This window comes from Olea europaea, chromosome 9, assembly GCF_002742605.1.
Source record: "Olea europaea var. sylvestris chromosome 9, O_europaea_v1, whole genome shotgun sequence".
NCBI classification, from domain to species: Eukaryota; Viridiplantae; Streptophyta; class Magnoliopsida; order Lamiales; family Oleaceae; genus Olea; species Olea europaea.
Window position 1 is genome coordinate 3554025 of NC_036245.1, and position 72089 is coordinate 3626113.

The 72089-nt window shown below is 32.2% G+C and overlaps 2 protein-coding genes and 1 pseudogene across 4 annotated transcripts; 1 reads left to right on the forward strand and 2 right to left on the reverse strand.

Annotated features, from left to right (window-relative positions):
* Positions 1 to 25226: 25226 nt before the first annotated feature.
* LOC111399443 lies at positions 25227 to 28275 on the reverse strand. 3 transcript variants are annotated; one of them, XM_023026750.1, is made up of 6 exons: positions 28059 to 28275; positions 26724 to 26867; positions 26111 to 26331; positions 25925 to 26017; positions 25746 to 25822; positions 25227 to 25646 (listed from the first exon to the last, which is right to left on the reverse strand). In XM_023026750.1, exons 3-6 carry the CDS (start codon positions 26201 to 26203, stop codon positions 25634 to 25636), a joined length of 276 nt encoding a protein of 91 aa, XP_022882518.1. In that variant the 5' UTR covers positions 26204 to 26331; positions 26724 to 26867; positions 28059 to 28275; the 3' UTR covers positions 25227 to 25633. The 3 variants fall into 3 exon arrangements, with proteins under 3 accessions (XP_022882518.1, XP_022882517.1, XP_022882516.1); XM_023026749.1 differs by having other exon boundaries at positions 25746 to 25844; positions 26756 to 26867; positions 28059 to 28272; XM_023026748.1 differs by having other exon boundaries at positions 25746 to 25844; positions 28059 to 28272.
* A 51-nt stretch (positions 28276 to 28326) lies between these two features.
* Positions 28327 to 31203, reverse strand: LOC111399829 (MDIS1-interacting receptor like kinase 2-like). The gene is made up of 2 exons (XM_023027322.1): positions 31168 to 31203; positions 28327 to 30847 (listed from the first exon to the last, which is right to left on the reverse strand). Exons 1-2 carry the CDS (start codon positions 31201 to 31203, stop codon positions 29639 to 29641), a joined length of 1245 nt encoding a protein of 414 aa, XP_022883090.1. The 3' UTR covers positions 28327 to 29638.
* Positions 31204 to 70069: 38866 nt separating this feature from the next.
* Positions 70070 to 72089, forward strand: part of LOC111399444 — a 9042-nt pseudogene continuing 7022 nt past the window's right edge.

The window sequence follows — 72089 nt, forward strand, 5'->3', positions numbered from 1 at the left end:
ATTACATGGATTATATAGAAAGCAAATGAGAAGATGTTGATAAAAAAAAAGGGAAAGTGAGAAAAACAAAAGAGAGACAATAACATGAAGAAAAGCCCTTAGACATTTGGTTGAGGAAACTATACCTTTGAGACAAGGCAAGTAACTTATTTTAATCTTAAGTGTCGAAGCAATCAAACTTGGGAGAGCCGTCACTTGTTGAAATGTAAACTTGTGATAGTGAGATTAATCCAAACTACGAGAGGGTGAGGACTACAGCTATGTAAACTCCTAATTTTAAAACACAACCCCGGGATAATTGAGTGAAAAGAATAAGTTTGGGGGGTTGTGTATCTTTCGAGGGAGTAAGGATACATTTGACCACTTGGGGCCGGGACTCAACTCATCATGAATTTGATATGTTGGCACGAATTCACATACACACGTCAAGTATGCATTTAACAGGTAAAGGTTGATGTCATTTTTGCACTGGTAAATTTTCATAAAATCAAATACTTAGTCCAATCCTGAGCCACGACAGGGTATTAAGCCATGCTTGTTCAGAATTAAGTGACTATCTCATTTGAGGACAAACAATAGTTCAAGTTTGGAGGGTTTGATAAGTGTGTTTTTGCACACTTATTTAGATCACAAATATGATTTAATTACGAGTAAAATATTTAAATTGTGACTTAATCTCATTGAATTTATGCAATGTAGGTGTTTCTATGGAAATGGTGGAATTCAGGAGAAAAGAGGCTAAAAAGGACTAAAATAGAGCAAAGTGATAGTTCAGGGACCAAAGTGCAATTATCCAAAAGATGGTCCGAAGGACAAATCAAGGAAGTGAATGAGCTAAGTACCAATTTGGTGATATTATGAGATGATGGAAATAAAAGAAAAAAGCGAAAACGGACTAAAGTTGAAGAAACTAAAAGTTCGGGGACCAAGTTGCAAATAATCCATAGATGAGACGGGCAATGGAATGAAGATTCAAGAGTGTTAGAAATCAATCAGATGAGGAGAGGAGTCAAAGAGGTGAAATATGGCCAAAGTATTATCAAGTATCAACTTTCAAGCGAAAAAAGTTTTCTCGTGATTTTTAGTCTCTACTTGAGATCCAATTTTGGCATAGTAAACATCAGAATTTGAGAAATCCTATTTCTATCAAAAGTGTAGATCTTTGAGTTATCTTCCTAATTAACTTTGAATAACTTCAATCGGAGATTAGGAGAAAAAGTTATAACCAAAATACTAAAAATTGTCCGGCGAAAAGAATGGCATAACCATGCAGTCGCATGGTAGAAACCTCTATGCGGTCGCATAGAGGCCTCCCGAGAAATTTTTCTCAAATTTTTTTTACTCTATGCGACCGCATAGAAATGTACTATGCGGTCATGTAGGTATATTCTGGGAGCCAATTCTGCAACTTCCTTATACGACTAAAACTCTTTTGGTAACCTAATTTTCACGCGATATAAATACCAAAAGACGTTCAGAAAGAGGCAAAATGGATTGGAGGCAAAAAAAAAAAAATACTTCTTGAAGAAGATTTTGAGCGCAAGAACGAAGATTTACACAAAGAGTTTCAAGATTTCATAACCCGGTGATGCCTTTTATCCAAAATTTGATGTATTCTTTTATTTTAACCATGTTACGCTAGATTTTTCATGTGTTAGGAGATCGATGTACCATGTAATTTGATCTTTAATTTTCTAGTTTTGCAATTTGACATTAAGGCATATTTCTATTGTTTTGAATGATTTATATGCAATTATTGTTTCTGCAATTAAGGGCCTGTAATTGTGTGAGTTTGGATGATTTATTCATGCATTCGAGAGAATTGGAATAGATTCGACATAATATAAATCATCGTAGGGTCTGATAGGAGATAGAAATATACCGCTATACCCTATGTGAATCTTTAAGTGTTTATAAAATCGCATGCATTTTTACATATGCACTAGGCCGGTGGTATGTAGAAATAGGTTCGATACATCTCAAGAGAAAGTATTGGATAGATTTAGGAACATTGATTCGTCACAATTGAAGTGTGTTGTCATATTGTGATACTAGGGTTTTAAAGTGATAATTGCACAGGAAATCGTGATCCTAGTGTGTTTAATTTCTATTGATTACAACAAACGTGCGTTCTCAACATTTGATTTCATTCTAGGGTGTTAAAAATATTGTTTTGCATATTTAATTTAATTCAATCATAAAAATTGCATAATTAGGGTTTTAATTAGGTTCACATTTACTTTAGAAATTTAGTTTCGGTTAAGGCAAAGATAGGTAAAATTGAACTAATCAATCTCTGTGGGACGATATTCGGACTCATTTAATTCACTTTTTTATTTGTTAACGAACCGTACACTTGCGATAGTTTTAAATCGAAAGAAATAATTTCGTGAACACAGGTGTATGTTACTCCATATCTGTCAATCCATTTTTTTCTTCCAAAGACATTTGGATAGTTGACACTGGGGCCATCAAACATGTTTGTGCTGTTGCCAAGGCATTTGTGAATATGAGAATCATAAAAGTTTCTAATGTACCTGACCAAACTCAAATCTCAGTCAGATTATGTGATGATGTCAGATTGAGTCAGAATATTATACTCTGAGATGTTTTGTTTGTTCCACAATTCAAGTTTAACCTCCTGTCAGTTAGTGCCTTGACTGTTGCTCCAAAACTCACGTTCAAATTCTTTCATGATGGCTTCATCATTCAGGATGCCAGGACCATGAAAATGACTGGCAAGGGTGATCAAGTGCAAGACCTGTATGTTCTTGACACCAAGGTTTTGAATTCTGTTTCAAGTTCTTTTGTTAACAATGTATCTGTTAATGTGTGGCATAATAGATTAGGCCACCTTTCGTTTAAAAGATTAGATAGCCTGAAGGATCAGTTATTGTATGATGTTACTAAAATGAACAAACACATGCCATGTTACATCTGTCCACTTGCTAAGCAGAGGAGGTTATCCTTTGAATCTAATAATAAGTTGTCAAATAATCCTTTTCATCTGATTCATTGTGATACATGGGGGCCTTACCATGTATCTCCATACACAGGATACAATTACTTCTTACATTGGTCTATGATTGTTCAAGGTACAAGTGGGTGTATCTGTTAAGGCAAAAATCTGAAGCCAGAAATGTTATCCCCTGATTTTTTAACATGATTAGCACTCAATTCAACACCACCATTAAGATGTTCGGGTCTGATAATGCTAATGAATTAGTATTCACTGAATTCTTTGCTGAGAAAGGGGTCATTCATCAGTTCAGTTGTGTAGAGAGGCCAAAACAAAACTCTATGGTTGAACGTGAGCACCAGCACTTGTTAAATGTAGCCAGGTCTTTGTACTTTCAGTCACGAGTTCCTGTTGAATTTTGGTCAGAATGTGCATTGGCTGCCACCTTCTTAATAAACAGGACTCCATCCCCCATTTTAAAACACAGAACACCTTATGAGGTGCTATATGGTAAACCTGCTGATTACTCAATGCTTAGTGTTTTTGGATGTTCGGCATTTGCATCCACTAGAACTACACATCGAACTAAGTTCCGGCCACGAGCTTGTATATGTGTGTTTCTGGGATATCCAATTGGAGTTAAAGGATATAAACTGATGTCAAAACCAAACAATTGTTTGTGTCTCGTGATGTGGTGTTTCATGAAAATATTTTTCCCTTCCATATAGTTGAGGCTAATGATCAGCTTTTGGATCCTTTCCCAGATTTAGTGTTGTGTATTCCATGTTCATATTTACATTCGGATCCATCCCCTTCCACTCATCACAGTACAAATCCTCGATCCAACCCATAGAGAATGTTTAACTTCCCCATCTCCACTTGAAAAGGGAACATTAGACCAATTTACCAATGATCACTGTATTACCTTATCGACTGATCAATCAAATCTCCCACAGACCATTATTTCACCATCACCTATTATTCCATTACGCCATTCCCAAAGGACCTCTAAATCACCCAAGTACCTTAGAGATTATCATTGTAACCTTATATCAAATCAAACCAATTCTGAAACTAATACCTCCTACCACATTGGACACTACCTATCTCATAACAATATATCTCATAATCACAAAAATTTTGTCCTAAACCTTTCTTCACAATTTGAACCGCATTTCTTCCATCAAGCTGTCAAGTCTCCACATTGGCGTGAAGCTATGAAGGCAGAACTAGATGCCATGGAACTCAATAACACCTGGTCTATTGTTCCTTTACCAAAGGGTAAACATTCCATAGGTTGCAAATGGATCTACAAAATTAAGTATAAATCTGATGGAACTTTGGATAGACACAAAGCACGGTTGGTGGCTAAAGGCTTTACACAGCAGGAGGTCTCAATTACTTTGAAACCTTTTCCCCAGTTGCTAAAATAGTCATTGTCAAAATGTTATTGGCTCTTGCAGCTTGCCATAAATGGCATCTTGTCCAGCTAGATGTCAGCAACGCCTTCTTGAATGGTGACTTGTTCGAGAAGTATACATGGACTTTCCTATGGGCTATGAGACTCCCAAATGTTCCAACAAGGAAAGAGATTAGTATGCAAACTGAACAAGTCAATTTATGGCCTCAAACAGGCCTCCAAACAATGGAATGCAAAGTTCACTCAAGTCCTTATTCATTGTGGTTTCCATCAATCAAAAGCTGACTACTCTCTATTCACTAGGGATCTGAACCCGACTTTGTTGCTTTACTTGTATACGTTGATGACATCGTTATCACTGGGCCAAACATTCAAGTAATTAACTCTTTAAAGGTGTTTCTACACTCCCAGTTTAAGCTCAAAGAATTAGGTAACTTGAAGTATTTTTTGGGAATTGAGATTGCTTGATCTCAAACTGGTATTGTCATATCTCAAAGACATTACACACTTCAGTTGTTGGAGGATGCTGGTTACTTAGATTGCAAGCCAACAAGCACACCCATGGATCCAAATATTAACATAAGCATTCATGATGGGGACTTGTTTCCAGATGCAACACATTATCGTCCAGTTGATTGGGAAGCTGATTTACTTGACCATTTCACGACTTGATATAACCTTTGCTGTTCACAAGCTGAGCAAATATCTGTCTCAACCTAGAATGCCACATCTCAAAGCAGTGCATCACCTCCTTCATTACCTCAAAGGCAATCTTGGTCAAGGCTTGTTATTTTCTGCTTTATCTAGCCATCAATCAAGCATCAACCTTTGTCCATTCTCGAAGGTAGACTAGGGCACTTGTCTTGACACAAGAAAATCCACCACTGGATTTTGTATTTTTCATGGCGACTCCTTGGTATCCCGGAAAGCTAAGTGCCAATCCACAGTGTCTCGCTCTTCAGCTGAGGTAGAATACAGGGCAGTTGTAGCAACCATTAGTGAAGTGATCAACCAATTATTGGAAGACTCTCAAATTTGTGTAGCATCACCAGCAGTGCTTTTTTGTGACAACCAAGCTGCAATTCAGATTGCAAATAATCCCAATTTTCATGAAAGGATGAAACACATTGAAATTGATCTTCATTTCATTCGAGACAAGATTAATGCTGGGGTTATCAAGTTATTGCCAGTTCGTTCACAACATCAGCTAGCCGACGTCTTTACAAAACCACTTCTAGCTATGGTCCTTATTCCGTTGATATCCAAGATGAATGTAAAAGACATTTACATTCCATCTTGAGGGGGCATATTAGAAATAGTTTCCTGTTATTTTCTGTTATCCAGCTGTCAATTAGTTAGCTTATCAGTGAGGTATCTGTTATTTTTGGCGCCAACTTTGGCTGCTATTTATACACCCTCTATACATACGTATGGTGATTTTTTCTCTTCCTGATAAATAACAAATTGAAGGTTGCAGTTCGCATCTTCTTCTTTACTTCAAATAATCTTCATATAAGTGTGGTTACTGGAAGTTGTGAACAGAACCCACACGAATGATCCAAGTAACACCTTCAATAACACAAACCATGACAAAAATAATTTGGTATGTGCGCTAGAAGTACCCATCAACGGAAGTACTCTAGTAGTAGATGTTTTTGATATAATTTCCAGCACTTCAACGTCTTTTTGCTGAATTACTGAATAAATACTACACTTCCCTCCATTTTATTCATATCGTGGCTGAAATTGAATTTCTGAAGATTCCCAAATTAAATTCCACCGCTGACTAATTGAAATTACAGAATAAATGGTACAATCCCTAACAATGTGACCCACAGACTTTCTATGCCTCTTATTAAAATTGTTCAGCTCAACAAATCTGTTTGTAAGGATAATACAGGAGAAATAAGGAGGTTCCAAAAATGTGATCTATAATCTAGCAAGAAGAAGGATCACGAGCACATTAAAACCCATCCATATGAGTGTAAATGTGTCCATCATGCAACACACACATTACTTTAAATGAAAAAATCCTAAACAACAGGCAGCGTACTCATAGTTTAACAACTTATTGCAATGTAAAAATCTATGTGAAAGACGTATTAATAATCGAATGCTGCACTAGATACCCAAAAGGAAGAAGATACAGGTGAAACCAATGTCATTCACATATCAGGGTTAGCTTCTTCAGAAGTCACATTCAGAGTTACTGAACTATTATTTGCTCTCCTCACATAGGCTTAAATGGTTTCCCAATTTTATCTCCCATAATATCGATAACCTGAAAAAATAAAAGTAATATTCGGATTTTGCAGATAACAAATGTGAACCGTAATCAACAGCGAGGAAGGAGAAAAGAAACAGAGCAAATTACAGAAATCCAAGGATTCAAATAAAAATATAAAGGTCATTTGACGTCCTAATTTTTTTTTGAGAAACCCAACTTATGAACCAAACATTATAATACTTAAAAGAAAATAATTTTAGAAAAAAAGGGGGTGGGGTGGGTTTATTATCAAGTATGAAACTTGAAAGTGGTCGTTCTTTTAAGTGGTAAATAGAATAAGAATAATATCCAATATTCTTTATCTACATTTCTATCAATACCATTGAATCACCTTATCTAAAAGTTTAAGCTGTTGGAGAGTGAACATTTTATTTAACTAAATTGTCACAACACACACACATAGTTAGATACAAAAGCTATTATAATCCACTTGAATATCACGCCTATCATGAAAAGGTCCCACTGCATGCTCACATGACATAAAATGAATATTTGGTCCTTGGTTAACTATGAGACCAAAATCAACTTGGATGTAAGTGCCTCATGATTTTGCGTGCTTGTGTGCTGGTTTAGGACAAGTGCCACAAAAGCATAAATATCAATGAGCATTGAAAATTGAGCTTAATCATTACTTACAATAAAATAATAGAAAATGATTGAACTGCCCATACAATTCCCTATAAATAGACCATTGCATAATGAACAAATGGAGAAATTCTATTTGATGACCCTAGCAATTGAAATAACATCTCTTGGACAAAAGATCTTGAATTGGACGAATATATGAGGGACTCAAGAGAGCGAAGCAGTGCTAACATCCCTATCTAAGTTTGATCAACCATTTCCTAGTTGATTTGGGAACTCCTGCACTACCTATGGACAGAAACTCTACAGATATATCCACTCTGAGGGGTTTGAATTTGCTAATTTAGATGGCATGCAAAATCCTGTCCCCATGGTCCCCAACATGTGATGCATTGAACTCATTCTGAAAGTTTCAACGGAGATAATTGAGGGACATTTCAGGGTAGTTAAAATTTTGGTGGCCTTAATTTTATTGTGCAGTAAAAAATTCTCTAATGGGTTTAAAGCTATTCTCAAGGCTTTCGAGAAAATGGCCTACTTGGGTGATGGGAGAATTAAAGATGCGTGGAAGAAGAGCACTCCATATTGTTTTCATATTGTTTTTCTATTTTTTAATTTTAAGTTTTGGACTATTGGTGAAAAGCCCAATCAAAAAACAAGCAGAGAAGCCATAGATTTCACTCCTCTCTACTTCTGCCTCTCTATGGCTCTGCTCGACACCTCACTCCTTAGCCTCTCATTCTTGTCTCTCACATCGATCTTTATATTGATTGGGAGCTTCGGTTGAAATTGGCTTTTAACACTGAATAGATTTTCAAGTTATGGTTTTATAAGCTAAATAAAATTTCAAGGAATGGGTTTATCATATCTTGATCCCTATATTTATCATTAATGCATTAGGCGTTCCAAGTTTTTGTCATTTTATTAATTTTATGTTTATGTGTTTTGTTTTATTGTTCTGAATTGATGCTGTGAAGACACTTTTGAATTATTCTACATAAAAATGTCTTCAATTTTAATTTTTTAAGGGTCAACTTGGAAAAAAATCTGCCTTTTGTTTTATTTTCAATATTTTTTTTTTTGTTGGGACTCCTGTTCTCGTTTTATTTATACTTTATGCATACTAAGATGTACGTATTTTCTATTTGTACGGGTCTTTTTTTGTATTGAATTTTTGGCCATAAGATCGATGGAAAATAGAAAGGAAAAATAAGAAAAAAGAAGTGTAGATTGATTTTTTGGGATGTGGTTTTGCACTTGAAGTAGGAAATTAATCTGGCTAATGTAGAAGTAAAGAAATTAGCAAGAAATTGATGAACAATTATGTTAAACATATAAATTTGGTTAAAACTATTAAATTTCTGTAATTCGTAGATATTTTGCTATTTTAGTTAAAATTTGAAAATAATTCTGTTAAGATTTATCTATAGATTCGAGCAAAGAATTTCCTAGTAATTTGATTTTGCGGACCATTTTAATCTCAATAGAGAGTTGTTGCTTATGAAAATTTGTGATTCTTGATGCATTGATCTTCATATTGATTTTTTAATTTTTATTTTTTTGGGGGGCGGGGGGTGGCATTCGGTCTATAGTAGTCCAAAAAAGGAAGTGCTTAATACTACCTATTTTATATTTATCATCATGGCCAAAAGATTCAAATTTTGTTGTTGATCAAATTGTACCTGCACTAAACAATATTCCTGGCTCCACCCCTGCAGATTGCACCAGAGGCACAGGATTCCAACCTCCTCCATGTAAGTTATACTAAAGCTATGGATGCTTCAGCAACACCTGTTGCATTCTGTAAACATGGTGGTGATTCCCAGATGCCTGGTGCTAAGAAATCAAAGAAGCAATGATGTCCTCTGGTTCTGCATTCCTAACCTTTAACTCCTTGACTAATTATTTGATTTGGTCCTGTATAACTCCTAACTATTTGGTTCACACACATGGATGACAGTATTAACTTGATATATTTGGTACCTGGTTGGTTGATTCCCTCTCCTAATTTGATAGTATACTTTGAATTTCAAAAAAGGGAAAATATGTGAAATTTTGGTTTAAAACATGAACTACTAGCAGTTGGTAGTATGTAGTGATTGGTTAATTTGATGAAATTCAATATGCATACCGATGAATTATTTTATGCCTTTGGTGCATGTTAAGATGTACTGGATGCTAAATTTTGATTCACTGCATTATATCATAAAAGTGTATTTTCAATCGATTGATGTGTCTTCTAAAAGAATGAAATAATGTCTTTCCTCTCTTAGCAATTTATTTACTTTTCAGTGAAAAAAAAAAGGAAAAAAAAAAAAGAAGACAAAGCAACCATGAACCAATAATAGTCCAACATTAAGTCCGAAAGACAACAAGATGCAAGTTATTAAATAATAAGCCGAAGAAGCAATAACAATCCAATTTAAAAATAATCCTACAAGACAGCTGTCCAAAGGCAACATCATTTCAACAATTAAAAATTATTATGCTGGCAAGGCAACAACACTTCAAAAAATTCATTTGAATAAAAACTATCATCAATAGCTAATTAACAAATACGTACCTGCTTAGTGAGCATATCCCATTTATGGTTAAAATTGAATGTAGAATACGAGAAACTAGAAATGAGCAATGAACTTTAAAAATAAAAATAAAAGACAAATCTATAAAGTTCATACTTATGGCCCAATATGGCTTTACAACAAAGAAAAATCTATAAAGTGCTATTTTAATTTGAATTCTAGATTTTGTTTAGAGTGCTTGATTTGTAAAGATTATTTAAATGTCAAGGCACTTAAAATTGAGCACATTTGTTTTATCAAAGCACGGTTAATTGCAACAAGAAAATATTAATTCTATTGACGAAGAAATCGAGTTGAGAAACAAAATAAGACAGACAATAATTTTCGGAATGGGAATGTTTTGTGCCTTTGTCAGGAAGAGATTTTGTGCTAGGATTTGAGCTGAATTTTTTTTTCTTTTTCTTTTTACACCGGCTGCAATTTTTCGAACATGGGCTACATATAAAAAATAAAAAAATTGGTTTTTAAATTGGATCTGGGATGGGGTTCTTGGGCTGTATCGTAGTCGTCCATGTCTTAGATGTAGTTAAGTTTCCCATAGACTGCCTTTTCCCATTCTTAGTTGTTTCAAACGAAGTGAATAACTCTTCATTAGAGAAAAAAATGTCGCTTAGTACATTGTTAATCAATGACTCTTTTGGATTTGAACCCACCAAATTCACTTCAAAAATTATGGCTGCTATGTACATTTCAGACACATCGTGTTCCATGTAATCACCACATATGCTTCTTTCTTATTCTTCTTCGCAATATTCACTCCAAAAACTTGTGGCCTACTTTGTCACTGTTGAAGCACTTTCCTTAAAATTTCTTCTCAAAAACTCTACCTTTTGTCTCAAACTTAGACCCTTTGCTACTAGATAGCCTGTTCGTGCGAAACCTGCAAGTGTATGGGACCATTGACAAGTAATAAATTTAGTGAGTTAGACAAAACTCCTGAACCGAGCGATTCTTCTTAAGTTAAATACCCGAACCGGTATTTGAATCGAGAATCGACGAGTTTAGTTCTGTTATCGGTTCTAGATCAAGAACCCAAGAACTAAATAAGAACCGAATCTTCCTAATTTTCTAGCAGGTTAATTTAGTTCAAACCTAAAAAATATGATTTTTCATATTTCTAATTTTCAGTACAAAGCCAATTTAATCAAATTGACCTAAGTTTTATCCAAATCTGTTAGACTATCACTTTACCGTAGTGCCTTTTCTACCGTTATGGAGAAATCGAAATGAAACTCGACAATGCCTCTCTTAATTATTGTAAGCTCGATATTTTTCTCTTCCTATGATTTTAACAGTGTAATTTATAAAGAACTCGGTAAAGAGAGACGCAAAAGATATATAAGATTGAACTAGATTATTTTTTAAGAGCTAAGTTTGAACAGATCGTTAGTTGAATTAATGTAGCTTTGTAAATATTAAAATATTTAATTATAATACGTAACTTAGGAACCGAACTGAACTAAACCGAATGGAATAAAATCCAAATGGTTCCATAATTAATTTGAACCCGACGGTTCCACTTATTAAATGCCCGAAAATTTCGAATATGGTTCGTTATTGCTATTCTGTTATCCTATTTAGTTTTTTTTTATTTTGATTTTTGTTTGTTATTTCTCTAATATATTATATACTATTATAATTTTACTTAAAATCTTAAAATGACGTGAAAATAAAACATCGATTTTATTTTGTCTGCACTGGGAAATTAACAGTTGTTTGGTGTTCCAGAAATGGCAACCAGATTAACCAATATGGATATGGTTACAAAAAAAAAACTGTTGACTCAATTGTCAAGTTGCATTGGGACTCTGACTGTAGTTCAACTGCCAAGTTATGCTTGGAACAATTGGCCTAGTTGTAACAGTTCCGGTTATACATAGGGAGAAATCAAAGAAATTCGATGAGTTAAATTTCAAAAAATGACAATAGAGGATGCTATTTTATCTCACCTCCTTGAATTTCACAAGACTCTTGACCGAGGATGCTTTGAAACTCAAAGAGGGTGAGAGAGATAAAAGCTATCGGCACAGTTGATGCTTGGAAATATTTTGATTCCCTATACAATCATATAGATAATGTAAACTTTAATGCATTCTCATAATTGAAATTCGGGCTAAGAGTAGATTCGGGTTGTGATTAGGATAGATTTAATTTGTCTTGGAATAGAAAATTATATACCATAATTTGGCTTAAAAATAAATAAATTTTGTAATGAAAAGAGAAAAAAACAAAAGAGAGAATTAATGTCAGTGGACTTGTGTGTATTATAATAAAAACCAAAGCCCTATATTTATAGGAAATAATCCGGAATATAATGATAATAATTTCTAGTATTGCAGGGATATAATTGTCATTTACTAATAAGCTTACCATTTACAATATTATTCATTGAATGACACATTACAAAATATCTGCCTCATTAAAATTTTGTTTATTAAAAATCTAATGGGACAAGAATACCAAACGAAGGAAAAATAATAAAGTTATTTTGGAGTATTAAAAAATAAATGTTATTTCATTAAAACTTTGTTTAGAAAATCTAGTGGAATAAAACTCAAGTGAAGGAAAAATAATACAACTACCTCACGATGTTGATCACTGAAAATTTTTTAGTTAGTGCATTCCAATCTCGTGATCTAATTTCTTTGAAGTAGATGTTGGCAGTGCTTTTATGAATAAATCAGTCATATTGTCACTTGAGTGAATTTATTGAACATCGATGTTGCCATTCTTCTAAAACTCATATGCATGAAAGAATTTTAGAGAAATTTGCTTTGTCCTATTACTTTTGATAGAACTTCCTTTGAGTTATGTACTATAAACTACATCGTCTTCATACAAAATTGTTCGATGATGTTTGGATATGATGGGTTATGTTCTTCAATCATACACACTCTCAGCATATTTCATTGATTGCAATAGTTTTAGAATAATTTGAAAATGTTGCTGTTAAGGTTTGCTTCATAGACCTCTGTGATGTAGTTGTTCCTCCACGTGTACAAATATCCTGTTTGTGATTTAGTTTTATGTGAATCAGATAGATAACTTGCATCTATTATGATAGTCTTTAATATACCGTGGTTCAGAATCCCCATTTCGCATAATATTAAAGCATTTTAAATTCGAAAATATTTTTTATAAAAACATTATTTGATTTCAATAATTTATGAGATAACATATAATTTATTGATATCTTATTATTTTCGGACACTTGTGGTTCTTTAGGAACCATATTTTCAATATTTGATTGATCAATATTTTCTAATGTTACTTCTTCCGAAATGTTTGGTTGATTTTTGTCTTATACTTTTTCTTTTCGGAGGTACAGAGTCATTTGAACCAACTGATCAATTATGCTTCTAACATATTTAAGATTCTTTTGCTATAACGATTGTCCTACAAGAACGTCAATTTTTGCTGGAATATGTCTTTGTTACTCTTCTTTTGTCGACAAATACATTAGGTAATCGATTTACAACTCTTTGCAAATGAATGATTTTTTCAAAATAGAGTAGTTTCATTCCAAGAAATTTTACTTTATTTTTCAGATTGGATTTTTTAATATACAAAAAATTGAAAAATCATTTCATCAAAATAACAATCTACAAAACATACAGTAAATAAATCATACATTAAAGGTTCAATATATCTAGTAATAGATGGTAAATCAAAATCCATATAAATCCTAAATCTTTTTTGGGGCCCATTTTACAATGTTGGGGGGGGGGGGTAAAATAGGGACTTGGACAGTGTTTGTGAAAATCTGTAAGCGTACGAGATCGTTGATAAGTAATAGATTCAGTAAATTGAGAATATCATCCCACAGAGAATAAATGTCAATTCAAGTTTACTAGTTATGTATGGAATTTTGAATTATGTAAACAAAAAAGAATTTGATTTTAGGATTATTCTAAATTAATCCAAGAAAATGGTAAAATAGAAGGAATGGGTGGTCCGGGAACAACAATGGGAGAGGGCTCGTAGCCTCATCCTCTTTCCACGCCTATTTGTTTTCCTAGCCTCGGAAGAGTTTTATCAAATGTAAATGATTGTATTGAATTTTGACTCAATTTATTGCTATCTATTTTAGTTATTGATTTTTAATATAGCTCCGTTCATACTTTCTTGACAATCGACAAAGTTAATGTATTTAACTTTCTTTGCCACGACAAATTAATTATATCCTAAACACGACCCAAATTTATTTCTAGCCCTAATTCGATTAATTAGAACCCATTAAAGTTTAGATTATCTATATGACTGCATAAGTGATAAATGTTATTTATAATATCTATTGCTCATATGTTAATCTTGTTGCGTTCTAAATTTATTGTGAGTCTCCAAACACTATATAAAACAAATTAATTATCTAACGGTAAGTAGACAACTAAATAATGTAATGGGTATGTAAAATTAATCAAGAAGCGCAAGAAATAGTAGAGTACTAATCTGGAATTTAAAACAAATAAACAACAGGGTCCATCTCATTCAATACAAAAACGGATATAGTCTAGCATGATTTTAAATAAATTACAAAAAATAATAATAATAAAAAATCACTCGATCCATGAATTAATTCAAAAGATATTGATCTTCAAGTCCAAGGTTGAAATCTTCAAAATCTTAATATAATTGAGCTTCAACTCCTTACTAGGGGCTTGATATTCTCTCTCAAATTATAGTAATTGGCTCATTGTTTTTGATGAATTTGATGATACTATTGTGTGCGAAGAGGCAATAGAGGGTTTTTTCAATATGTAACATTAGTTCTCTATTTATAAGAGTAAGAAAATAGGTCAAAATCGCATCCAGTTTAAGTCCTAAAAGAGTTTGAGTCCCAAAAAGAAATTGCTAATTCGTCTGTGAAAAATGCGCGCGCGTGCACGCATAGGTATTCCCACCGTGCATATGCCATTGAACAATATGACTATCGAGTCATGAAATTTGTGTCTTGCGCGTGAGCCATTCTGTACGCTATTGTTATTGAGCAGGTTTAGGTAGTTTGGTCATAATTTTCTCTTTCGATGTCCGATTGAGGTGATTCAAAATGCGTTGATCAAAGTGTGTTGAAAAGCTAACTCAAAGAGTTACAGTTCTTATAGATTATAATTTTCCAATTCGAATGTTTTCTATCTAAAACATGGGTCTCAAGTTGAGGCTAAAATTTCGAACCACAATTTATTCGGCTGGAAATTGATTTGTGAAAATACTTCAACTATTTTTCACTCTCTTGACCTCCAATTGCATCCAATTGATCATGTGTGATCTTCATTTTAAATTGATTTCAACTATTCTCGATGCAAGAGGGAAGAAACAGCCATTACACGAAAGAACGTGATGGTTGGCATATGCCCAAACTGACTTTAAAAATCAGTTTATGTCAAAATTCCTTGGGCAAAGTATGGCACAAAACTTCCGTTGAATTAAAAAGCCAGAAAGTGATTAACCAACATATGAAATTTGTATGCTGTTAATTTTGGAATTTACTCGACATACACCATAAATGATTAAACTAATCATAAACTTACAAATTTGTATGCTTGTATAAATTATGCAGTATCACATTGTATGGAATCAACAGTGCACAATAAAATTCCTTGAACGTGAATATGATATGTACGAGAATTGAATTAATATTCATCTTCGGGTTGTTAGTAATATCATACCGATAATGTGCATAATATATTCACAAAACGTACCTCTTATGTTCACTAAATTGAATCGTAGTTTCGACTTACCAAACGGGATTCAATCCTTACCATTCTTCAATGGAGACATTTTCCTTCGAACACGTTCCAGATTTCTTTTGGCAGGATTTCATCCAAAAATTGATCCTCATAAACAAATCTTGATCCATCAACTTGATCATCACCAAAGTGATTTCTTAAAGTGGTCTTATAGTTTCATCATGGTCTTCCACCGGCAATAAAGAAACCAACACACTGATTTTCCAGATTCAGATTCCAACAAGAATTAAAATATAAACTACGCAATGAACAGAATTTGATTAGAACACAAAACAACCATCGATAAAATATTGTCTTAAGATTGTTGGGAACCGGGCTTATTTGTGAGCGGTAAAGATGGTTGTTTGTGAGTGCATTTTAAATCACAAATTTATGAAATGGAAATGTAGTACAAAACCATAAAACCAAATAAGAAAATTAAAATAAGAAGGAGTAGAAAATGAAGATTAAATCCGAGGCAAGTGTATTCACTCTCTCCTTAAGACAATATTGCCCCGCTACGGTGCTCACGGTTGGCGGCAATTGTCTCCCAAGATACAACGGATTCGATTTGTGGTAGTAGCACTTCAAACCATAAATTCGGCGAACTTTCGACGGAGTTTCCCCTCTACAAGGAATATAATATACGAAAAGAGATGAAGAAGAAGAGAATTGCAATTTTGAGAAGAATGAATGCTCAATATGCAAATTGTGTACTCTCAAAGTCATCCAAGGGGTCCTTTATATAGAGAATGGAGTGGTGTGATGAAAGGATTTGAGCCAAACCATGCAACCTTCCAAACAGGTGCCACTATTCCAAAACTACAATTTCTCATTCATTTTTGAATTGGTATATTAATAAACACCATTTCCAACAGTGGGTTTATTATCAAGTATGAAACTTGAAAGTGGTCGTTCTTTTAAGTAGTAAATAGAATAAAAATAATATCCAATATTCTTTATCAAGTTTAAGCTGCTGGAGAGTGAACATTTTATTTAATTAAATTGTCACAACACACACACACACATAGTTAGATACAAAAACTATTATAATCCACTTGAATATCACGCCTATCATGAAAAGGGTCCTACTGCATGCTCACATGACATAAAATGAATATTTGGTCCTTGGTTAACTTTGAGACCAAAATCAACTTGGATGTAAGTGCCTCATGATTTTGCGTGCTTGTGTGCGGGTTTAGGACAAGTGCCACAAAAGCATAAATATCAATGAGCATTGAAAATTGAGCTTAATCATTACTTACAATAAAATAATAGAAAATGATTGAACTGCCCATACAATTCCCTATAAATAGACCATTGCATAATGAACAAATGGAGAAATTCTATTTGATGACCCTAGCAATTGAAATAACATCTCTTGGACAAAAGATCTTGAATTGGACGAATATATGAGGGACTCAAGAGAGCGAAGCAGTGCAAACATCCCTATCTAAGTTTGATCAACCATTTCCTAGCTGATTTGGGAATTCCTGCACTACCTATGGATAGAAACTCTACAGATATATCCACTTTGAGGGGTTTGAATTTGCTAATTTAGATGGCATGCAAAATCCTGTCCCCATGGTCCCCAACATGTGATGCATTGAACTCATTCTGAAAGTTTCACCGGAGATAATTGAGGGACATTTCAGGGTGGTTAAAATTTTGGTGGCCTAAATTTTACTGTGTAGTGAAAAATTCTCCAATGGGTTTAAAGCTATTCGCAAGGCTTTCGAGAAAATGGCCTACTTGGGTGATGGGAGAATTAAAGATGCGTGGAAGAAGAGCACTCCAGGTTTTACAAAATATCAGTTTGAGGATGCACCTACAAGTTCTACTCAAACTGCCAGGGGCAGAGCCCAATAGACTGGACTTTGGACCCAACCCAAATTTTTTCATATCGTTTTTCTATTTTTTAATTTTAAGTTTTGGACTATTGGCGAAAAGCCGAATCAAAAAACAAGCAGAGAAGCCATAGATTTCACTCCTCTCTACTTCTGCCTCTCTATGGCTCTGCCCAACACCTCACTCCTTAGCCTCTCACTCTTGTCTCTCACATCGATCTTTATATTGATTGGGGGCTTCGGTTGAAATTGGCTTCAAACACTGAATAGATTTTCAAGGTATGGTTTTATAAGCTGAATAAAATTTCAAGGAATGGGTTTATCTTATCTTGATCCCTATATTTATCATTAATGCATTAGGCGTTCCGAGTTTTTGTCATTTTATTAATTTTATGTTTATGTGTTTTGTTTGTCGATGATTGTTCTGAATTGATGCTGTGAAGACACTTTTGAATTATTCTCCATAAAAATGTTTTCAATTTTAATTTTTTAAGGGTCAACTTGGAAAAAAATCTGTCTTTTGTTTTATTTTCAATATTATTTTTTCGTTGGGACTCCTGTTCTCGTTTTATTTATATTTTATGCATACTAAGATGTACTTATTTTCTATTTGTACGGGTCTTTTTTTGTATTGAATTTTTGGCCATAAGATCGATGGAAATAAGATCGATGGAAAATAGAAAGGAAAAATAAGAAAAAAAGAAGTGTAGATTGATTTTTTGGGATGTGGTTTGGCACTTGAAGCAGGAAATTAATCTGGCTAATGTAGAAGTAAAGAAATTAGCAAGAAATTGATGAACGATTATGTTAAACATATAAATTTGGTTAAAACTATTAAATTTCTGTAATTCGTAGATATTTTGCTATTTTAGTTAAAATTTGAAAATAATTCTGTTAAGATTTATCTATAGATTCGAGCAAAGAATTTCCTAGTAATTTGATTTTGTGGACCATTTTAATCTCAATAGAGAGTTGTTGCTTATGAAAATTTGTGATTCTTGATGCATTGATCTTCATATTGATTTTTTAATTTTTATTTTTTTGGGGGGTGGGGGGTGGCATTCGGTCTATAGTAGTCCAAAAAGGAAGTGCTTAATACTACCTATTTTATATTTATCATCATGGCCAAAAAATTCAAATTTTGTTGTTGATCAAATTGTGCCCGCACTAAACAATATTCCTGGCTTCGCCCCTTGCAGACTGCACCAGAGGCACTGGATTCCAACCTCCTCCATGTAAGTTATACTAAAGCTGTGGATGCTTCAGCAACACCTGTTGCATTCTGTAAACATGGTGGCGATTCCCAGATGCCTGGTGCTAAGAAATCAAAGAAGCAATGATGTCCTCTGGTTCTGCATTCCTAACCTTTAACTCCTTGACTAATTATTTGATTTGGTCCTGTATAACTCCTAACTATTTGGTTCACACACATGGATGACAATATTAACTTGATATACTTGGTACCTGGTTGGTTGATTCCCTCTCCTAATTTGATAGTAGACTTTGAATTTCAAAAAAGGGAAGATATGTGAAATTTTGGTTTAAAACATGAACTACTAGCAGTTGGTAGTATGTAGTGATTGGTTAATTTGATGAAATTCAATATGCATACCGATGAATTATTTTATGCCTTTGGTGCATGTTAAGATGTACTGGATGCTAAATTTTGATTCACTGCATTATATCATAAAAGTGTATTTTCAATCGATTGATGTGTCTTCTAAAAGAATGAAATAATGTCTTTCCTCTCTTAGCAATTTATTTACTTTTCAGTGAAAAAAAAAAAAAGAAAAAAATGAAGACAAAGCAACCTTGAACCAAAAGTCCAACATTAAGTCCGAAAGACAACAAGATGCAAGTTATTAAAAAATAAGCCAAAGAAGCAATAACAATCTAATTTAAAAAAATAATCCTACAAGACAGCTGTCCAAAGGCAACAACATTTCAACAATTAAAAATTATTATGCTGGCAAAGCAACAACACTTCAAAAAATTCATTTGAATAAAAACTATCATCAATAGCTAATTAACAAATACGTACCTGCTTAGTGAGCATATCCCATTTATGGTTAAAATTGAATGTGGAATTCGAGAAACTAGAAATTTGCAATGAACTTTAAAAATAAAAACAAAAGACAAATCTATAAAGTTCATACTTATGGCCCAATATGGCTTTACAACAAAGAAAAATCTATAAAGTGCTATTTTAATTTGAATTCTAGATTTTGTTTAGAGTGCTTGATTTGTAAAGATTATTTAAATGTCAAGGCACTTAAAATTGAGCACATTTGTTTTATCAAAGCACGGTTAATTGCAACAAGAAAATATTAATTCTATTGACGAAGAAATCGAGTTGAGAAACAAAATAAGACAGACAATAATTTTCGGAATGGGAATGTTTTGTGCCTTTGTCAGGAAGAGATTTTGTGCTAGGATTTGGGCTGAATTTCTTTTTCTTTTTCTTTTTCTTTTTACACCGGCTGCAATTTTTTGAACATGGGCTACATATAAAAAATAAAAAATAAAAAAATTGGTTTTTAAATTGGATCTGGGATGGGGTTCTTGGGCTGTACGTCCATGTCTTAGATGTAGTTAAGTTTCCCATAGACTGCCTTTCCCCATTCTTAGTTGCTTCAAACGAAGTGAATAACTCTTCATTAGAGAAAAAAATGTCGCTTAGTACATTGTTAATCAATCACTCTTTTGGATTTGAACCCACCAAATTCACTTCAAAAATTCAAGGAGGTGAGATAAAATAGCATCCTCTATTGTCATTTTTTGAAATTTAACTCAAAGAAATTCTTTGATTTCTCCCTATGTATAACCGGAACTGTTACAACTAGGCCAATTGTTCCAAGCATAACTTGGCAGTTGAACTACAGTCAGAGTCGCAATGCAACTTGATAATTGAGTCAACGATTTTTTTCAGTAACCATATCCATATTGGTTAATCTGGTTACCATTTCTGGAACACCAAACAACTATTAATTTCCCGGTGCAGACAAAATAAAATCGATGTTTTATTTTAACGTCATTTTAAGATTTTTAGTAAAATTATAATAGTATATAATATATTAGAGAAATAACAAACAAAAATCAAAATTAAAAAAAAAACTAAATAGGATAACAGAATAGCAATAACGAACTAGATCCGAATTTTTCGGGCATTTAATAAGTGGAACCATCGGGTCCAAATTTAATTATAGAACTGTTCGGGTTTGGTTCCATTCGGTTCGGTTCAGTTCAGTTTAGTTCGGTTCGGTTCGGTTCCCAGGTTTCGTATTATAATTAAATATTTTAATATTTACAAAGTTACATTAATTCAACTAACGATATATTCAAACTTAGCTCTTAAAAAATAATGTAGTTCAATCTTAAATATCTTTTGCATCTCTCTTTACTGAATTCTTTATAAATTAGACTGTAAAAATCACAGGAAGAGAAAAATATCGAGCTTACAATAATTAAGAGAGGTATTGTCGAGTTTCATTTCAATTTCTCCATAACGACAAAAAAGGCACTACAGTTAAGTGATAGTCTAACAGATTTGGATAAAACTTAGGTCAATTTGATTAAATTGGCTTTGTACTGAAAATTAGAAATATGAAAAATCATATTTTTAGGTTTGAACTAAATTAACCTGTTAGCAAATTTATTTAGAAAAATAAAACAATTTAGCTTATTTGAAATAAATCAATTAAAAAATGAGGGAGATTCGGTTCTTATTTAGTTTTTCGGCTCTTGATCTAGAACCGATAACCGAACTAAACTCGTCGATTCTCGATTAAGATACCAATTCGGGTATCGGTTCAGGAGTTTTGTCCAGCCCTAAAATTGATTCCTATGAAAACACAATGTATATCGTTAAAATAGATTTACCCTCTCACTATAAGTGCTTGAGGTTTTACTGACTCCCAATACAATTGACAAACTAGTACTGATTTTATGTGAACACTATCATCAAAACTTGGATATGGATACATGAAACAAATAAGGAATATATTTTGGAATAAAGAAATTTTTGTGTGAACCGATGAAAACGACCACTCTTAAAGTCTCTAATAAGTGACTTATTACACCATTAATTTATCATTAATCCAACAAATATCACCCGTGTTAACATAGACAACAAACCATAGAGTTTAAGGAGTTGATAACTATGGAAGGGTAGTTGAAAACAATTTAAAATAAATAGAAAACATGGATCCTACTGAGGGACCAAATTTCAGTTTGTCAATCGCATATGCATGTCACATTTGCACATAGGTTCAATTGCCTTCTCATTTTTCCTATATGAGACAAACTATAATTTTGCTTTCCGTCTAACATCTAACCACTTCCAATTAGAATAAATTGATCTTCAATTTATCATTCATGAGCATCATTTTGACCAAGTAAATAAATGATTTCGATGTTTTCGCATAGGAAAACACAAATCTATTTTGATCCGCCAAAGAATAGAAATGAATCCCACTCAAAATCATACCAAAAAAATAATAATAATAATAATAATCATTTTCCAACAAGCAATACTACAATAATGTGATTTAATGATAGAAAGAGCAGAGCGAGAATGTGGTGGGTTGCTCAGGGAGTTGTGGGAATGGATTATAGCATGGCATTATTGACCAACATACTCTCTATTCACTTTTATTTCTATTTTCCTTTTCTCTTCTTTTCTTTTTAAAGAAGTCCATTTCATTTTTCTTGTTAAGGTAGTTACATTGTCATGCCATTGTACCACTTCTTAATTGTATCAAAAATTATTCTTTGCTCATTATCATACTTAAGTCCTAAACTTTTTCATCGTTGTAACACCCGAAAATTTGTAGAAAAATTTATTTGTACTATATGCCATATTTTTATATTTTGAAAGTTGATGGGCTAAAGTGCAATATATTAAACTCAATTTTATTCTGGCCAAATAATTAGAATTTGTTAGAGCAATATTTAGTATATCAATATCGGGCTCGTTGGATAGCTCGTATTTAATCATCTATTTTACGCTCAAGAAAAACTTAATTCGGATAAGAGAAGCCTATGTTATTTAAGTTTAAATAAGTTGTCAATATATATATATATATATATATATATATATACATGCAACCATTTTCCACAAAGAAAAAGTCAGATTTCCTTTCACCATACTATATAACTTTTATAAACACAGTAGTATGTTGAAATAAAGTTAGAATGTGATTTTGGTTTTGTTTTTCCAAAAATTCGTTTGATTTAACGAGGCAGGATAATGAAGTGCAGTTGTTTTTTGCCATCCGGTATCAAAGATATTATATGTATTGAGCTCTTACCAGTCTCTAAAGATATGATGACAGTATGATATTTTGATGCATGATTTAAATATTTTATTCAAGATTGCACCATTGTTTTCGTGTCCTACTTAGTATTTCCATATACTTACCCTTTCTCCTCTAATCCTCACAGGTTAGAACGGGTCGTTATTTGGCGGGCGATGTGGTACAGTTGTGGAGCCAGGATACATTGTAACGTGAAAGAATATTTTTAATTTTAGCAGTAATTTCATTCCAGTATTTTAGTGGCCTTTATCTATGTTGAGAAATTTGAAATATTATTTATTTGCTCATAAATTTCTATTTGTACTAATGGAGTCAAAATTTTATTTTATCTGTTAAACGTGCATCGCATAAATTTTAAAGTTCATCAAATTTCTCATTGTCCGATTTGAAGGCGTGCCTCAGTAATTTGTACCCCTTTATATATGTGTGTGTATCTGTCCGTGGAAAAGTGTGAATTTTGTACATTATTTTATGGCTTGGAATGTGTGTCGGGGTTATTGGTTAAATTTTGCATGTGATGAATAATGATTCTGGCCCCCACTGTTAATCAGTTCACTTTTGTCGAATTTCATGTACTTATTTCTAAATGAAGTATTTGTATATATAGAAATAAGATATGAGTTAGTTAAATAAACAATTATATATATGTGTGTGTGTATATATGTGTGTATATATATACACACACACACATATATCATGTTAAATTTGTAAATTAATTTTAGTAACGGTTGAAAATTTAAAATTAGGGTTGTTACAATCGCATTTTAATATTAACCTTTAATTAGTTAGCACATTTTGTCTTCATAACATATTCTGCTCAAAAAGTCCGTTAAATGGTGTAAGAATACTTTATTTGCCTCTCATAATTTTAAATTAGAGAAAAAAAACAAGAAATAAAAAAATTAAAGCAAACTATTAGAATACTATATATAAAAAATTTTCAAAGACAAAATATGCTAATTAATGAAAGATTAAGAATAAGATTGCCTTAAAATAATGTAGGGACCTATGTGCACCCGTAATAAAAGATGAAGGGCTTTCTTTACTACAATTAATAAGTGATAAAACAAAAGAAAATTGCTGTCTCAACATAAATTACCCATTGTAAAAATGAAGTAATGCTTTAGAGACATTATAATCCTCTATATTGACCCTACTAGTATCGTATTTTGAGAGTGTGGATTCTTTTACCAACTTTATTTATTTAACATAAAATATTTGGATGCTTGATTCAAATTGAATCTAGTCAACTAAAACATTATCATCAATGAATGGCATATGTTGCATTCTTATCCACATGACCCGGTCATTCGCTGAAGACTGTGGACCGCATGTTTGTCAAATAAGGTTCTATAGCCAATTAAGGTCATTTGCAACACACATTCTAAGCTTGCACAACAAAGGGACCACCTCAAATGTACAAATCCGTCTAACTTGACATAAAATAAATCTACAATTAAGAATGGTGATCTATATTAAAACAAATGATTGATGTTTTCACGTGAATTCAAGTTTCTTTTCTTAATCATTGGGTTTCAACAAAGTACGTGAATCTGGTAAAGGATGCCATCTACAATTTGATTTTATTACACTATTCTAAATAACAGCTGATCAAATTAACATAATGGAACTAAGTGACAATGAACGAAATTCACAATATTGTTTTGAATTTATAATCAATGAACATGTGAACAGCACGAGACTAAATATAGAGAACTCGAGCTAATGGTAAGAGCTGGAAATAGAGAGTTTGGAAGAAAATCGCATTCATTAAGGAAGGAAACTGAGATTGGTCACTGAAAGCCCAATATTAGTCGGTAAATCAAATTACCGACCGGAAGGTTTTGATCGGCGGCTAGTCGCCAAAGGGTAGCCAGGGAAGGTTTTTACCAACCAAAATATAATTTAGTCGGGAAAGAGAGATTTTTACCGATCAAAAAATTGTTGGTCGGTAATTATAAACCTTTTCTTGACCATGATTTTGGTCGGTATATGCCTAAAGTAGTCGGTAATAAACAAGTCATGAGTAGTGGTAGTAAACATAGACCGACCACAGTAGTTGGTCGGGAATAATATACATTTGCTGACCAAAAAATCAAGTGACATTTATTGACCGAGAGATCAAGTGAAATTGGTCGGTAACTGCTTTTCTCGACTATGGTTTCGCTCGATAAATGTGATTTATTTTATTTTTTACAACCATGTCCAACAATCAAAGTTATAAAAAAGGTTGAAAGGCCAACTCAAACACAATGTACCAATAAAAGTTCAAATTCAAGAAATATCAGAAATTGCAAAACAATAATCACAATAAAAAGCCTATAGCAAAACAATTACAAGGCAAAATACTATATCATATCTTTACCAGTCAATTCCAATTTTAGAATAAGTAACTACGTCACATGCCCAAACTATAATAGATTTCACAATAAAAAGCCTAGTCTAATTCCAAAATAAGAGAAGATTAGCTTAATCCAAAATAATAGCATATGTAATAATGGAGTATTAACCATCAAAATATAAAACCATGTAAATGGAATAGAAGAGCTTTAAACTAGTGATCATCATGTGACTCGTGAATAGGTGATGATGGTAACGATGTCGAATGAGTAGCAGGAACTCTAGGGCTGCCTATTCTAGCGGTGGCACGTGGCATAATCTCTTCTAACTAGGCGAGAATATGCTCATTTTGGCTCCGCAAATTATGCACGATTTGGCGAAGCTCAGCAATCTCTCATTGAGTCGTGTTTGCACGAGATGTAGCATGTGGAATCTTTGGACCTTGCCCAAACCCCTATAGTAGCAAGAAGTAGTTCCAAAGATCCAACTCGCAAAGTCATTAGTAGTGAGTTGTACTCCTTGGCTCTCAGTTTCCTCTCCCACAACATGTGCCTATTGTGTTGTTTGTATGTCTACCATCTCTTTCTACATGACAATAGGAAAGTATTAACACAAATAAGGTAGTAAAATATTTATTCCTTTAAGTAATAATAAACTTAAGGACTTATAGTATTTGTTTATTACATATTTCTCCTCAGCCATAGGATGGATCCAGCCTTTTGTATCCTTGTAATGTGTGTTCTTCCATAGCTGAATTCTGTCTGGTCGCCCAGTTACATTATCCTATTAGAAGAAATAAGAATAAAATTGAATTGAATTGAAATTGTTTCCTAATAGAGATGAATATGTTCCTTCTTACTTACCCCCATAGCCTGCCATTGAATAAATGATATAGAACCAGAAAAATGGGTAAATTCTTGTCGGGATCTATTGTCAACTACTACCTTGGATCTTTTCTGTATTGACCAATTAACAGAACAAAAATAGTCAATGAACTAAATAAGTTAACCAATGAACATAAATGGAAGTTATACTATATATAAATGCACCTGAAACCGCTCACTTTCCCAATAGTCACACAAATAATCCCAATCAACCTGATGTCTGATTTCTTTAGGCTTATTAGCCTTCCTATGAGCCATTGGTTGATCTAGAAATTCTTGTAATGTGTGTGCAGCTAATATCGAAACTCCTTTAAGGAAGTGACCATTGATTTCTCCATGAACTCTTTGAGAGTTGCATATTTATCATATTGCACATAAAAAGTAGCCTATATATAGAAACATATCATGAGTGAAAATATAGTGATGAGCACAAAATTCACACAAATATATTGGAATATGAAGTTGCTACTCCAAGCAACCAAAATCAAAATGCCGGCAATTCATATCATTCAAGACATGCATACATGTAAATGAACATTTGCAAAAATTCAATATTTTAAATTATGATATTGACTTCTAATCATTTAGAGAACCTTTCATTTTTATACCTGGTATACTAACTTATTATTAACTTTGTTCCCTCCTTTAGCAATGACATGTTTAAAGAAAGAAAAAGGTGTAAAAGTTCTACTAGCGCAAGAAACAAAAACGTGTTCAAATAATATATGTCTAACAAAAAAAGGTTCAAGTAAGAATTAAATAACAATAATAGAACTACATGTCTGTATTGGCAAAGTGGCTAGTACAGACTGGATGGTAGGTGAAGGCTACGTGCTAGGTTGAGTGATAGCCTGCGTGATAGGACCATTCAGAGGTCTTGGGGGTGGTAGTTTCCTCTTTGGTGGCATAGGAATAACCTGTGCTGTTGACAGTAAAAAAAAAAAAATTCAATACACATAAAATTAGATTTGAGCACATTGTACCAATCATGAATTTGTGTCAAACAAATAAATTGTTGCTAAAAAAATTACTAGTCAACAACTACGTGCCACTACATTTCTAGTATGTAAAAGGTTGTGTCAAAATCAGCAACTACATTTCTGGTCTGTAACATATGGTCGTTGTTCTGCTAGTCTATTTTTATTCTAGTACCGAACCTGAGGCACAAGAGCGATAAATGTTGAACCAAGTGAATCAGATAGCTTCATTCATAAAATGCATGTACTCAAATTTTGAATCATATTTTATTAGCAGAGTACCAAAGATTGCATAAGCCTCAGAAATATATTGTTTCAATATCATGTCACGAAAATTGATGGAGGGAAGAAAAATAAATAACAAGATTTTTCAGTAAATTTGGATAAAGAAAGATAAGAAGACGGTGCAGTAAATTTTGAATAAGCCCTCATTGTTTCTTAGATGAACATGGAAATTAATAGAACAGTAATTATTTCTTCTCAAATGTGATTCTTTTGTTTTTCTTATTCAATAGGGCTCGGAGATGAAAACAACTTAGATAAGTCCTGATGTGATTCTCTTGTTCTTCAAAGAATCACCTATGGTATTGGAGGAATGACTAAGTAAACAATAGCTTATATGCTCCTACAAAAAGTCCAAGAATCCATTCTTACATCGAAAAATTTCAAAATATAGTACAGAATTATTTTCATCCATTACATGAAGCAGTAACAACAAGCCCACAATTAAGTCATGTTTCCTATCCCCCATCTAAATTAGTCTTCTCCCCTCCACTCTAACTAAAACTAGAGCATCTAAAACAGATCTCAATATAATGCAATTTGCAGTCTAGAAAATCCTCCTAAACTTAAGTCACATACAACATTACCTATCACCCCCATTTGATGTTGACAAGTAGCTATTAACATATAAAAATCTATTTGTAGGATTTTTTTGATTCATGGCTACAATGTGCTCAAATTGAGTCTGTGTCTCATGATTTTGGCAGAGCATCCATGATAAGGAAAAGCACATAAAGGAATCTCAAAAAAGGATTTTTAACCAATGATCAGGAGTGTCCCCAGAGAACAACTCAAAAAGATAAAGATAATACAAATTAATCATACTGATAAAAAAGCCATACAAAGAAACTTACACCAAATATTGATTTCTAAGATAAGAAGCACCAATAGCACCTGAAGAAAAAATTAGCACAAATAAGTTTCATGAAGTACAAAATGGATAAGGAAATTGAAAAGTCAAAAATCTATACAGTGAGGGAAAAGTCAGGAATTGGAGGGTGGATGTTAAAATATATGCAGTGATAAAATTGAAAAATTTTGAGAAAATTGAAAACCTTACAAAATTAAAATAAATAAATGAATCAATCAAACCTCTCCTTTTTTTTTTTTTTACCAAATAAACCAAACATATAACAAAATTTTCAAAAAATCCAGGTGTGAGTGTGGGGTAAAGATAATGAAAGCACAAAAAGAAGAAAATGGAAAAACTGAAACCTTAGTTTAGGATCTGAACTTGTCCAAAACCTAATTTTATGGTACTTGTTCTTATCAAGCAGCTTGTTGTAAGAGTGCATTGCTAGGAATGGCTCAGTGTCGGGTGGCATGCTTCGCTAGGGAATTTGGAAAGATGCAATACGGATTGTAATATCTTCATTTTCCGCTCCAATTTTCTCATTTCACTAATTTATTATTTTCTTCCTATTTTGTTAATTTTATTGTGATTTAAATTAAAAATAGAAAACAATTAAAAATAAGAGTTGACACAAGGATGTGTTTTCAAATATAAGTTAAATTTAGAAACTAAAAAAATGTAAAAAAACAAGAGTCAAGGCGAGGTACGGATTTTTAATTACAATATAAGTTTAAGGACATAAAAATAAAGATAAGTTGATGAGGAATGGGTCCCAACCTTGATTTCCCAATCCACTATATCGATGCCACTCACTATTAGGATATTCATATTAAAACAAAAGTTTTGAGAAAGCTTCATAAATTCAATATATTTATTTAGTTACTATTTTAATTTGATTTTTGTTAGTTATAATATAGAGAAAATAATATAAACTATTGTATTTTTCCAACTCTTTTACATTATTGTGTTATTATTTACTTTTATCAGGAGCTACAATGTCAAATTACAAAGAGCAATAGATATACTTGAGTTTCAAGAATAAATGTAACAATTCATATGAACTTGCAAGACAATCATGCGAAACAACAATGCATAGCAAACCTAAATTAAAACAAGAAAAAAACTTCTTTGCCTAGAAAAACCAGACTAGCAGTAATGCATGAAATGTACAATGTACATAAAAACAATATATTTCTTTACTTACCTAGACATCACTCATGAGAAGGTGGTTGGTGCACTAGCATATTAGAAACAATGTGCATAGTTGGCCGATGTTGTGGATTGGAGTGTAGGCATTCAATTGCAAGTTTAACAACGGACATCAAAATCACCTCTTCTTCTTGAGTGGGATAAAGAATGCGTGGATCCAATAGATCTTCCATCCGTAAATCTCCATTTGATGGAGTTGTTATGTATTGAATGTATTCACCAGGATGCTTTCCTTTGATCACTTCCAATGCTAACACCCCAAAACTATACACATCACACTTTTCAGTAACCTTCATTGTGTATGCAAGTTCTGCCCAAAAAACAGGGAAAGAATACAATCAATATCATGTATATATATTATGTGAATGAAATTTAGGAAAAAGAAATATTACCTAGAGCGAAATAACCATATGTGCCTGCAGGAGAGCTCAAATTCGATGAATCACATTTCAAAAACTTAGCAGTGCCAAAATCTGAAACATGAGCCTCATACTCTGAATCAAGCAAAATGTTGTTGCTGGATATGTCTCGATGAACAATTGGAGGCAAACAACTATGATGCATGTAAGACAAAGCATAAGCCACGCCCTTCACGATATTAATCCTTTTAGGCCAATCCAATTTCCTAGCTTCTTCATCTACGCTTAGAGTTTTGGCCACACTACCTCTATCAAGGTATTCATAGACCAAAAGTGAGTTTTGAACATTGGAGCAGAAACCGTAAAGTTTCACAATGTTTCGGTGCCTGATTTCCATCAACGCTCTTATTTCATTCAGGAAAGCTTCAAAATTTACCATTTCGGATGACGAATGAAGTCTTTTGACTGCTACAGTAACCGTTTTGGATGAGGAAATGAGTCTTTTCCCTTCTATTGTCTTTTTTGATGAAAGTTGTGCCTTGTATACCTTTCCACATCCTCCTTCCCCAATACAAAATGCTACATCAAATTCATTTGTGGCCTCTAAGATGTCTTTATACGTTAGGTCTCCATTGAATATGGTGAGCAAATCATCATCTGATTTCTTTGGATTCATCTTTCTTTGTTTATACAGGATGAGGATCCCGATAAGTGCAAATAGAAGTGAAGATACACAAAGAAGTGGGATTGCAATTATTAAAACAAGTTTGTGTTCATTCCCTGTCTTCTTGCTTATACAAGTTCGTAATCCTGCAATATTGCCATACAATCCTTTGTTCCCTTGTAGTTGTTCTATGGAGACATTTCGAAAGGCTCTGGCATTAGGAACTGGACCCTCCAACTGATTACAAGATATATCAATGTCCACCAAGCTAGGCATTTCTTCCAAACTCTTAGGAATGAGTCCGAAGAGGTGATTGTGTGAGAGGTTTAACATTTCCAAGCTTTCCAAAAATTTTAATTCAGATGGTATTTCTCCAGTGAGTAGATTATTACTCATATCCAACTCGGATAGATGGATTAACTTACCGAGCTGATGAGGGATTCTCTGGCTCAAATTGTTGAAGCTCAAATTCAAGTAATGCAACTGCTCAAATTTCGCTAAATTTCCAGGTATCTGACCAAACTTGTCCAAACTTGGATGAAATTTGTCCAAACTTGCCTAATTCATATTAAAAGCGTAATAATATAGATTGAATACTCTCTAAGTGATAATGATTGAATAGTTATGATTTTTCCGTAAATTCAATTAATCTAATTTATTTTCTTGATAAAGCTTTGACACTTAAAATTTTCTAGAAGAGATAGCAAACTTGAACCGAAAACAACTAATAGAGTAATTTATTTACTTTATTCAAATTTAAATTGTAAAGGAAGAGAGCAAGTTAGATTTAATTATCAAGGCTAAGCAACATTATAGGACTAAATACATTCTCAGGTGGCCCCGTTAAGCAAGATAGAAAGGTTTTAAAAGACCCTCACCATACCTTTCTCAAACTCCACAAAAGGAGGGATCATCTTCCTTCAAAATTTCTATTGATACATCAAAACTCCGTAGAAATCACTTCATATATACTACTAACATACAACGCTCATATTGTACTCTAGTTTCTCAATTTTTATACAAAATAATTTTCATTGTCCACATGTCAACAATGCAATTTTCTTTTGGCAAGAACATCGTACATCAAGAAATCTTGTCTTAGATTTGTCATGCAAGTATATCCCTTACTAAAAAAAAAAAAAAAAAAGACGAGAACTTAAACGAGAACATTGATGCAAACATATAGCAAAAGAAATTTACTACTACTCAATTTTATAATTTATTTCTAAATTCAATCACTTACAATAATTTTAGCCACACATTAATAATTACTAACATTATTATCCATAAATTTGGTGGGATCCACTACCATTTCCTTTTTTAAGCCATATACAAATTTGTGAAGCGAATGTTAATGTAAATGTTGATTTCGTTCAAAACTTTTGCCAATTTTTCTAAAGTTGAACTGAATCTTTTTTCTTCGCCTCAGTTTGGCACTTACATTTCAAAAATTAGTTTTTCTTAAAACTCATTTTTAATCACACTTGAGACCACACTTTTCAACCACATATTTCATTAATTTTATCAAAATCTAATTTATATCTAAACTAAATTGGAGCTACGTTTTTCTCTTTTCTAATTAGCAACCCTTTTTTTTTTTTGGTCTTTACAGAATATTCCCATTACATTTAGGTGACGACATCGTTTGCAAGGTGCAGAGAAAACACTACATCTTTACACTGAGGGTGAATTAACAATAAACTACTAAGTTGAACTTAATTGTGCCTAGGCACGTACCCTAGACGTGATTTATTATTATTATTATTATTTTAATTTCCTTTTTTCAGAAACCTCTTATTTGACTTTAATTTATTAATTTATTAAAAGACATTTATTTGACTTTAGTTTCAAGTTTTTAATTTACTTGTACAGAAAACTAAAATGACTTTATTTGATAAAAACTAGATAAGATTTAGGTTATAGTGCTGTCATACTATGTAATTATGAATTTGAGATTGATTGTATTTTTGAAAATTTCAAAAGTATATATGAAATTTCTATAAATCTATTAAGCAGGATTTGTCAAGTTGAAAATTGAAATTAGAAAAAATAGTCTAATTTTTACATTTTGAAAACTTGAAAAATTTGTGTAATTGACTTGTAGAAACTATTAAATAAATACATTATTTTATAATTTTAGATGTTTGGTACGTATTATTTTAATTGATAAATGTTTTTTTGAATGATTAAGTATTTAAAATAATAATAAAATTAAGTAACGTCTTTTTACATTTAGAGTCGTAAAACTTGAAATTTGACCTCTACATCTAACCACACTTTACCTTTTTTAAAAACACGGTATTTTATTTACCACATGATAAGCATTGTAATTTTTCCCTCTACATATGATCAAATTTTAATTCACATTGCACGTGTTATTATAATGATGATGTGACTGCTTTTTTTTTTTTTTTTTAAACAGAGAAAACGTTTTAAAGTAATATGATGAAATTTGTCCAAATTTGTACTCAGCTCATATCAAAAAGCATAAAATAAAGATTGACTAGTGTCAATTATTAGTTGCCTAATTATGAAACTCAATTTCTTTTTCTTCCCGTAAATTCAATTAATCAAATTTATTTTCTCAATTAAGATTAGACATAAATTTTTTAGAAGTGAGAAATAGCGAACTTGAATTGAAAACAACTAACAGAGTAATTTATTTATTTACATTCAAATTTGAATTGTAAAGAAAAAGAATAATTTAGATTTTATTGTCAAGGTTTAGCAATACTAAAGAACTTAGTACAATATCAAGTGACCATGTTAAAGGAGCTAAAACGGTTTTGTAAGACTTTCAACCCACCCCTCGGCAAACTCCATTGAAAGAAGGGATCATCTTCCTTCAAACATCTTCATTGATATGCTAGAACATTGTAAAACTCAGTTCATATACAGACACTATTAACATACAAAGCTCATATACTATAACGACTCAATCTGTATATAAGATAAGTTTCATTGTCTATGTGTCAACATTGCAATTTTCTTCTGTAAGAACATCGTACACTAAGAACCTCATCTTCAATATGTTATCCAAGTGTATCTCTTACCAAAAAAAGATAGACGAAAACATTGATGTAAACATGTAGTAAAAGAAATTATCTCCTATTCAAATTTATGAATGATTTATAAAGTCAATCACTCAAACATTAATTTCAAACACACATTCATAACTACTAACATTATTATCCATAAATTTCGAGGGATCCACTATAAATCATTTATAAATTTGCCAAGTGGATGTTAATATAAATGTTGATTTCGTTCAAAACTCATACAAATTTTTCTAAAGTTGAACTGAATCTTTATTCTTCCCATCTGTTTGGCCTTTATTTTTCATAAAACTTATTTTTAATTACACATTTTATGAGATCCACAACTTTTCAATTTTAAAATTCATCAATTATATCGAAATCTATTAAAATTCTAATTTATATCTAAATCAAATAGGAGCATCGATCTTCACCCTTTTAATTAGCAACCGCCTTTTCTTTTGTCTTTAAAGAATACTCCAATTGCAATCTTGAAAACGTGTCCCGTCTCCATTAGAAAAATAAGCCCCTGTTTGAGAACCATTTTTTTGGGAAAATGTGTTTTAGAATAGTATTTTTTGAAAAATCTGTGAGAATTTATGCATAAAATCGTTTGACAAGGGAATGTGTTAAAAAAAAAAGAAAAAAAAAAAAGAAAAAAAGCGGACTCAATCATGGGCTAAGTTGACTCAGAATCAACAATTGAGTTTACTAGCCGACTTTTGCTGTTGCAAACTAGTAAATTTTATTCCTGTGTATATTGATATCTTATTTCAATATTTTGCTCAACCAAAGTCTTAACTTTTGCAATTTGGGTCATTTAGTTTTCAAAATTTATATCTTGTCCCTGAATTCAGCATTTCTTTTTTCAACTTCCATCATTTTTTTTTATCAATTATCATTCATTTTCATCCGTTCTCGACCAATAGCAAAATTTATCTTAAAATAATCAAGAAACACATAAAGTTAAGTATATCATTCATAAAATTACTCTGAAATATCAATTATGATGGCAAAGATAGATGATTACACTTATCAAACACCTACAAACTTAATCCTATGTTGTAATCAATATAGCACTATAAAAGCTCAAAAAATAGAAATGAACTAAAAGAGAGATTTAGACTTGTCAAATAAATTTTGCAGCTTCACTAAATGAAGTTCAGATTGTACTTGGTGATCAATTTGTTCTATTTTCGGCATAAAATTGATTAGCTTCCCTAGAGTAATTGACTTAGATACTTGATTAACAAAGATGTGCATGATATATATAATTAAACGTGTAGATATAAGAAGTGAGGCCTAGACCCACGAGAATTTAACTAGAAATTTAATATCGAAAAAAGTAAAGAATAGTTGATTTTAGTGTTGAGGTATAAATTTCACGTCAATTAAATAACGAAATATAAGGATATAGGATATTTCTCTTAACAAAATTTACCGTCTGAATATAATATCAGAGTCCAATAAGTTTAAATAACCATTTCGATCCTATTAAGATTTGAAATAAGCACACAGATTCTATAATTGATGTTCTCAAACAAGTCATTACCGGAAGCATGTTAGTGTAAATATCATGTTGAGTTACAATGAATCGACATGCAATGTATTATTGAAGACAATCTTTAAATGACATATGTGGTATTATCTAACAGCTCTTCAAGTGGTCCAACATTATGTTCATGAAGTAGGCGGTATGACTTGTCAACATGTAAGTGTCCATGTCAACAGGTTATTAAGAAAGAGATTTTTTTTCTTATTTTTTATTTTAATAAGTGCTAGTTAGTTAAATGTGGAATTTGAAAAGAGAAACTTCGTGTAAAATAGGGTAGAATTTTATGTCCACTTGACAGAGGCATTCCATAGAATTTTCAAGACTTTTGGTGTGTTAAAGACTTCACAATCAAGTCAAGATTTGTCTTGTGGTGCTAACAAAAATGCATATCAGAGTAGCATGAGAAGAGAATTCATCCAAAAGAAATTTTAAATTCAGTATTTCTTAACGAACACACTAAGAGGGAAAAAAAATAATAAACAGAGAATGATGAACTTTCGTTGATAATTAACAATACAATTAATAGAGCCACAAAATAGATCTAGTTACATAGCTGAAAAACTGATCCCTAAGTTTCAAGATTACAAATTCAAAATTTTATAAATATTGCTATATGAAAATAAATGTGGAAGAAAATTAAGCCAAAAATAATTATTTGGTTTCGTAGATTTGATTGATTTCTCATTTCAATTTACTCTAGAATCACAAAATTTATCTAGATGCATAGCTGAAAAACTGATCCCTAAGTTCCAGGATTACAAATTCAAAATTTTATAAAGATCGCTTTATGGAAATAAATGTAGAAGAAAATTAAGCCAAAAATAATTATTGGATATCATGGATTTGATTGTTATTCTCATTTGAATTTGCTCTAACTTTTTCATTTAATTTTATATTAATAACATATTAAAATGTTGTATAGATACTTAAAGAGGTTCACCATCTAGTAAAGCTTATGTCTATATCTGTAAATAGTATCATGTGGCATGATTTTTTCTAAATGTAAATATGACCCAATTTATATTATCAAGTGAAATTATAGAAAATAAAATTTATTAATACTGATTTACACTTACAACAAGTAACTCCAAACAAAAGTAGAAACTGACAAAATTTTCAATAAAATGTGCGAAGTGTCTAATTTTATGTGAGTTTTGAAGCTGAACAGAGAAGATTGATCAATCTTAATATTGGTTGTCGCCATGGCTAAGCAGGCTGCCATTAGACAGTGCAACAAAATTGCACCAAGAAAGTAATTAGACATTTGCATAACAATTTTTCTTTCTACATGTAGCAATCCTAGTTTGAAGATATATATAGTACAGTAGAGAAATATTTACGTATCCTTTTTTATTTGAAAAATTCTACTTGTACATAAGGAGTTACATAAAATTTTATAGATAGATGAGATGTCAAAAATAAGGAAATTTTTTTTTTTCATTTGATTGAAGAAATTTTTATCTAGTCATATCTCATCCTATCATGTATATGTACACCAAATTGTAAGTTGTAATATACATATAACACAACTAATTTTACTTTAGGAGATTCATTTCTTTCCTTTTACCTTTTGTGTCTGCCATCCATGACTATTTTAAATTGTACTATATTAATTAATTACGTTTGATTTTGAATCTTTATTCTGCTCTGCACTTTCCTCCTCTTTTTAGTAGAAGAGAAAGTAAGAAAAAATTGTTCTTTCGGTGGAATGGCTTTTGAAAGACATCTTCATTAAACAATGACTCGGTCTTCATTTCATTAAACAGCTTGAAGATATTTCTTCATAAAATATTTCTCTTCAAATGACCAAAATGAATCTAACGTCATGTTTGGACTCCATTTTTATTCAAAACACATTTTTCTCTCTTCTTTTCAAAAGACCAAAATGAATCTAACATCATGTTTGGGCTCCATTTTATTCAAAAACGTATTTTTCTCTCTTCTTTTCAAGCACATGCTCTTCAATAAAAAAATATTATACTTAAATCTAAAATTTTTCATAATTTTAACCACACATTCTTCAAAAATTGCTATTCCAAATTACATTTTTCCCAAAACTTGAATGGGGGCCCTAATTGGAAATGTGTTTCAAAAGCCATTCCACCGAGTGACAAATTTTGTCTAACTTTTGATTTTACTGAAAAGAAGAAGAAAGTAAGTGCAATGTGGAATAAAGATTGGGAATCAAACATAAATAGTCAATATAGTACAATTTAAAATAGTCATGACTTTGTTAACTTTCCACACAGCGTTGATTTAATTAATTAATTAGTAAAAGTGGAAAAGTAGTTCATTTACTTTCTTCATGTGATTAAACTACTTACCTTTCTCCGTGTCATGTTTCTATTCAAATGTTCAAAACGAATCTAAGTGGAAATATCTTTTCTGTTACATATTTTGAAAATAATAAGTGAGACCTTTAATACAACTTTAACAACCCACTTTATATTTATTGCCACCAATATACTTCATTGCTCCACTGTTATAAACGCACATCAATCGATTAAAGTTTTTGATAAGGCTGTGATAGAAAAAATAAAAAACATTTCAAAAGTATAGCTTTTTATGTCATTTTCTTACTTCCATATTAATTTATTAATAGACAAATTACTTAAATCAGTGGCGGACCCAAGGGGTCCTACAGGGTCAAGTGACCCTCCAAATTTTGAGGTTACTCTTCTTCCTTTCCTGTTTGGTATCGATTGAAATCTAAATTTTAATTTAAATCTAATAATTAATTTTAATATTATATTTTCATGAAATCCTTAGCCTTTTAACTTTTACATTAAAATTTACTAAAAAATTAATTTTAATCCCCATTAAACAGGGCAAAATCACAATAAATTTAATTTTTTTCTTCTTTTCTCTTAACAAAACCTTTAACTCTTCTAATTTTTTAAAATTTGTTTAATTTTTTTTATACAAATTATCACATCTACTACAAATTTTTACTTTTCAATCAAATTTTCAATTAATTAGAATTTAAATTTGCATTTTCTCCTATCCTATTTGTGTACATAGAATGTGTTTGAACTGATTATATCCAATTTAACTTATATCTAACAAATTTTATTTATTTGATTGAATATTGGTCATATGTTTTCCTTTCAGTCACTTGAGTTGATTAAAGTATTAAATACATTATACATTTTTTAAGCATAAATATGAATTTTCTTGAAATGAGCAAAATATAAATAATTGTTCGAAATCAAATGGATAAAAATTATGAGTAAAATTAATGAATTAATATTTTTTAAATGTGAATCTGCATTTTCTTGGATCGAATATAAATCATTCAAAAATCAATAACTAGTATTCGATTTGTACAAAGTTTGATTGTGCCCCCTAACTAGAAATTTCTACGTCCGCCCCTGCTTAAAATATGATGGAGCAAAAAAAATAAAAATTAAAAAAAATTAAAAAATTTAAAAAAAAAATATATATATATATATACACCATTGTATTTATTCATTAATTATGTCTTTTTACTTCTTCTCTTATTTAACTTACTTTCCCACTTTCATTTTATCATTCTCCTTCATTTTTCTTTATAAACCAAATAGTTTCATAGAAAGTTGCAAAAAATTGAATAGTACTAAAAGTGCAATAAAATAGCAAGTTTTGACTCCCTACATTAGGAAATTCAGATTTGCTCTTTATTTTTAATTTTAAATATAGGGAATTCATTTGCAGTTCTACAAAATTTACTTTTAATGGCAATAATTTTCATTTTGAATGTCAAAATTTTATCATGGAATATAATCAAAAGCCAAAAAAAATTTGTTACAGGATAGCCGTAAAGGCCCATTATAAAATGTATTTATCGACAAAATGTATGTTTGTCATTGAAAATAAACATTCAACAAGCAAAAAGAAAAGAAAAGAAAAGAAATTGTTGTTCATATTCTTCAAATTTAGTTGTTACTTTTCATTTAAACGGCAAGAATGTGGTTGATGATTACCATTAACAAAACTTTTGTTCTTAAAATCTCATAAAAAACCAAATATTTTTTTTTATAAATAAAGTCATTTAGAATATATATTATTAACATCAACAATTTGTAACTAATTTTGTTATTAAATTTATTTTTGTTTTCTTTTTACCTTGTCGTTAAAAATATGTCATTTTTATCTATTAATGTCAAGAATATAACTTTAATATACTTATAATGCACATAAGTTACACTTAAATACAAACATAATACTTCAAAAATTGCCCCCCTCCCCCCTCCCAAAAAAAAGGTAACTCTAAGCCCTAAATATCCATGCATACACCTAGAAGTAGTCTACGTATAAAGATAGTAGTGACACGATCAATCCCGAATCATCCTAGTGGACCCGAAACATGATGTGCGTCGATGGTAAATGTCAAGTAGGTCTGTCAACACTAACTTCGACCGGCTACGACTATAATAATTTTTTTAAAGATTTGATAGAGTTCCCCTTGTAATGTGCACTAAACGTACTTGAAAAAAAAAATTCCCAATCATGCACATACGATGTGAAATATGGAATACGTGACCCTTTTAATCTGTAGTAATCAAATAAAGAGCCAACAAAAAAAATTAATTTCCTTTACGAGAAAAAGTCCCAAATGCACAAAATAAGTATAATATGTGTCGAGCCCATTAGATTAATACATATAACTCCAAATGACTTATTCGATGTAATAAGTAATAAATATGTGCTCAAAAAGAAATTAAAACTGCATGAACTCACAAAATGAGTCATACAATTGATTATGGTACGTGATTCAACTCGACAGATCAACCAGCTCCAATTGCTGCTCCAACTCAACTACTACATGCTAAGAAAAAGGATGATATAATATATGAGTTTGTATCACAGTGAGTGGACAGTTTACAAATTAGTATATTTTCCCATTTGTACATTTTTGCTGAAAAATCTTATTTATTCTATGACAACTAGTAAAATCATTTATTCTTTATTCTAAATAATCAACTGTAAATTATTTTAAATATAAGTAATCTGATATCAATAGAAATTTGAGTAAAATGGTCATTTCACAATTCTATAATGTAAAACATTTATTTTTTAAATTGAGCAACTAAAATCTATAATTTGAAATCCGATAAACTATAATAATGTAGAAAAATAATACCAAACGGTACCTGAAATAACCATACCCATGTATCCATTAATATCAATGTACATAGAAAGGTTATTCATAATTTGAAAATTCTTAAATTCTGAAATATTGTAATTATGTAATTCTAGTCATATGCGAAGTAGAATTGTCTAAAGACTATAATATGATCATACACTTTGAAAACACATTCACACTAGTGCAGACTGGATAAAATCATGTGGATACTTTCTAATAATTTTAAAACTAACTTTTAATGTACTGAAATATTTAATACCGACATAATATACAAATGAAATGACTTAGCTGATTGTGTTTAACTTTAAAAAGAACTATTTATTTACAAAAATTTTATTTTATTTTGAAAATCATGCTGTCTAAGTCAATTATCTAACATAAGTACCTTTTGCAACTAATATGATTTAAGGCAAGCACTATAATAAATAAAGATTTCATATAATTAGCTTTAGAACTAATATAAATTAAATTAGTGATTATTTCTGAAGAAGTGATTTTTTCTAGTCACACAAATGATTGCAACGAACTAGGTGGGCAGGTACAATTTTTCCACTTCTATGCTGGCTCCTGAAATAATCACTTGATATTGTAAAAGAATAGGATATGAAAGAAAATCCAATTCATCTCCTACTCTTCGATAGCTGGCAATTGCTACTCTTTATTTTATTTTTCTTTCTTCTTGTTTCCCTTTTTTCTCTTTTTCGGTTTCTCTCTGCTTCTAATTTCTTCCATACCCAATTAGAAAATGTATCCATTTTCCTTTTATGTTAATACATTAATGTTGTATAATTACAAGTCAAGTTCTTAATCTTCATATAATTAACTTTCAGCCCTTTAACTCTAAATATAGAAACTAAATCTCTAAGTTCCTTTATTATATTATCTGTAACCCTTAAGTACGTGTAATTATAATATAGGCCTCATGAAAATTATTTGTTTAAGTCCTCATTTACTTTGAGTTTGAACAAACACTCTCTTGACTTTGACTAAAAATAAGTAGGGTGTAATAATCTTCTTCCTTAAAAAGAATTTCATCCTTGAAATTCAATAAGCTAAAATTCGAAAACATAAAGATATAGCACATACATCTAATCCTTGCTCTCTTTTGTAGCCTCTTCTCTTCATGGTTCCTCTAGAGGACTAAAACTAGTAAACTTATCTTGATTGGCAAAACTTCCTCGGAGTCTTGCATTTCCTACATTTTCTAATAGATCTGACCATTGTTGGCCCCTGAAGTTTTAACTCTTTCTGCTAAGAAATGTGCTTCACCTTATATGATCTATAAATATCTAACATTCCTTCCCATTTCTTTAATGCCTCCAAATAATCACTTCATCTTCTTGACCTGACTTTGATTCCATTCAAGTTGAGGAGAGCTCGAATGATTTTAGCGGTGAATGGACAGTTCGCTGGCCACCTGGACAGCGCTCAAGCGGATGGAATACCCAGTGAAACCCTAGATTTCGATTTTGAGACTTTTTACAATGTCAAACAACCTCAAATAATTCATATTATAAATACCCAAGCCATAGTTCATCCCTATTATATGTTGAGCCTATTTTCATGCAAGAGAACGTCCTGTTGAAGATCCATTACACAATCTATAGTTCTCTTGACTCCAAAGAGAAAAACCTCTGAGCCAATTTCACAATTTGTAGACTGGAAATGATGAGGCCAAGAAAAACAAAATGCTTAAGATTGAAGGGAGAAGGGGGATATTCTATACATCTTCACTTTCAAGAACAAAACCACTCACTTTAGATCCAGAGTAATAACACAAATTTACACAAGGAAACACCAAAAACCAAATAGATAGAAATATTGGCTGAATTAAATTTCTCAAGACAGTCTACTATAACAAATGTGTGACTTTCGTGTATCTTTATTGGTTTTGCCCTTTTACTATTCTTCTTTTACTATAATGCAATGTGTGCTTGATTTTTAATATAATTTTTGTTGGTTTTCAGCTGTTATCTAATTCAATAATGAGAGACCTATTATGTTTTTCTCTGTTTGGCTTACATTAATCAGCATAATAGTAGTCAATATTTTATTTTAGAAACTCAGATTGTAGCTCATATTAACACTTAATCTGCCTGCTAAATTCGCCCCAGTTTACAAACACAGCTACACTATCTAGAATCACATATGACTCGCGTTAACTGTAACTAAACAAATAATATGAATAAAACCTAAAAACCAAGAAAGGCCCAAAAATAATTCACCGCATATCAAATATACAATCACTGATTATTCAATTGAAGTTCTAAACTAGCAAAGGAGAAAACACAAACCCTTACAAACCCATTGAATATTAATACGCTTCTCAACGTGAGTACAAATAAATCAAAACGAATGATTAATATCGTAAAAATTTACAGAGAGGTTTTCACAGGTGAGAACAGATAGAGAAAAATGGCGAGCAAACAGGTCCCAGACAGAAGACAGAACAATAACTGCAGGGCGACTTACCGGAGGTGGAAATGAGAAGAGATAGGCCGGGCGAGAGTAAAAATGAACAGCAGTCGGCAACCAGCAATTGAACGATGTGAGAGAGAATAAAGCAGCGCGATCATGGATTGAACCAGTCTCTGATCGACTGGATCACTGATTAAATGGGAAAAGGGAAAGGCTATCGGAGGAGGAAAGAAGGATTTGGCGGAAAAAAAAAACTAAAGAGAGAGCTAAGAAAACGAATGGAAAAATGAAAGAAATGGAAAAGAAAAAAGAAAAGGAAAAAAATATGGCAAGATTTTTAACGACATGCAGAAATGCATGTGGTGAAAACCTCTTTTTTATGTTATATCATTACGGTGTGCAACATTTACGCCATATATTTTTTACAGTATAAATTAACGCATGCCCTAAATAATACATTTATAAAATAATATTTTCTTTATCTATTTATATGGCATGCTTGAGAATTAGTCACAAATATTAAGATTTTACAGCGTGTCCAACATGCATGCCATAAATACTTTACGTAATTGAATTGTTACGGCACACATTTAATGCATGCTGTAAATAATTAAGTTTTAGGGCATGCCTTATATACGCACCCTAAATGAATGTTGTAAAAATATACCGTTGTAGTGATCCTATCCAAGATTGCCAATTGGTTAGGGATAGAGGAAGAAGGAAAATTCAATCAAATCCAAGCTACGAGTCTAAGAACTTGACTGATTTTGCCTTAGTTTTAGGTGAAAGCCTTGAGCATTCAGAACCTATATGCCTAAAACTATTATCTGGATAAGGGCAATGAAGGAAGAAATGCAACCTTAATTGAAGATAAGAATTGGAATTTGGATAATTTGTCTAATGGTTAAAGAATTGTACAATGCAAGTGGGATTTACAAATTGAAAGAGAGGTTTGACTATATTGAGATATTTTCCCTTGTCATTCAATATAAAACAATACTTAGATTGATTTTAGCATTAGTTGTTCAATTCATTTGGGAACTTGAACCACTAGATGTTAAAACTGCTTTCCTCCATTGGGAATTGGAGGAAAATATCTATGAGTCAACCCTTAGGCTTTGGGGTGAAGAAGTACTTTATTTGTATATTGAAGAAGTTTGATGGGCTGATCCTTATAGGATATGTGGATGTTGATTTTGTGGGTGGCAAAGATCACAAAAATCCAACATCGCCTATTTTTTTTTTACATTGGGGAATGACTGTATAAATCGAAAAACTGTAAAAGAATACATTTGCTTTAAAAAGCATTTTGTGCGATTTGAATTTTATGCATGATGCTCTTATTATCTCATTGTTAGTCAAATTGCATTGTTGCTTATTACAAATCTTGTCCATCATGAGAGGTAAATATATGTCAAGGTGAAGTATCATTTTCTAAAGGTTAAGACAGCTTCAAGTGAAGTTAATCTTGAGAAAATTCATGTTGATGAATGTCCATTTAATATATATGAGAATTAAAATGCTTTCAATTAGTATGTTTAACATTTGTTTATCAATTACGTATATTGATAATGGATAATTCTTTTGCGGTTACCTGGGCAATGATGATGATCAGCCTGCCATAAATGTGCAATTCGCCAACTAAAAGATCGAGTGTATTTTGAGAACCAAGGTGAACATTGAAGGAGAAACGTGTTTTTCCAAAATACAACTTAAAATGGGGACATTTCTATAATTTGTTTTGTAGGCTTGGAAGGATGGCCCGAAGTGGCAATCTACAATTGGTCTAAGATATTGATACTTGGATCCGTGTTTCTTAAGCTTGCCTATGAACCGTTGGATCTAATGAATGGCAATGATCTCCATTTCTTAAGATGACTCTTGGTTAGTCTCATGAGAAGGGAGTAGATTGGTTTTTTGGTTTAGTGATCTTTTAGACTCTCTCATATTTTTCTCTCTCTAAGCCATATTCATCTCCTTCTTCTTCATTGATTCTGGAACAATCTCCAGTGTGTTTAATCTCTGAAAATCCTTGTAAAAGTGCCCTGCTACAATAATCGTTAGGCCTGTGATATTGGCTATGTATCGTAGCTCTGTTTTGGATATTTTGAGAATAGGGTTTGCATCGAGTTTTGGAGATCCTTGGAGGATTGATGGACGAAATTGATATCTCAGTGGTTCGATGTACTTTGCTCTCTCTGTGATGTGGTTTGCACATAGTGGATCGAGTTGATCCTGAGCCCTCCAAATTAGGCCTTTTTTTTTTTTTTTTTTGCTGAACTAGGTGACCATTTTTGGTGTTCTTGTACTTTATTTTTCTGCCACTTATTTATTTGTTTGTGGTGCTGCGTATTTTACCATGTTGATTGAATATTTTTGGTTGATTGAGTTGCTAGAAATATAGGTTCATGAGGGTAAAATCGGTTTTGGGACCAATATTCCCATCAATGCACTAACATAAAATCAATGAGTTCTATGACAATTTATAATGACACGAGTACTATTTTCATAAGATCCTAAAAAGGCCCAACTAAGGAAACAATTGATCAAATTGGCATCCTAAAAAAAATATTGTTACATAATATTTATGAATATGACGACAATTTCCTCTTACATCTCATGACCTTGTCACCTAAACTATTATCCTACTAAATGATATTAAGTGTTACTAATTTTATATCACGCAAGTGTACAAATAGAACAAGCAACATAATGGACTACAAATCCGAATTATCGTTCCCATGAGCTAATTTATTATTTCTAACTCTTATTCTACAAAAAAACAAGGAATATATTTGTGATTGGTTGTCTAAATTATTTTAATTAAACTAAATTAATCTAATGTGCACAATCTATCAAATTCGAGTTTTAAAGTATGAATGTTGATGCTAGGGCTTATAACTTCATTTATGAATTCCTTTTGATTTTCAAGTCAAGAATCAAGACTATAGTAGTTTTCAATCGAATTTTCCTAACGTATTCAATTTACCTCTCACTAGTTCGAATTAATTCTATTTGAATAAGCCAATTCCATATCTCTATGTAGATCTGAATAAACCTTAATTAAATGCCTTAAATCTTTAAGAAACCATGTAACGACCGCATTAATTAGAAAATAGGTCTACACTTTTATAATAGCTCCCAAATTTACCATTTGATCTGAATCTATAACTCACCTCTTAACTCGTTATAGATTCACAAGATCATTAAATTAATGATCATTAAAGCATTAAAATTCATAAATAAAAACAATGATTAAAAATTAAACTACTAAAATCTTTAAAATTAAATTAAAGGGTCGAGCATAGATTACATTGTTTGTCATAACTATGAATTTAGCTACTAATACTAATGAAAGAAAAACAAGAAAAAAGTATAGACTTTGAAATCTTGATAAAGGAAAGAATAGAATCTTGCACAAAAAATCTTCCTCAATTTCAAAAGTCTTCAAACCCTATCTTTTTATCCTTTGATCTTGATGATCATGTGCTATCTCTTTCTAAAGCTGTATGTGTCCCATAAAAAAAGAGTAATGAAAGCTATATATCGAAATATAGAATAACTTTAAAAAGAAGTCATAATGAATCCACCATGTGGAGTTTGAGTGCAATTAGAAATCCATCAAAAAGATGGAATTTCCATTAGTTTACACTTTGGTTTTCAAAATTAAGTTCTTGTGCTTCCCAGGTCCCCTTTATTTGCATGACAGGTACTTTACTTCAGGTCTTGGTTATTTTGATCTCCAATACTTCAATTTTTATATATCTTCAATTCAGTTTCATCCAAACTTGTCCAATCTGAATTGTATCGAGAATTAACAAAATTTAACCCAAATTAAGTAGATATCCGCTTAAAATAATAATAAATAAATAAGAAGCGAGGTCCAAATAAATGCATAAAAAGTACTTATCATTAAACACTCAATCTTATCATGTCTAGATTACAAATATTTAAATATCGTCATACATCACCTTGACCTTCAATACATTAAGTGTTCATTTAGAAGAGATTAAGTGAAGTGAGAATGATAGCATTAAGTAAGAAAGACAGAAGATGATCTATGGTTTGATCTGAACGAATTTTGTTGATTGATTTCAAATAAGTTGTGCCAAACAAACCCTAAAACCATATTGTACCAAAATTTCAATCTTAACATATATTGACATTGGCTTTCTTCACAAAATAAGTTTCGCTTCACATTCTCAATGAATCACATTTATAGTCCATATAATAAAATATCTCGTAAGTATATAATTGAACTTTGATGATTACGTGAACTTTTGTTTGCTTCAAAATCCCAAGGTGTTACATTGACGTCACGTAATTGTTCTCCTCTACATAATATTCAACATATTGTGCTATCCAATAAAATCTCAAATTCAATGATACTACAAGTCCAAATTTGCATACCACTGGCTATTTGTTTCATCTGGTCTCCCCTTTAACTTACCGTCGTGTTTCCCAAATAAACTCTCCCCATTATCTCCTTAATTTCTTAATTCTCTCCATTAAGAACATGTTTCCTTGAGCTAATGTTCTTTTATCTGGCCAACATTTCCTTTTCTTATAACTATAGTGACATTACTTACTTTTCTGCACTGAAAGAATGAATTAAAACCAATCAATCATATTCATGATAAGATCAATGTTACAAGTATTGATCTTATCCTTCCGTTCTGTACAAGATAGTAAATTTCCCATGAGTTCTAATAATAAAATCAACATCTAATTTTTTGAGATAATCAAGATTCTTTAAATTGTATCCCAAAATACCTATATCTGAACATTTGTCGGTACCTATCATATAAAACATATACAGGAGAATTTCTTGAAACACCCATAAACAGTTTAAAAATCACATACTAGTTGATTATATACTCCCTTCATTCAAATACTTATGAATAAGCAATCTATAAAATCATCAAAACTCTCACTCTAAATTGGTGATCTATACAAAATTGCACTCAATATGTGTACTAGGTTTCATACACCATAGTGTCAGCCCAACAACTAATAGCCATTTCAACCATTAGATCATTACAACTAATACCATTACATACACTAGCGGACAAAATGTTTGGCATTGGGTCACTTGACCCCCAACTTTTGGGCAAAAAAAATTTTCCCCGTTTTTTGAGCACCATTAATTTTCTATGTTCTTGTCTCAATTTTTGGGGCTACTATGGGATGCTAAATAAAGTTGAAATATTGCATTCTTAATATCATTTTAAAGTGCTAAGGGCTAGATTTCCACGTCGTTAACGGGGCACAAAACGATCAATCGTAGCAACCGTTTCTGCTTGCCAAAATAGGTCATTCCAGACAAGTATTTCAAAAATTTCGATGATATGCTAACTTTAAAAAATATTCAACAATAGTACGCCACCAAATCCACAAATTGCCTATGTCATCTTAAAACTCATTTCAACAACTATGTCATAGATCTATCGAATGATTAAAATGGACATCCATAATAGTTAAAGGTGTGTCAAACGTGCATCTTAAAAGGAAGTGTTAGAATCTTCCTTAAGCTGCTCAAAGTGATTTCCGGGCTCAGTTAACCATTAAACATCGAATTCAACACCAAAACAAGATGACCGAATCCGCCGGCTTCTCTTCTCCTATGGTTGCTTTCCTCTTTTGCTTGTTGATTCAATCACACACTTAGGATGGATACCACACAGGTAAGAGTCACAAAGTCTCAAGCAATTGGCATGGAAGACAATTCACGAAGAAGAAGGCACAAGAGAAGAACGGCAGTCTCTCTTTGCTCTCGGGTTCTATATGGACGGGGTTGGAGTAGGGAGAAAAACACCAATATATATATTAGTTAAGTGACCAACATAAGGTAAGTCAAGATATGGTAAGTAGGCTCGACTAGGGTTAAGTCCCAATGGAAAGAAACAACAAGCCACAAAGAGTATTAGCCGTCCAATAGGCAAAGCAACGTTTGGTCGGTTCATCCATTATTCGATGTTGAATTATCGTTTAGTCATTCATGTCGACTGATAAAATTGGTTTTCATCGTCGCCCGAGAGGTCGTCTGACAACATGATGTCTAACAACCTCCACCTTGGTGTCAAAGGACCTGCAAAGAAAAACGTTTTTCCACCTGCAAAGAAAAACGTTTTTCCATTAGTGACACCTCTAACAGAAAAACCGATAAAATTGAAGTCATTTACCTGTACCGATGTTTAGAAGCTCTTTGCAACTTCTAAACTTTACCAGTGACAGCACTTTCGTGCCCATATCTGAAGGATTATACTGTGTGTGAATTTTTTCAAGTCTTACTACTTCTTGTGATATTATATCCCTAATGAAGTGTAACCTAGCATCGATATGTTTAGTGCGTTCATGAAAAACAGGATTCTTACACAGATGTATGGATGACTGACTATCAGAATACACAACCACATACTCATTCAAGACACTCAGTTCATGAAGTAGACTTCTAAGCTATAGCGCCTCTTTAATTGCTTCAGTGGTGGCAATATATTTTGACTCTGTAGTGGATAGTGCAACTATGTGTTGTAAATGTGATTTCCAACTAACACACGAATTTGATAAGGTGAATACATAAGAGGAAGTTGATTTCCTACCATCCCTATCTCCTGCATAGTCAGCATCTACAAAACCCTTTAATTTTACGCCTTCTTTATTAGCACTAAATTTTAGACCTACGTCACTTATACCCTTCAAATATCTTAAGAACCACTTTAATGCTTCCCAATGTTCAGGACCTGGATTAGACATGTACCTACTGAGAGTACTAATAGCGAATCCTAAGTTCGGTCTAGTGCAAACCATCAAATACATTATGGAACCAATCACATTTGAGTATGGAATTTTACTCATGTATTCCACTTCACGTTCATTGCAGGGAGCTTGTTCCTTAGATAGAACAAAATGATTTGCAAGAGGCAACGTGACAGGTTTGCAGTCACTCATATTAAACTTTTTCAACACCTTTGATATGTATGGAGACTGATGCAAGAATACGATGAAATTTGACCTATTTCGTTCTATTTCCATGCCTAGAATCCTTTTAACCTTTTCTAGGTCTTTCATGTCAAATTCTCCACTAAGATCTGCTTTTATATTTTTTATCCACTTAGGAGATGATCCAACTAAAAGCATGTCGTCCACATAGAGCAACAAGAATAAATAATTGTTATCAGTCTCGTTGTGTTGAAAGTACAGGCAGTGATCGAATTTACTTCTTTGAAATCCTATAGTGAGTACAAAGGAATCAAACCTCTTGTACCACTGTCTAGGTGATTGCTTTAGACCGTATAGGGATCTTTTCAGAAAACACACATAATCAGGTTTTAACTTGTCTTTAAAACCTTTTTGTTGATTCATAAAGATTTGTTCATCAAGCTCTCCATGTAAAAAAGCGATTTTTACATCGAGTTGTTCAAGTTCCCAGTCAAAGAGCGCAACCAATGCGAGCATGACCCTAATAGTAGTGTACTTGACAACTGGTGAGAAAATCTCGTTATAATCAACACCTTCTTTCTGTGTGTAACCCTTTGCTACTAACCTAGCCTTAAATCTTAAGGGTTCTGAACTACTAGTACCTTCCTTAACCTTAAAGACCCACTTGCAATCAACTTACCTTCCTTAACTTAAAGACCCACTTGCAATCAACGATTGATTTATTCTTAGGTCTCGGTACTAACTCCCAAGTTTGATTCGTTTCTAGAGAACTCATCTCTTCTTTCATAGCCTCAAGCCATTCCTTAGATTGACCACTATTCATAGCCTCTTCAAAAGTTTCTGGCTCCCTATCAACTAGTTCTTAGTAACTAGCGTATACAAAATCCAATTCAGATTCATACCCGAACCTCCTAGGTTCTCTCGTTTGCCTTCTCTCTCTATCTCTAACTAAGTTATAGTTAGCTAATGGATTTTCTTCCTCAGGATGCTCTTCTATCACTACTTCATTTTCCTCTTCAGGTTCTTGGACCTGAATCTCCACCTCACTCGAAGTACTAGGTACTGATGTGTTAAATTTTCCTAACTCCACCTTAAACCGATTTCTTTCTTCACTTGATTCAGTTTCACTTACTGGTTCGGTTTCGTTCTTTAGACAAGGCATCTCATTCTCATTAAATGTGACATCCCTACTCACGATGATCTTAACTCCTTTTTGGCTTCTATCCCATAGCCTATAGCCCTTAACCCCTTCGGGATATCCTAGAAAGACACACTTCCTGGCTCTAGGTTCTAACTTTCCCTCACTTTGATGAGAAAAGGCAGCACAGCCAAACGCTTTAAGCATTGAGTAGTCACCCAATTTTCCAGATCATTTCTCATGTGGAGTATCACCATTTAATGTAGCCGATGGAGTCAAATTTATTAGATAACAGGCAGTGACAACGGCTTCACCCCAAAATGACTTAGGAACCCCAGAACTTAACATCATGCAGCGCACTTTGTCTAGTATGGCCCTATTCATTCTTTCTGCTACCCCGTTTTGCTGGGGAGTATAAGGAACCATTTTGTGCCTCATTATTCCACTTTCTTTACACATCCTATTAAATTCAGCATTACAGAATTCTAGGCCGTTATCTGTCCTTAAAAATTTGATCCTCTTACTAGTTTGGTTTTCCATTTGTTTTTTCCAATTGTTAAAGTTATGGAAGGTTTCAGTTTTGTCTTTCAATAGATAGACCCACACTTTCCTGGTGTAGTCATCTATGATAGATAGGAAATACCTATTCCCACCCGATGTAGGATTACTAGCAGGACCCCACAGATCAGAATGCACATATTCAAGCATGCTTTTAGCCTTATGCGTACTGGTGGAAAGCGACACTCTATGGTGCTTTCCAAGCACACAGTGATCACAGAACGATAGGTCAGACACACAGTCATTACCAAATGCACCTTTTTCATTAAGTAGTTTAAGTCCTTTAATGCTTACGTGTGCAAGCCTACTATGCCATGTGTGTGTGTGATCGATTTTGGTGGAAGAAATAGAGGATTTTAATCCTCTAATCATTTCCCCAGTAGTGATATAAATGTCATTTTTCTTGATTCCCTTAATAGAAATTAACGCACCCTTCATCATTTTAAACATACCGTTTTCAATTTTACAAGTGAAGTTGTCTTTCTCAAGTCTTCCTACTGAAATCAAATTCCTAGATAATTCCGGAATGTATCTAACTTCCTTTAACACGTACACAAAGCTTGTGTTAAATTTTATCTTTATATCTCCAATTCCAGCAATTGTATAGGTGAAGTTATCACACAGAACTACTTGCCCATCATTAGATTCTTGCAAGTTTTCAAACCAGTTCTTTTCAGATGTCACATGAAAAGACGCACCAGAATCTAATATCCATTCATGCATGTGAGAATTAGTAGTTAGATTTAATTCAGTAGTGTATGCGACTGGACTAGTAATCACATAGACTTCACCGTTTTCGGTATCGGAGGTAGCGGATAACACATTTACCTCATCTCTTTCCTTAACCTTCTGTTTTCCCTTTTCTTTATGACAGTCTTTTATAAAATGCCCTGTGCCTCCACAGCCATAGCATTTTCTACCCTTAGTTCTAGACTTTGATCTAGGTCTACCATTCCCCTTCTTTTTCCAACTATTACTACTTGATTCGCCACTACTTTGGTATCCATCATGACTGGCTTGCCTAAATTGTGTTCTACCCCGCATCATATGCAACTCTCCACTCCTCCTATCCTGTTTTTCAGCCCTCATTTTCATCTCCTTACTCCTAAGAGAATCTATGACAATTTCAGGTGTTAACATGTCCCTACCATATTTAATGGCATTTTTAACTTCCTTATAAGAGTCCGGGATTGAATTGAGCAAGATAATGGCCTTATAGGTTTCAGACACGGCTTCGTCACAATTGACAATATCTTGCACCAATTTGTTAAATACATCTAAATTGTCGTCGAGATCCTTTGAAGGATCCATTTTAAAGTTGAAGAATCGTTCGAGTAGGTAGAGTTTATTCGGTGTAGATTTAAGCAAGTATAAGTCTTCTAGTCTTTTCCAAAGTTCTTTGGTGGTTTTTAGTTTTCCCACTTTTCTTAAGACAGCGTCAGACAAGTGTAATATTATTGAGGTATAGGCAAGCTCATCGGCTTCCTTTTTTTGTTCTTTTGAGATATCAGGTGCAAAATTGCCTTCGATGACTTTTGACACCTTTTGTTGGACTAGTATGCCTCTCATCTTTTGTTGCTAGATAGAGAAGTCCCATTTACTGTTAAAAATTCCCAAATCAAAATTATGTGTTGTCATTGATTAACACACTAATTAAACCACACGAAGTAGTATTGGGAAGCGTGATAAGGTAATATCTTGTTAATTCTTAGCAAAAGTAACAATGAACCTAAACGCTACGTCCACCAAGAAATACCAAGCACTTTAAATCAAAAGAACAAACACTCAATTAACGCAAGTAATCCTAATTCTAGTACAAGCAATGGTTACCCCTTCACGGTAACCCCAAAACCTAACGATCACCCCACACGATGATCTTGCTATTGTTGAATTTAAATGAATTAAGCCAATTTACCAGAGTGGACCTATTTGAGTCCGTAGAGTGGAGAAAAACGAGCTTGCTGTTGAATTTCAGTCGGCGTCGTACCAAAGGGCAAAATTGTCCAACTTTTTCTGTGTAACCTGAAACACAAAACAAAGTATATCAGCGCGTTCAGGAGATCGAAACAAACAAGTTACCTGAAGACTGCGTCACCTGAAGACTGCGTCGTCGGAAAACTGCCCACGCGCCGCCCACGTGCCACCGCCGGCGGCCCACGCGCCGCCTATCCCGAAGCGCCTCGGCCTGCTGATGATGGGTATGGCCTCCGTTTGTCAAAACAAGATGATCGAATCCGCCGACTTCTCTTCTCCTATGGTTGCTTTCCTCTTTTGCTTGTTGATTCAATCACACACTTAGGATGGATACCACACAGGTAAGAGTCACAAAGGCTCAAGCAATTGGCATGGAAGACAAATCACGAAGAAGAAGGCACAAGAGAAGAATGGCAGTCTCTCTTTGCTCTCGGGTTCTATATGGACGGGGTTGGAGTAGGGAGAAAAACACCAATATATATATTAGTTAAGTGGCCAACATAAGGTAAGTCAAGATATGGTAAGTAGGCTCGACTAGGGTTAAGTCCCAATGGAAAGAAACAACAAGCCACAAAGAGTATTAGCCGTCCAATAGGTAAAGCAACGTTTGGTCGGTTCATCCATTATTCGATGTTGAATTATCGTTCAGTCATTCATGTCGACTGATAAAATTGGTTTTCATCATCGCCTGGGAGGTCGTTTGACAACATGATGTCTAACAGGAAGCACCTAACTTGTCGTTTCATTACAAAATTTTAATTGCTTATTAATATTTACTATTTTTGCTTGTCAAATTTCTCAATATAATTTACCTCATTTTCTTAGGAAATTTTACATGAGGTATGTTGTGAAATTTTTTTCGAAATTTTACATCTAAAAAATTCATAACCCGTGTATATTTTTGGAAGTAAAATTTGAATGTAAATTTATCTGGTTCATGACTTTTTCCAGATGTAAAATTCCTCACAACTTTTTTGCAAGTTTTGTTGTGCCTTCCTAACTCAAAATATCTGCGTACAAAACTGATTGCATAGGATTGTCCTTGAATATTCTACAAAGATTCTTCCACTGATTGCATAGGATTGTCCTTGAATCTTCTAAAAACATTCTTCCATTGTCTTGGATTCAATGCATTCTAAACAGCTTGGGAGCTCATGACTTCTACCACCATTAAATATTACTATACACACTGAATATGCATGATGTGCTAATGCACGAACAATATGGACTAACTTTGACCTGCTATGACTACAATAAATTTTTAAAAGAGTTGAAAGAGTTCCCCATGTGATATGGACTAAACATACCTAAAAAGCAATAAATTTTATCAAGCATACAAGCATAATTGGTGAGTACGTATCCCTTAAAGTGTGTGGTAATTAAAATAAGGCCTAATAGTACAAAATGTCCCTACATTTGGCTTGTAGTGTGCAAAGCGTCCCTACGTTTCAAATTTTTGCATTTTCGTCCCCATTTCCGTATTTCATTGCGAAAACATCCATTTCACCAAATTTTAATGTAAAATGATCAATTTACCGTCCTATTTAAATGAAACAAAAAAGAAAAATAAAGGAAAAATTGCAATCTTATTCCTAATCTTTTAAAAAAGTGGAAACAAGTCCAAATAAATTATTAAAAAGCTTAATATCACAAAATGTCCCTACATTTGGCCTGCAGTATGCAAAACGTCCCTACGCTTCAAATTGGTGAAAAGGACGTTTTCCACAATAAAACGTGAAAATAAAAATGAAAATGCGAAAAAATTGAAACATAAGACGTTTTGCACACTACAAGAAAAACGTAGGAACGTTTTGTACTATTAAGCCTTATTTAAAAAAAAAAAAAAAAAAAAAAAAAAAAAAAAAAAAATCTTTCGCTCTTCTCTTCTTCTCTAAATGGGGGTTGCTACTTTAGAAGCCAAAAAACTCCAGTCAATTGCCGTCCAAACCACACAGACCTCCATACAACGGGAAAGCCCTCACTCTTATCTACACATATCACCAAACATTCAACCTTCATGTTAACAGATTTGGCCTGCACTAGCAGTAGTTCCCACCATCGTGGACCACCCATTTCGGCTTCGATATCACACCGCATCTACTACAACAATGGGCTCCCATAAATTTCATTCTAATATGCCTCAAAATATATGGCCAGTTATTGTCCCATAAGAAATTGAAAGATGTTGCAGTAGATTTTGATTTTTTACATCAATTGATGTTTTAAGACCATGAAAAGAGGTACTCCTGGTGAGTATAGTCGATTGGTGTGCTGAAAATGGCATGGACCTCTCTGGAATAGGTGGTGCCGCCAATATGTGTATTCGTGAATTGAGTATTTTAACTGGCAATTCCGTGAAGTTGGATATTGGGTGATATGTGTGGAGGGAAGTGAGGGCTTTCCGGTGGTATGGAAGTCCGACGGTTTGGGGATGGCTGGCCAGAGTATTTTTGCTTCTAAGGTAGAGGCTCCTTTTGGAGAAGAAGAGAAGAGAGTTTCTTTTTTTTTTATTATTTATAATGTTTTAAATAAGGCTAAATAGCAAAAAACATCCCTGTGTTTTCCTTGGTGTGGTAAACATACCTACGTTTCAAATTTTTTATATTTTTATCCCTATTTTCACATTTCATTGCAGAAAATGTCATTTTCATCAATTTGAAATGTATGGACGCTTTGCATAATACAGACCAGACGTGGGGATGTTTTGTGCTATTAAGCCTTTAATAATTTATTTGAACTCATTTGCACTTTTTAAAAATGATTTGAGGTAAGATTGCAATTTGCTCTTTATTTTTGTTTTCCTTTTTTGGTTTTATTTAAATAGGAGGGAAAATTGGTCATTTTATGTTAAAAATTGGTAAAAATGACGTTTTCCGCATTAAAATGTGGAAATATGGACGAAAATGTAAAAATTTGAAACACTTCGACGTTTTGCACACTACAGGCCAAACGTAGTGCCATTTGTGTTATTAAGCCATCAAAATAAAGAGCATGCAAAATGATTTTAATGTTCTTAACAAGAAAAAGTTCCAAATGCATAAAATATATATAATATGCAGCGGGCCTATTACACTAATACGAATAACTTCAAACGAATTATTCAATGCACGAAATGTGTCCTAAAAAAATGTAAGATTGCATGAACGGACAGAATGAGTCATAAAAAAGTGTGACAAAATATTTGAGCTTCTAATTCAGTGAGCATCTAGTTCACAAATAAGTATAATTTTTCCATTTATATATTTTTTTTTTAAAAAAATCTTATTTATTCTATTGCAACTTTAAGCAATTCTAGATTTTGATAATTATTTTAAGGCATGATGTGATAATAAAATCATTTATTCTTTATTCTAAATAATGAACTGTAGAGTATCTTGAATATAACTAATGTGATATCAACAAAATCAGAGTAAAATTGTCATTTAACAATTCTATAAGCTAGAATCTTGTAAACTGAATAACTAAATTCTATAATTTGAAATAGGGATAATAGCAGCTGAGGTCCAACCCTGTCAAAAAGTTACAACTTTTTCCTAACATTTCATTTGTAGCAGCCGCCATTCCAAATCTTTCAAAAGGTTACGAATGAAGTCCCAATGGATGGATTCCATCTATATTTCAGTTAGTTGACCGAAAAATTGGACTTTGACCACATATTAATCAATTATAAAAGGAGAAAATGGTAAATTTATATTTTTTCACATTTAAAAAAAAAAATTAAACAAACGCCCATCCCAACCCCAACCCAAATTCCATTTTACCATTGGCATTAGATCTATTGTACGAATTGAAACAAGCAAGCTGTAGTTTGGTGTCTCGGACAGAAGATTATAGCTCAAATCAAGTGATTTCAAAGTACGAAAAAAAGTGTGAAAAGGGAAAGTGCCAGAGAATTGATTGTGGGACATATTCAGGTGAGATGGAAACATAAGATTCCCAAGAAAAGGAGTTATGGTTCCAGGAATACACTTACCTGGTGTCGATAAATGGGTGACACACAAGTCACGATTGCAGGTTGCACCTTCCCATTTTTAGCAGTCGACTGATGACCAGTTAAGAGGAATTTCTAATGGTGGGAAGGAAATATGTTTATAGAACGATAAAAGAGAATAACCCTCCCTCTAGTTTTGGGGGTGGGGTTGGGGTAGGGGTTGGGAGTGAGGGTGAGGGTGAGGAAGAAGAAACTTTTTTTCCTTTTTATTTTCTTTTCTTCTTCTTTTTTCTGTTGTTTTTTTATTTAAGTTTTTTAATGTGAAAAATATAAAATTATCATTTCGTCCTTTTATAATTGATTAAGATATGGTCGAAGTCCAATTTTTTGGTTAGCTAACAGAAATATAGATGGAATTCATCCATTGGGGCTTCATCCGCAATATTTTGAAAGGTTTGGAATGACAACTGTTACAAATGAAAAGTTAGGGGAAAGTTTGCAACTTTTTCAAAAGTTTGGGACCTCAACTGCAATTATCCTTTTGAAATGTGATAAATTGTAATAATACTAAAAAAAGTCACGCCCAAAAGTACTCAAAATAACTCTACCCAAGTATCAATTAATATTGTTGCACATGGCAAGGCTATTCATAATCTGATAATTCTTAAATTTTGAAAATTCTATAATTTTGTATTTTTATAATTCTGAAATTTTAGTCATATGTATGCAGGACTTCCTGAAGGCTATATTCAGATCATACACTATGGAAACTCATTCACATAGTGCATAGCAAGGAAAATAACTATATTAACTCGTATATTGCAAGCAAGTATAATAACCATATTATGTCATATACTATGGATATACATTCAAACTATGATAAAATCACATGGTACTTTCTTGTGGTTTTGGAACAACTTTACATACACTGAAATGTTTAATACTAATATAATATGCTCATGAAATGATTTAGCTGACTGTGTTTAACTTTAAAAGGAATTGCTTATTTATAAAAATCTATTTTTATTCTGAAAATCATGATATCTAACTTTGTCATTTGAAATAAGTAACATTTGCAACTTATATGATTTACGACATGCACTAAATAAATAAACATTTCATATAAACTTTAGAACTATTATAAACTAAATAATTGCTTATTTAAAAAAAAATGGAGTTCTTTGACCACTCACAGAATTGATCATAGTGAACTAGTTGGGTAGGTACAAATTTCCCACTTCTATGTCAGCTCCTGAAATAACAACTTGAGATTGTAGAAAAAATGACCACTTGAGAAAACCCAACAGTTGAAGAAGTGTATATTGCCTCCTACACTTTGTGAGTAGGCATTGGCTCCACCTTTTTTTCTTCCTTTCTTTCTCTTTTTTGATTTCTCTTGCTTCTGGTTTCCTCCTTACCCAATTGAAAAATGGATCCATTTTCCTTTTATGTTAATAGATGAATATCGTATAATTGCAAGTCAAATCCTTATCATACAATATAACTTCCAACCCTTTAATTCTAATAATAAAAACTAAATCCTCGGTAGAATCGAGGAACAGTATAGCAGAAATGGGAACGTGTCTGAGCGAATTTCGCAACATTACAAAAAGATGCCCAATACTTCCCTCCCCCATAGATTAATATTGTATGATTGTAAGTCAAATCCTTAATCTTCATATAATATAACTTTTAGCCCTTTAACTCTAATAATAGAAACTAAATCCCTGGATTCCTTTATTATATTATCTCTAACACTTAAATACTTGAAATTGTTAAATAAGCCCCATGAAAGTTTTTTTTGGGTAAACTTATGTCCTTGTTTGATTTTGATTTTGACTAAAAATAAGCTGTACGTAACAACTTGAGTTCTAATAATAACCTTAAAATAAAAAATAAAAATAAAAATTTATAGAAGAATTCCATTAATAATTGTCTATTTATGTCAGTAATGCATGTTGACTACATTTCTGTTAGGTTGTGAATGGCTATTCTGGTTTTAATGGTGGAGAAGTAAACGTGGTTGATCGTTAAAATTTCGTAAGTGCCAGGTATTGTAATCAAGTAATAAAATAGTAAATAAGGTATCATTTCGTCAAATACTTTGTACGTGTTCTACTTCTAAATAATACTAAATTTCTGTTTGACAGGAATATTTTTCGAAACTCTTTTTATCTCAAACTCATTTTCAACTATACATCCACACAACAAAATATTTTGCACGTAAAAAAATAAAAATTAAAGCTACTTCTTAGCCACATATTCTTAAAATAAAAAATAAAAAAAATAAAAAAATAAAAAAACCTTTTTAAAGCTCATTTTCTCATTAAAAAAAAAGAAAAAATCTTTTTAATATTTATCAAACAGGGTCTAACCCTAATCAAACAGTCAATTTTTGATTTACTGATTTTGTATAAATCATCTAAACTAATATAGTGAAAAATTAAAAGGCTTTCATAAAACCAGTTAAAGCATACGCATTAAAACTTTAAATACACCTTTATTTACTGTTAGAAAATATTAAATATGTGTGTCATATTTTTGCATATCTCTTATATTGGCTTGATTTTTAATTATCAAACATTGCGATAAGTAGCAGATTTGTCTAGAGTATTTGAACTATGAATTTTATTGTGTTTCCTTATAAGTGCAGCTCGCATATCTTAAGTTTTATAGCATCTTGTATATTTTCAAATTTGTTTAGAAGGAAATATATGGATATGTTAAATTAAATTTGTCTTTCCTTATATTGGCATTATACAAATCTAGAAAAGCTTTTAGTATATTTTATACTAATTTTCTTACCACTTTTATTGCGTATTGTTTGGTAATAATTAATTCTTTATTTTGATGATTACTTTAACTATAAGTAATGTAAGAAATCATAATAGCAATTAGGCTTTTGAAATATCAAAATTTTTATCACTATTTCCAAAAAGCATAGGCTCGACCGACTTCACAAAAAGTGAACACGATATGATGCTTCATTGATACTTTCAAAGAAAACGTTTTCTTCATACCTTTGAAAAAATAAAAAAAATAAAAAATTGGTGCTCTAATTAAAATTTCATCTTTTGATCAAACTACCTGATGTGAAGTTAAGAACAAGTTCTTAATCCAAATGATAGTTGCGGTCAAGTGCAATGGGGAAATGTTGTTAAAGTCAATGCCAGTGAATTTGATTTCACTTCATCAACAAGTGAAAAGAAGAAACAAAAGAGAGTTGTTCTTAGTTCTTTTTATTGATATTTTATTAATTTTGTGTAATTACAAGAATCAGATACTATGTATTTTTTTTTAATCAAAATTCTTAGTGAACTGTTTGACTCGTGGTGGGGCTTGTAGATATTTTCTTTCAGGGTTTACCACATTATATTTGGGGTTCGTGTTCAATTTTATTAGTTAGTTTCGTACTTACCAAATTGTAGTCATGAACACAGTCACATGCTAGTCAGATGCAGCAAAATTCATTAGATTGCCCACCTATATGGGCTAGCGGTCAGAAAGTATTGTGTTTCTGCCAACTGTAATTTAAACATAAATAGGTCCAATCGCACCTTGTTTTCCATTGCGATCACAGCGGTCACAGTTCTGCCTTTTGTGCAATTTGATTCCCAACTTTGTCTTTTTGTTTGGTTTGAGCCGTTCTTATGTATGATTTTAATATCTTCTGTTTTAGTCAAATTAGATCCATGTAATCTTAATTTTTGTTCCTTAATCTGAATTAACTTTTAAAGATTTGCAATTTACAAATCGAACTTTCTAATTCTTCCCTATTGCCCTTCTTTGATCGATTCTTACTTCTTTTTATAAAAGCCATTTAAACTTGAGTTTATCCCACAACAATCAATATTTAATTAACCAAAATAAATAATAATTTCGTCAAATAGACTAACAAGTATCCGCTTTTGATGGCTCTAATAGGTGAATCACACATGTAAATTACACTAAAACTTGAACATTTGTTCGGCCAGGACAAAATTAGTTATTAACACGCACCAATAAAGTACAAATAACGTAGTTAGATAGTGTGCAGTTTTGCCTCTTGGTTTGAAATCACTTGTACAATTAATAAACGACTTCCAAGATATGCTACTGAGATTAATTCAGCCAATTATACATTGTTAAATAAATGTGGTACAAAGTTAATTCATCAAATAAAATTTAAAAATGGTTATTTTCCCAACCCTTGATATTGTCAAATATTTCTTTTTCTTCTCTCTTATCATGCACACCCTAAAATTATTCTTTATTTTCACTCCTACAGTTTTGATTCTAAGTTGAATATCTTATCACTCATTCCTTTCTTGCTCACGTTCGATTGGGTTCAACAAATGGAAGCCACTACTTCGACTAGTGATAACTCTCAAGATTTGAATGTCTCAATCTCCAAACTTTCCCTAAACTAGTAAACTTTATGTGAAATAAAAATTTCCAAATTAAGTGTCCAAGGCTTAAACTTCTCAAATTAAGTGTTGAAGGCTTAGTCAGGGAGTGCAACGTCATTGATATTCCTAAATCATTTATATGTTGACTAAATGTGAAATATTGTTTTTTCGATAAATAAACATATAGTTAGATTAATATTATGTTTCTAATGTAAGTTCTATCCTTATTTGTGGAGATAGAATTACTGTTTGCATAATCGTCTAAATCAAAAGTTTGAATGCAACCCACATTTTGTCGGGGGTTTTCGTTGCTTTCTTCAAATTAGAATATTATGATATTTGAGAATATTTGAAATGACAAATTACACATAGTGAAGAACTTGTCAAAATTAATATTTGCATAATGTTGAAAATCGGATATCTGGTGAAAGGATTTAAAATGTACTAATAAATATATTTTACAAGTTAGAGTATAGATGTTTCGTGAAAATTCTCTATACAACTCGAGAGTTGAAAGAAATTTGAGAATTCAATAGAGCTATAAGCATGATGGCTTCAAATTTTTTCGAAGGATTTCTAATTGGTAACAATTTGTGCATGTTATATCAATTGATTGAGATAGCTTGTTACAAATGGAATGGCACAGAATATCATGTATAATGGCAAATTTCGACATATGCGTTATAGACATAATACCATTCGACAATTACTCTCAAATGGAACAATACATGTTGTTTTATCAAAGAATAACAAATTGGATCCTTTAATAAATGGGTTATCTAGAGAAATTAGATTGCGCATCGAGAGAAATGGGTGTAATACCTAAATTAATGGGTCACCTTAATGAAAACATAACCTGCCAACTAGAGATTCCATGGACTAGGCTCAATAGGAAAACTAGTTATGATTCATTTGATATTTCTGTAATACAAACAAGTGCTGCCTACCAAAGATTGATTATGATAACTTAAGATTTTATTGATGATTATATCTTGTAAATAGTACAAGTGGAGTATTGTAAGACTCTTTATAGAACATCACCTATATCAATGCGAGTTTGATTGATTCTATGAGAATTTTACTTGGGTGAATTCTCTAGCACACTTGTAGAACCAAGAAGGTTCAAGGCCAAAATAATGAATACAATATAGGACCGACATTTGAGGTAAAAGTTAATGTGTTCGATATATTGTCTAGGCTTATAGCCAATAGTTCAAAACGTTCCATTCTCCGATTAGTCAAGTAAGTCCGACGGTTTCATACTAGGGGAAGGTTCAAACCGAAAGCTATCGATCATGATGCATGACATTTCAATTGTACTCTTCATCCTCTTCCTTATTCTGAGTCGATCATTTTTCATTTACATGAGGGATTATTGGAATTAATAGTTTAATATATACTATTTAAATGTTTGAATTGAAAAATTCTACAATAGGTATGATAACTAGACACCACTCTTCAATTACAAAGGGTGCATAATAAAGGGTCATGATCTTAGGAATGAACATGACTATTCAAAAGGTGTATATTATGAGAAGTCCAGATTTTTTAATATGGTATGATCTACACCATCAATTATGAAATGGTGCAATCTAGTTATCAAAATAAATTTATGCCAAAAAAATGCAACCAGTCGAAGAGACATATGACAACCTATAAGTAAGTTCCTCCTAATTTCCTTTTCTTCCCTCCAAATTAATTCCTACAAATGGTTTCTAATTCTTTCTTTCTCCAAATTCTGTCAAAATAATTTTTAAATTATTTTTGAGTTTCGTGTTCGATATTAGTCCCTTTTAGAAGAGTACATCAAGCATTGGTTTATCTAATAAAATTAATATTGTGTTATATTAATTTTGGAAGAAGTATTGCATCTTGGAAGACATACTTCAATTTGATCATGTTAATACCAGTGCAGTGGGTGAAATTCGTTTTAACGAGATTTGCGTTCGCATACCTCACTTCATTTCATCTCATTCCAATTTCTGCATTTCAGTAAATCAAAATTTATGCACCTGCCATGATTTTGGTAAGTTGTCACTCTATCTATATTAACATGCATATAATTTTTATTAGCAGAATATAAATTATGCATGAATTTATCACAACACTTTAATGGGTAGTATTCAACATAGGACGTGGAGGCATTGTGGATGGGAGATGATCTGATCTTTGCCAAAGAAAATGGGTTCAATACGTTCTCCATCAGTTTGCTAATTATATTTAATAGTATTTTATAATGTCACACACTAACAGTCCTAATGTCGTACAATTTTATATTAAAAATAGCCATTCTATAGACTACACATGGATACAAGAAGTCTAATACAATTGATGTACAAAAATTGAACGTATATGTATTGAAGTTGTATATGACTTCATCGCCAACAAATAGACACTGCATATATTAAAAATTAGAATTTTGCTACTTAACCTGAATGGTTAAAAAAGTCCCAAAAAAAGTGGGGCCCCCGTCATTGTAAGAGACGGTCACCTCCTCTGTAAAAAAAATTCAAGTACTGTAGCGGAATTGTTAATTGGGTTACTACAAAGTAATGCAATTTCTTGTATAAAATTTGATCCAATTTTCTTGTGTCGTTTGCAAAATAGCGTCGGGTCGCCAAATGAGGTAAGGATTAGTAGTAAAGTCAGTGAGTCAAGTTTGATGAGTCGTTGCTTCCTTCCAACCATTAATTGTTAATATTATCCTAAATTAATTATCTATTTCTTATCCTAAACTTTTTTAGACTTTTAGACCAACTAACAAAACTAGAAATATTGAACAAACGCAGCAGCACACGCTTAGTGGGTCCGTTTAATGGTTAACGATTAAAGTTTTATATTTTGTTCTGCCAAAACTAACAATTTATCGCATTACATAAAATAAGAAATTGAGTTTGGTTTATTATTATTATTATTATTATTATTATTATTATTATTATTATTATTATTATTATTATTATTATTATTTAAAACATCGACTAAACACATGTTTTAAAATCACTATTTAAAACATGTGCTCGGCAGGTCCACACGATAAAATAACTATGACTACAAGCCAGTCCCCGTAGGTTTGTTATAAAAAGATTAATAAAATAAATAAAAATAAAAATTTAAGAGAATTAGAGCACGTGCATCTTTTGCTGATTAATTAATCCAACAATTTTGAGCCAGTAGTTAGAAAACTTGTTAGAATATAAAATTCAAGATGTATTCGTTAGGTATAGTCAAACATATAAACATAATTATTTAATTTCATAGCTAATTAGGGTATACATATAGCCCCTATTTGTCATCCATTTTTCCTCATTCATTTCCATTATTTTTTCTAGCGAAGTGTCCTAACAAATTTTCCTTTTTATTGCAATTCTTTCAACTGTCCTAACATTAAAATTTTATAGCGAAGTGTCAAAACTTAGATGCATTCCCAAAAGAGCGATAGTGCAAGTCGTAAGGGGATAAATAATAAACATGTGGTGTCTGGTGGAGAGAACATAAAATAAACAAAAAGGCAAGGGCTCATTTTCAATTAATATATTATCAATTAATATATACATTTTCAATTAGGAGACTTTTACAATATTTTTTCTTTCTACAAAAGAAAAATAAAAATTAATAATAATTGAGTTGAATATAAGAAATAAAAATAAAATTAGTACAAAAAATCATTAAGAGTTTGAATTATTTTTATTTTTCTAAATATTTTTATAATTCTTTTCAGAACTTTATTTTTTAAAAATTTAAGATTTTATTTTTTTTTGAAAATTTTATTTTATTTTTTTATTTCTTAGAATTTATCAATTTCCATTTTTGAATTCATTTTTCTTGAATTTTATATTTAAAATTTAAATATTATTTGTTAGAATTATATATTTTAATTTTTTAAACTTTTAAATTTTTATTTAAATGCTTGTGTTTCATTGTTTTGATTGTATTCAAAACGTCAAATTTGCATTTTAAGTTTTATATTATATGATGGCAGAACGAAACATGGCAGAACAATTCCACTTTTCTCCACCAACTCTATATTATGTAATGCGATAGCCTACTAACCGAATTAAACGGAAGAAGGAGCCAACAACGAGCTTAACACGCACAATTCTATCCTTATACTATCACCGGCCACCATAGAGGAAGCAACCCACCTACTGTAGAGAAGTACCATTTTTCTTTCACAATAAGATCCGAACGATTATCCCTACCAGCAACCTGAGTTCACTTGATACCTCTTGACTGTTCAATTAACTCAGTTTGATAAGTCTACCTCTATTAAAAAAGTTTGGACCAAATACCCCGTCTTGTCTGTCTCAACAATTCTTGTTTACAGCAACATCGTAGACCAAGATTTGTTGTAGGTACCTTGTTCTGGGACAAGACAAATATATTAGGGTTAGAGAAAATACCCAAAACTTGACCAGCCAAAATCTGCTCTCTTTTCCCCCCTTCATTTATGAGACCTAATAAATTTTGAACAACGTATACAAAACATCTTTAATAGCCTGGTGCTTTCAGTACAGTGACATCTACCCACACAAGAATTCTATTTCCTTTTCCCCCCCCCCCCCCCTTTTTTTTTTCTTTTTATCTGAATTTGCAACAGATGAATCCAAATGTTGTTAGAGTTCATCTCATAGGACTTTTATTTTTTGCTTCTACTTCTACTTTTTGTAGAAGAGTTTACTGAAAAATCTACCTTAAACAAGTTTCTTCTAAAAACTATTTTAATCAGATAAATCATTTTCAAAAAATTATGTAAATATGTTTAAAAGCAATTTCTTAATTCCTAGTAATTGTGTGGAAAGCAATGCCCTCCTGCTAGTAGAGTACTAGTTCCATTTCCAGTTTGCTCCAAATGATTCTATTTTATCAAATACTTGTACATTGTTTAGTGATGTAAATTATAGTTTGGAACCGAATAGCCCACAAAGTTGCATCTTCTCTTTATGTAGAGATAGGAATCATAGTTCTAAATTCCTTGTATCTTTTGTATGTGCAATTCGCAATGATTTGAATTAATGAAAGATTCTTTACCTTAGAAAAAAGCATTATATTTAAAAGTATAGTAGAATTTCTATAATTTAATACCCGATTAATCCAATGACAATTAGATAAGATAATATTATTGGCCAGTCCCAACGTGGAAATAACGCGCTAAACTAATAATTCGCTAAATTTATATGATAATTCATAATAATAAAAAATCATATTGATCCCATATAATTTACAAATTAATATTTTTTAATATTTTAGATAGTGCTTATGATTTGACTTAAGGCCTATTAAAATATGACTCAATCATTATTTATTTTTTTCTTCTTGAAATTGATGTCACCTGGATCTCATCGCTAGTTTTTCTTAACATGGTAAAAAATTCTGATGTTACTTTCTCATGTTTCAAAAAAATATTATTCAATGTACAATCTACTTTTTGAGCCTAATTTTCTCAAAACTCAATTTTCTACCACATATTCCCCCAATAAAATAATTTTACATGTAAACTCAAAATTTTTTCCCACTTGTAATCACATATTCTTCAAAGATTACTATTTGAAAATCTGTTAACACACCCCCTCTCAAAAAAAAGTACTAAATACAAATAAATATTTAAGAAAATAAAGATGTACATCTTAATAATTTAATAAGTTATCAAGTGATGAATAAATTGATAAATAATTCACTAAATTAATAGATTCTCTCAGGTCTTATGGATCTTAATTTATAGATTTAACTGGGTAAGTTATAAATTAACTTTAGCTCAATCAGATAACTTTACCTCAATTATGTTCACTCAAGTAACTATGTTTCAATATAATTTCAATCGAAAAATCACACTTTAATTTGATTTCAATTAAGATAATTTTATCCAATTCCACTAACAATAGTCTATGACATAAAAGCTGATATATTATAATTATCAACATAACTATAAGCTGTTGGGGTGAAATATGTAAAACCTAATTGAGTTAAATGGAAGACATCATTTATATATTAGCAGCCAAATCATCGATTTTCATTAGCTCAAGGAACCGGAATTAGACAAAGTTACCTGATTGAATTAAAAATTATTTACCCGAAAGTACAATTACCTGATTAGAATAGAGCAAAAGTGTAATTACAACAAATGGGAATTTCCCACTTTAACGACAAACATGATTATGGAGAGCACAAGAGCCATGCTAACTCATCCAACATAGCACAAAAATAACAGTAACAGACTTCTCATGTCATGAAATCGAATCCATAAATACAATGCTATCTATAAATTAAAGGTGACTCTGGTTGTAGAATCCAAATACGATGACTACTAAAGTACTAGTTCAACTCCTCTTCAAGAAATACTATAGAAAGAATTTCAAAGATGTGGCATCAGTCACAATACGTCCCTTAATCAACAGGATCAATGAACACCCTAATGCTCTCACTGTTTCCCAAACAATAAAAGCACTCTCAAATATGAGTAAGATCCCTGAATATTGTCTGGCAAATAATTTAGCTATAAAATAATTTCTTATTACCTATCTAAATCAGTCTGCGATTATGAACTACAAGGGCGCAAATTTAACCCAAGTAGTTTCGACCGAGATTTTTGCCTCAGCAGCAAATGTTTCTGCTACCAGGAGAGGGAAAGCAATAGTTGCATCACAGTGCACACGGTTTTATCAATAAAAAATAACAAAATTGTAGACTATACATCACATTGATGAATTGGAAAAATGAAGGAACAAAATGTCCAACCTTCATTGACTTAGCAGAACCTCGAACTTACCCCAGAACACAGCTTCATCGGGATGGACAATGAATCACTTCCATCAAACTCTTGTGCTGTGTTCATAAATACAGCATAATCCGCACCATTACGCATCATATTTACATTGCATTTATGATGCTTTGGCAGCCCCCCTCCAAGAATTACCATTCCAGTCTTCCTGAGACCAGCATGGACCGCCTCACCATTCCTCATTGTGTCCATTATTCTACATTGTTACAAATTAGCATAAGATGACAGCAAAGATCTTCACCTTGCATGATGTGGATGCCTAGACCAGGATCCTTTTTGAAGGAGTGGAAGTACAACATATCACCCAGTGAACCATCTTTTAAGCCAGGTCCCTTAAATTGACAATTTTCATGAAAAATAAAGCCAAATGAACACTAAAAAACACTTTTATTTTAACATTTTCTAGGTGGAAAATTATGCCAATTAAACACAATAATTGACAATTCCCAGTAAAACAATTTTTAGACAATTCAATTCTCTGAAATTTGTTCTCTTTCCACCCAAATTCTATTTTTGCAATCAAACGGACCCTTAGAGTAGTATTTTCCATTATTCCATTCGTCCAGATCATAGCAGCCAATGTGTTCTCTCTCTTTTTTCGTCTTTACTAGTAGTTATAGTCCGTAAAAAAAAGGCGAGGAAAAAACGTGAAACAGAAAATTAATTGCAGTCAGTTTTTTGTTAAGTCCAAAGGTACAATCCAGCATAGCCCACTACATACACCAGATACAAAGCACGACCCCAAATACCAGCCCACCACAGACATATACCAAATAGCAGCCCATATAAAAAGCCTGAACGGCCCAACAAAATTAAATTAGTAATACCCATCCCCAGGCCCAACCCACAGCAAGCCCAAACCTATCACCCACTACCAGCCCAACCACCACCACACTCACCGTCCTCCCTTACGTGGTCGAATTTTTAGTGCATCCCATCACCACATTAGTTTTCAATATCTGCTGCCTCTTGCTATTATTTCTCGCTACCACCTGCTGCTGTCTCCCTGTAATCTGTTGTCTATTGCTGCTTTTCAACCCGAGGACAACCTGCAGTCGCTTCTCAACAGCCTCGCTACCCGAGGAAATTGATTTGTCAAAAAAATTTAACTTGTTTTTTTTTTTACTTTTAATTGCATCCAATTGACTCTTAGCAATCTTCAATTATCGTTTTATGGTCTAAATCAACTATTGAAAAGTTACAATTGAGTCTTCAAACTTTGAATTTCACCTTTTCTCACTATTTTTTGCTTATTTATTTCAATTTCACTTTCAATCATGGAGTTTCATCTAACAAACAAAATATACAATAAATAGAGCTATAATTGATCAAAAGAACTTCGAAATGTTTAATTTAAGGCCCAAATAAGGGGATAACCTACACTTATCAACTGCTAACAGTAATCTACTAACCAGACAACATAGTTTTGTAATTTTGAAAATCTTTATAGTATTCCAAGGTCAAATTGGGTGCAAAAGAATGCCGCATGAGGATGATTGTATTCGTAAAGACCATCAAATTTTCATAATGCAGCTTTACTACTTAACTGATGTACCGTACAGATAATTAACAACAGGGGCGGAGCCATGTTGGGACAATTCCCACACTGAATTTTTAGGCACAAACCCTTTTTTTATTGTTAGCAATCTACTATGATTTTGCTTGATTTTAGGCATAGGTTAATTTGGATTTCATTTGTCAAAATATGAAAACTTGAAAGGAACCCGTTTAATTATAAACTATGTCATTTTATTATCGCAATTTTGTTTTACAGTTTTATCATCATTAAATTCATGAACAAAACTCAATATTCGATGTGGGTTAAATTATGCCCACACTAAACAAATTTCCTGGCTCCGCCCTTGATTAACATGTGATAAATTGCAATGATTAGCGAACACATTCTTAACAGTTGTAGAGTGAATGCAGCCAACAAAGCTCAACTATTTTTGACAAAAAGTTTAAATACCACAGGCTATATGTTCTAGTTAACTTACACAATGACGTTCAAAACTTGTACAAAATAAATAACACACTGGGATCTCTGACATATTCCTTGAAATTAGCTACAAATCCTACTATGCATAAAATTCCAGAATTTTTTAATTGTTGCTCTTGTTTCTCTCTCTAATTTGGCAAGACTTTTACATAAGACTTGTAAAAAATGAACATCATTTCCACCCGGTTCAAGCCATTCTGGTTTTGTCCCTTTTTGTTTGATGGATAAAAATTACTTCGGGAATTAATGGCAGCCAAGTTACAGCAATTGCAAACAAAGGTTGTCCAAGCCTCACAATTTGTGGTCAAGAATGGAACTTCCTACTACAAGCAGACAAGCAGTTGTTGGAGCAGAACAGACAATATATTCAGGAGTCATTTACTGCGGAGAATTGCAATGAATTGGCCAAGCAGTTGTTTTACACTCGTCTTACGAGGTTAATTTGTTTATATTCTTAATGAGTACTCTTTAGTTTTGATTCTCTTTCTTGTGTGCATTACATGCTTGGATTCAGAATTTAATTTCTTGTCTCTTATTTTATACAATCGTTCTGGCAAACTATCTGGTTCACTGAATACCTGGAACTGATTTCCCATCCTGTGGTTTAAATTAGCTACTAGTAGTTTTGGACTCACTAAAAAACATGCGGCTTCAGAGATGGAAATTTCCATCGCTGATGCCTTAAATTCCGTCGCTAACGACTTTCACAAATGGAATTGATCGGTTGGAAAATCCGTTACTAATACCCCCACAGCGAGTTTTAGCGCCAAATTACATAAGCCGTCGGTGATTTAGCGATGGAAGAAGTCGTCAGTGTTTACCAACGGCTATTTCCGTCACTATTTTGCAACAAAATTTCCCGTCGCATATTACCTACAGATTCTGTCCGTTGATGATTACCTACGGATTTTCGTCGCTATTTTTGTCACTAATTTGAATTAAAATATTTTTAAAAAATGTGTGATTTTATTTTAATAATTATTTTCTCGAAACAGTCTATACGACACCAGATAGTCCAGCAATTCACTCATTCTGTATCAGATTCTTGAAATTTTACAGATCTAGCTTCATACTCATGAGATGTATAATTTACAATGGATTTAAAAATCATTTCTAACCTACATGCCCGTCTTCAAAACATATCTCAATTTGGAATATATCATTAATGTTGCCATTGTTTCAGATGATTTCATTTCTTCGAAATGCATTGCATTAATTTCATAATAGACTGCTGGAAAAGTAGTAATCCATTGAACTTTGACCTGGCATGTGCAATTAAACAGTAACCAAAAGAAAGCTAGGAAGAGAGAGAGAGAGACAGAGAGAGACATAGAGAGAGAGATTGATAATAGAAGGGGCCAGAACAAAGCCTCAGCTTCCAAATTGAGATCAATTCCCCTATGTGATGTTGAGTGTGTGCCCAAGGAAAAGAGAAATCAGATTCCTAAATGGGTGGATTTTCTCAACATCTGAACAGGGTGAAATGGGGTGGGCGGTGGGGTGAGAGGGAGGGTATAGAAGGGGAAGAAGAACTGGAATTAGCCATGGATTTCATTATGTAACTAGCTTGGAGTAGTAAAGTTGTTGGCTTTACATCTGTGTCTTTGAGATATAAATGTACAAGAAAACGGTTGAATTAAATTTTTAATCTGAAGGGTTTGGGAGGAAATGAAATATTTGAATGGGAATTGGATGGAGGGAAATGAAAATTTTAGAGGCAAGTCAAATTTTAGATGGGAATTGAAGCTTTTTGAATTTTCCGATGGAATTTTTCATTGGTAACTATATAATGCTTTTAAAAATTTAATTTCAATGTTTACCAACAAATTTTTTCTGTTCGTAATTTATTTTACCATTTTTAATATTTTTTCCAACGAAATCATCCACTGAGAAATCTTATCACTAAATTATTTAATTTATTATTTGTTATTTTTAAATTTTTACCGACGGATTAGTAACAAAATT

What these genes read in the sequence shown, in the direction of transcription:
- LOC111399443 (XM_023026749.1), bottom strand. Translation starts at nt 26,203, where the DNA reads ATGGCTCATAGGAAGGCTAATAAGCCTAAAGAAATCAGACATCAGGTT. An exon ending in GGGAAAGTGAGCGGTTTCAG is followed by an intron (nt 26,018 to 26,110) that starts GTGCATTTATAT and finishes TGGTCAATACAG; the next exon opens with AAAAGATCCAAGGTAGTAGT. An exon ending in CTATGGCTGAGGAGAAATAT is followed by an intron (nt 25,647 to 25,745) that starts GTAATAAACAAA and finishes ATTGTCATGTAG; the next exon opens with AAAGAGATGGTAGACATACA.
- LOC111399829 (XM_023027322.1), bottom strand. Translation starts at nt 31,203, where the DNA reads ATGATCCCTCCTTTTGTGGAGTTTGAGAAAGGTATG. An exon ending in TGGAGTTTGAGAAAGGTATG is followed by an intron (nt 30,848 to 31,167) that starts GTGAGGGTCTTT and finishes AATATGAATTAG; the next exon opens with GCAAGTTTGGACAAATTTCA.